Source organism: Diabrotica virgifera, chromosome 6, assembly GCF_917563875.1.
Source record: "Diabrotica virgifera virgifera chromosome 6, PGI_DIABVI_V3a".
Lineage (NCBI taxonomy): Eukaryota > Metazoa > Arthropoda > Insecta > Coleoptera > Chrysomelidae > Diabrotica > Diabrotica virgifera.
This window is the reverse complement of record NC_065448.1, coordinates 143,194,501-143,255,424: the sequence shown is the minus strand read 5'-3', so window position 1 is coordinate 143,255,424 and position 60,924 is coordinate 143,194,501. Positions and strand designations below refer to the sequence as shown.

The 60,924-nt window shown below is 32.4% G+C and overlaps 1 protein-coding gene across 1 annotated transcript; it reads right to left on the bottom strand.

Annotated features, from left to right (window-relative positions):
- Nucleotides 1–3,857: 3,857 nt before the first annotated feature.
- Nucleotides 3,858–53,578, bottom strand: LOC114334637 (mannose-binding protein C-like). The gene is made up of 4 exons (XM_050653244.1): nt 53,351–53,578; nt 27,453–27,553; nt 20,477–20,585; nt 3,858–4,300 (listed from the first exon to the last, which is right to left on the bottom strand). The coding sequence occupies exons 3-4, from the start codon at nt 20,541–20,543 to the stop codon at nt 4,023–4,025; spliced, it is 345 nt and encodes a 114-aa protein (XP_050509201.1). The 5' UTR covers nt 20,544–20,585; nt 27,453–27,553; nt 53,351–53,578; the 3' UTR covers nt 3,858–4,022.
- Between the last annotated feature and the right edge of the window lie 7,346 nt (nt 53,579–60,924).

Genomic DNA, 60,924 nt, shown 5'->3' with positions numbered 1-60,924 from the left:
TGAATATTGTTAATAACAATTTTATTTTTCATTAAAATATGTTTAAATATACCTAAACCTGGGGGTATTAGGGTGTTTAAATGGTTTACAAAAATTGGTCCAGATCTGTTAAATAGTTTTTGCGAAATTGAATTTGTTTTAAATTTTTTTGAGAAACGAGCTAATTTCTGAGACTTGTGGAGTTAATTTGGCTGAATGGATCTCAATAATCCGGGGCTTATTTCCATCGCTAGGATGTATACTAAAAGCCCATGAAAAAAAAGTAAAATAAATTACATTTATGTACAGAAAATTATTTGTTAATAAATAGCACTTTTTAAGATTGTAAGGTAAAATTTTGTACGAGGTCTGTAAAAAAATATGAATTTCGCTTAACAGTTAAGTACCTTTATATTTCAAAATATTTCAATTTGAAGGATGTAATTGAATATTGAAAAATACTTTTAATTCCAAACAACAACAATTTCTGATCGAAATTAATATTTTTTGACATACCTCGTATAATATTAATAAAATTGGATATCTGGTGGTTGCATCTATGAATTTGTACGATGCAAAGTATTTTATAAACCATAAATTTTTTTGTAAAACTGATAATAAAAAAGTTATCAATAGCTTCCAAGTTACGTAGACATACTGTGTAAGAGCTCAAAAAAATAGTTTTTTTTAACATTTATTATTTTTTAAGCTTGGTATTGCATTTTAGGTAAGTTGTATAGAAAAAAGTGTTGATGTCTTTGTACAAACATTTTTTCAACTGATATTTTTCGGTTTTTTATTACATTTTTTATCTTTCTCCATTTTTTCAAAAAGAAATTGTTTATTTTATGTCTAAAGTAAAATAGTGTATTGTATTTCCCAGATTACATATTGAGCTTTAAAGACACCTATAAAATTGTAATTTATCTGTATAAACTTGAGTAATACCCTCTTAAAGTTTTGGGTATCTAGTAATTCTGTTAAACTAGAAAGTTTTCAAAAATTACATTTTTGAGACGTCGGTCGTATCATTTTAATTAAATTTTAAGATTTTTTTTGAATGAAGCGTCATTTAAGTAAGATGTTTGAAAATAATATGTGCAAACTTAAGAGTTATACAGTATGTCCCTGTAAGTTGTATCCATATGGAAAACTTTTTTATTATTAATTTTACGAAAAAAAGTTATTCTTTATAAAAAGTTCTGCATGGTCCAAAACCTAAGATTTAACCATCCAATATCAAATTTTTTAAATATTATACGAGGTATGTCAAAAAGTTTGAATTTCACTCAAGAGTAAAGTAGCTTTATTTTTCACAATACTGAAAATTGCTATTATGAAAAGTTGTTGGGAATTAAAAACTATATTCTAATATGCAATTATATCCTTCTAATTGAAAAAGATTGTTTTTGATAAATTATGGATAACTAACATTATTTTCAGTTATTTCAATTTAGATAACTCTTTTATTATTAATTTTACGAAAAAAAGTGATTCTTAATAAAAAGTTTTGCATGGTTTAAAACCTAAAATACAACCATCTTATATCAAATTTTATCAATTTTATACGAGGTATGTCAAAAAATATGAATTTCGCTCAATAGTAACATACGTTATTTTTCACAATATCGAAAATTCCTATTATGAAAAGTTATTTGGAATTAAAAACTATGTTTCAGTATGTAATTACATCCTTGTAATTGAAATATTCTGAACTATAAAGGTACTTTACTTTTGATCTAAATTTATCTTTTTTGACAACCCTCGTATAAAATTGATAAAATTTGATATAAGATGGTTGTATTTTAGGTTTTAGACCATCCAGAACTTTTTAAGAATCACTTTTTTTTTGTAAAATTAATAATAAAAGAGTTATCAGAATTGAAATAACTGAAAATAATGTTAGTTGTCCATAATTTTTCAAAAAAAAACAACTCTCGACAATTCGAAACAACTTTTGATAATAGGAATTTTCAATATTGTGAAAAATAAAGCTACTTTACTCTTGAGTGAAATTCTTACTTTTTGATATACCTCGTATAATATTCAAAAATTTTTATATTTGATGGTTAAATCTTAGGTTTTGGACCATGCAGAGCTTTTTATGAATATTAAGGCTATGGGTACATAATTCGCAAATATTTTATGTGTATCCCTACTTTTTCTGCCTTTACACGGCAAATTACGTGTAGTAAAATTCACATTGGTATGGATATGTAAACATTACTAGAATGTCATTCACTTGAAAATGTCATCATTAATTTAAAGAGATGGGTTTTGAATGTTCTTGGATAACTGTTATTTTTATAATTGCAAATTACTAATTCAGTTAATAAATGTGATAATTTTTTCACTAACTATGTATTCAGTGATTGTAATAACTTATTTGTACAACAAAAACTAATACTCAATCGAGAAAAGAGGAAAAGTGTTAAAGTGATTTTTTAATAATATATTGTTATGGAACGCTTACAATTTTGAACATCTTTAACAACAAAATACTTGGATCACAGAATAATATTCTGATGTATTCTCTGCTTGGATCATCCACAAATAATACACAATAAATATATTTATATTAAGTTCACGTCTTAAATCAATTATTTATTCAAATACACTATATATCAATAATATTTAATCAATAACTCAAAAGATCCCCGATACAATGTCAAATATTTAAAATTGTCACTGATTGTCAGTGTCTGACTGACAATATATGCTGACAATATTATATTCGGTTGAGTGCGTTGTAAGACAAAGATAGATTTGGAAAATATTACCACGGCATTGTGTTCATTTTTTTCGAATCCTGAGAAAACCAATGAATATTTTTGAAAAATTTAAACGCAGAATGAAAGACTAAATTATTATCGAGGGCCGAAAGTCCCTTAGAATAAATAAGAAGTTTATTTTGAATGAGATATTTGAAATTAAAAATCACACTAAATTTTCTATTAGTTTTTCACCCCTGTAACTTATTAAAATAAACGTTATAGAAGTTCTCAGGGACTTTTGGCCCTCGCTAATAACATAATCTTTCATTCTGCGTTTAAATTTTTCAAAAATACTTATTAGTTTTTTCAGGATTCGAAAAAATTGAATCCCCATTTGAATAGCATTGCAGCCGAAAATACGTACCGATCCTCTTAATAATAAAAAAGTTTTCCATATGGATACAACTTACAGGGACATACTGTATATGTAAAATTGTATTATTTACACATTTTTAAATCATTTTTAAACAAAATTCATGTAAGTCTTAGTTTCCGTCCACACCGTGCATATGCCCACATATTTTATTTTTTTTATCATATAGAACTTACTTATAATATAAATATGAGAGCTTAATTCTTCTTATTTTATGTATAATTTGTAAAATTATATTTGATCCCTTAGTTAAAGAATTATATTAAAATAACTCAAGCGTGCGCTTGGCCGAACGCTAGTATACAGTGCGCCAATGTTTGTGAGAAGGGTGACTTTAGCTTTATTAATAAAAAATTATAGAAGCTATAGATTTTATTTTAGAAAAATAATTATGTAAGGTTTTTTGTGTAAAATTTTCTGAATTTTTTGATGGTTAAGCCAGTTTTTTTCTAGGATTTATATTTTCGTACTTATTCAAAAAAACAACTTATTTCGCAGTTCATTTGTTTAATTTAAAATGAAGCACCCACTTCTGTAGTATAACTTTTTCATGAAATTAAACATTTCTTAATCAAATTACAGAATGTTATATCTTGTTTGATTTTTTCCAAAGTCAGAATCTCTATTGACTCTCCTAAGACCCTAATATTGTGTTTTATATTATGTAGTCAAAGTTTGGACAAAAGGAAAAATTAAAGTTAAATTATATAAAAAGTTAGTGTAAACTCATGTTTGGTTATATAATGGAATCTTTTATTATGGATTTCTTACGAATATAAACGGAACACACAGTTAACTTCAAAAACTTTAATAATAAAGCGCAAAATAGATTTGACACAGTTTACAAAGCAGAATAGATCTCTTGCTAACATACATTTACATCAGCTCTGTCTCTGTCAACAAAAAATATTCACAACTTCAGCCTTGCAACCAGATCCTCCATTCTGAGAAGCAACGACTTTTTCACACACAGGATATAATTGTACGGAGCAAACTTCATCGTCCCATCCAGTACTGGTGCCACCATTAGAGATTGCGAGACAATCTTCATTTCCATTTGCATTGTTTGGTTCTCCAGCCTTCCAATTAGTAAACACCATTGCCTCTCCTTTCAACCAGTACCATTTATTGTCATCAAATTTGGAACCGGATATCCAGCATTCAGTAATTAGAGCTAGAACATAATAAAAAATCCATAATATGGACGAGAATACACAAAATTAAAATCTTCTAAACCTGTAATAGTCCAGGAACCAAAGCTTTTCACTTCGAAATTTTTACAGATTGGATGAATTTGCTTGATTATTTCATTCATAGGAGATTCTGACCAATATAAAGCTACATAAATCTAAATTAAATCGAAAATTTTTGATAATTGCCCGTCGTTAAGTATATTACGTTAGATGCCCTTCTTTGCTATGAAACAATACATTCAGTGACATTAATGACGATCAATGTTTTAAAAATTATAAAAGTGACTTTCAAGCGTCAAAAATATTTATAACAACTGTGTGTTTAATTGTACTAATTTGTACTTACATAAATAAATTACAATAAAATTTTGGTTTTGAACAGTTTTATTCATGAAATAATCGCAACAAATTGCACTCGAACTCTAAAATTAATATAGAATTTTTGTCCTCGTGACACTTTGACAGAAGCAAAGTGTCACGAGGACAAAAATTCAATAATTTTAGAGCTCTTGTGCAATTACTACTGATTATTTCATTCATAGGAGATTCTGACCAATAGAAAGCTACAGAAATCTAAATTAAACTGATAATTTTTTTGATAATTGCCCGTAGTCAAGCATATTACGTCAGATGCCCTTCGTTGCTACGAAAAAATACATTCAGTGACATTAATCGCAAATGTTTTAAAAATTATAAAAGTGATGACTTTTAACCGTCAAATACATATTTATAACAACTGTGTGTTTAATTGTACTAATTTGTACTTACGTAAATAAATTACAATAAAATTTTGGTTTTGAACAGTTTTATTCATGAAATAATCGCAACAAATTTCACTTGATCTCTAAAATTAATATAGAATTTTAGAGCTCTTGTGCAATTACTATTGAAAATTTGAGAATAAGTAGTGCATAGTCCATGGATCAAAATCTATATGATGTCGTCAGGCGCTTTTACTATGGGGGTGATTGCCACCCCATCTTGGGGGTGGAAATTTTTTATTATATTTTGGCCGCAAAAGTTAATAAAAATATTCATTATAAACAAAAAATGTTCTATATAGTTTTTTGGTCAAATTAATAGTTTTTGGTATATTCGCTATCGAAAGTGTTAGTTCTATATCTAAAACATCAATGTTTTTCGATGGTTTACTCATTTACGATTCACTCAATTTTTTCCGCAGAACAAATTTTATCAAACCAAGTTCTTGGGAATTAAATTACCTATAATTTCATATTTAAAATTTTTTTCGCATCTGTGATGTTAATCTTTCTATTCTGAAGAAAATAGCATTTTTTACCAGATTGCACACATTCGTTATTCGCTTTAAACTTCAGGTTTTTAAAAACCAATCATTCTAAGCCAGTCAAACTTCTAGAATCTATTAATAATATATAAATAAAGAAGAATAAATAAGGCAAATGATTAAAAACAGTGCTAACTTACATTATTATGCTTCAAATTGGATTTCTCCATTGTTTTTTTTTCCAAAAAATTTATTGATTTTTTAACCGTAACGTGTTTATTTTTTATCTTAGAAAGTTCTTTAAAAAATAATTTTGTAGGTTTTTACAAGACCTATAAGGCCATTAATATTAAGTCTTTCTAAAATTCTGTCACAAAAACAGGTGGCATTGAAAGGGTTGGTAAAGGTGGTTTTCAATGATATTAAAAGTTTTAGTTGTCAATAGCTCACTCAATTTTTGCCGTAAAACAAATTTTTGCAAACCATGTTCTTGGAAATTTTTTTTTATTTTTTTTATTGAATTAACGTGTCTCGATTACAATGATCATTGACACAGGTACAATTATACATTGGTGAACAATACATACATACAATTAATACATAGATTCGAGTGATTTACATTACATCAACATTTATATTGTATTGAAAATATTTATACTCCTTAGGTAGCTTATGGTGTGGAGAATATCAGTTGGCGAGTTTAGTGCTTCATTCAGGCTAGTCTTGAGTCCATGAAATCGTCGTTCATGTTGATATTTTGGACAATCGAATAGGATATGTTTCACTGACAGCTGACATTGAAAATATTGGCACATAGGAGGGTCTTCAGAAGCCATTAAATATCCGTGGGTTAGTCTGGTATGCCCAATTCTCAGTCTTCTAAGTACTACGGTTGATTTTCTGCAGATATTCGGCGGTATAAATGTACCAATATTCGGTTGAATTTCTTTCAGTTTTGAAGGCAGCCTATTCCAATGGGTTTGCCAGCAGTTGCCTGTTAAATGTTTAAAATGACATTTTAAATCTTTGTCTATTTAGATACATTCAGGATTACTGGTTGATGATAGTGCTGATGTGGCTGCGGCGTCTGCTCTTTCATTTCCCTGAATAGCTACATGGGAGGGTACCCAGATGATTGTCGGAATGACTCCTTGAGAGGTCAGTGAGTTAATTGAGTCATGGATGGCTGTAACAATTGGATGTCTTGTGAAAATATTTTTTATGGAATTGATAGATGCTAAAGAGTCGGTGCAAATTGCTGGAGATGCGTAATTATGTGATAAAGAGTTTATTGCGTGAAGTATTCCTACTAATTCAGCTGTATGAATGCTGCAAAATGATGGGAGGGTCGATGTTTTGATGATTTCTGTTGACGTTGTGACTGCACAACTAACTCTGTCATTATTCTTGGAGCCATCAGTGTAGATTATTAGGTCAGAGTGTAATTGGGTAACAATATTTAGGAACATGTGTTGGAGAGTTAACGGATGAGTTTCATGTTTGGGATATTGACTTAAGGTAGTATTTATTTTGGGGATAATTTTATTCCAAGGAGGAACGGAGGAGATCTTACTGGGGGAAGTAGCTGTCAAGTCTATATTTTGTAAAAGCGGTGAGAGTAGCTGTCGAATCGTGGGTAGTTTGCCCGAAGTACGACCAATATTTTCTTGGGGGTTAGCTATCAAAGAATATACTAAATTACTGGGAGTGGCTGATATCCTAGCAGCGTAGTTAAGTAGTAGCTGCTGGCGTCTTACCCAAAGTGGAGCTTCATTAGCTTCAACGTGTAAACTATCTGAGGGTCTAGATCTGAATGCTCCCAAGCATAGCCTCAGAGCACTGTTGTGTATCGGATTCAACTTCTTTAAATCAGATTTTGATGCAGTCATGTACAAAAAACACCATAATCTAACCTGGAACGAATCAGGGATCTGTATATTATCAGCATCATTTTCTCTTCTACTCCTGATTGATGATGTGCAAGTGTTTTCAAGATGTTTAGTTTACCAGCACAGTTGTCCTTTAGATTTTTTAAGTGTATTTTCCAATTTAACTTCTGATCGAATACTAGCCCCAAGATTTTATGATGATTTACTGTGGGTAAAGCAACATCGTTTAGATATATTTTCGGGTTATGAGCACTTGATTGCTTTCTGGTAAATCTTAGTATTTTTGAGATTTTGAGTTGGAAAGTTTGATGCCATGTTGTGTTGACCAGGAATATACGTTGTTTACTGCATTTTGAATAAGATTTGATGTACTGGATATGCTTGCTCCACTACAGTAAATAAGTAGATCATCAGCGTACAGTAGAGCTTTTACCGGTTGATTAACTTCTTCTGAAATATCATTAATTGTTGAGTTGAACAGAGTTGGACTTAAAACAGAGCCTTGAGGTATACCATTGAGTTGTTCGAGAACATGCGACTCACTTCCATTTATTCTAACTTTAAATTTGTGGTCATTTAAAAAGTTATCTATGAATGCGTAAATATTGCCTGTAATATTATTATCGATGAGTTTCTGTAATATTACATTCTTTGGAATATTGTCGAAGGCACTTTCAATGTCAAAAGCTGCCAAAACTGTATCATGTTTCTTATTGAAATTCTCGGTTATATGATTTTGTAGTAATACTAAATTTTCCATTGCGCTTCGTTGTGGTCTGGATCCCGATTGAACCGAGCTAATTTTGTTATGCTTTTCAGAAAACCAGATAAGTCTATTATTGATTAATTTTTCTATTAATTTGCACATGCAACAAGTTAATGAGATGGGTCTATAAGAGAATGGCTCTATTGAAGGTTTGTCGGGTTTTTTAATTGGAAGAATGATTGATTGTCTCCACAGGTTAGGAAACTTTCCGTTGATCCAAAGAGAATTATAAAATGAAAGTAATTTTGTAAGTCCATTGATAGCTAAATTTTTGAGGAATATGGATGGTATATTATCAGTTCCTGCCGCAGAATTTTTTAGCGTGGATATCGCAAAAGTAAGCTCTTGAAAGGTGAAAGGTGAATTTAAAGCGTGAAGGTCACCTGACAGATCTGTAGTAGAAGAAACAACTTTATGAGAAATTAGAGTATTTCTGTAGTGGTCATTTTTGCTTTTATTATGAAAATGAGTTGCCATGATGTTCGCAATTTGGTCATCTTCCGTTACTATTGAATTATGAAAACTAAGGGCTGAAATTGATAAGTGTGTTGTTTTCCCATGTATTTGTTTGATTTTCTTCCAAACTTGACCGGAAGGAGCGTCAACAGATATGGAGGATATATATTTCTTCCAGCAGTCTTTTTTACTTTGTTTTATGACTCGTCGCACTATAGCTTTTAGTTGTTTGAATTTGATCAGGTTTGCCTCGGTTCTGGTTCTACGATATTTATTTAATGCCGTTTTGCTTTCTCGGATAGCGTTCTTACATTCAGTATTCCACCACGGTACAGTTCTTCGAGAAGCCGATATTGTGCATGTTCCAATGTGTGTTTCAGCGGCTAGGGAGATTAAACTCACTAAGGAGTCTAGTGCTGTATCAGGATCTTCTGACAGCTGTAGCTGGTTGATCTTGTTTTCAATGAAGTCTGAAAAATTTTTCCAGTTAGCTTGAGATAATTTCCATCTTGAAATGTTTGCTTTGGGTTTGCTGATAGAATTAGAAATCAATATAGGAAAGTGGTTACTATCATATAGGCAATCCATTATGGTCCAAGTTAGAAGTGGTGTTAACCTTGGATCACATAAGCTGAGACCAATTGAGGAGAAAGTACCACTAGAAATGTTAAAGTGTGTTTTGGATCCAGTATTTAAGATGCAGATGTTCGAGGAGTTTAGAACATTTTCAACGACTTTTCCTGTACCAAATGTTTTTTCCGATCCCCAAAGTGAATTATGGGCATTAAAATCGCCTACTAAAATAAAAGGGTTGGAAGTTGATTAATTAAATTTATTAGTTCAGATTCAGTAAGATTGTGGGAAGGTGGTATGTAAATGCTACAGATAGTAATTATATTTGGGCACCAAAGAGTAACCGCAATGGCTTCTAGTGTGGTAGTTAAGTGTACTTCTTGACAATAGTAGTCTTTAGAAATATATTTCGAAGTGCCTCCCCTAGCTCTAATATAATTTGTTCTTAAAAAGTGATGTGCTTCAAAACCATTAAGATAACCCTTGTCCGTTTGCTTGAAGTTTGTTTCTTGTAGGCAGATAATGTCAGCATTAGTGTCCATAATTAATTGTTGAATACGTTCTAGACGGGGGTAAAACCCGTCGCAGTCCCATTGGATTAAATTGAAAATGATTACTTTATGTTTCTGATGTGGCTGGACCTTCAGAGAAATGGTCTTCTTCGAAATTGTCCTTTGAGGATACCGAGATTATGCCTTCTGCGTCAGAATTACTTGAGCCTAGTTCCATTTTAATTTTTTTAATAATTCTAGTGGGTCGATTTTTGAGACATCTATCTGTTAGTGATTTGTGGATCTTGGAAATATCAGAAAGGAGATCTTGTATATTTTTTGTAAACAGAAGTGCTTCACTCAGTGGGCTGGATTTACCGTAACAATTCTCTAAGAAAGCTATGACGTTATCAACCGGTAACGTAAAAGAATCTTTTTGGTAGTGGTCTCTGATTGCATTCTTGGATTCCAAAGATATTTTGCAGTCATCGTGAATTGAAGAGTCCCTTTGAGTTTATTTTTGGGTTGAGTTGCTTTTTTTGTGGCTTGCTCTGGTATGATAAACTCTGAATTAGTTGGTTGTTCTATTTCTGACGAGTCCGATGACTTTGGTCTTTTTGCACCTTTTGAATCTATATCAATTTTTTGCGTGTCATTGGGAGTTTCCGAATTATGGTCTTGTTGAGCTACCGGTGGTGTGTTTAGACTTGCAACTTGGGAAATATCAGAAGGAGGGGAAGGTGTTTTGTTCGAATTTTCTGATTGATTAGATTCAGGAGTGGGGCAATTTGATGCAGTGTGGCCAGGTTTTTTACATAAGAAGCAAATCATTTTATCTATGGATAAAAATATTCTATGATCAAGATTGTCAAATGGAATAATCAGGGATGTTTCAACTTCAGCATTATCATGGGGTGGCACAAAATATACTTGCCTACGGAAGGACAAAATATGGTTGTATTCATCCCCTGGAATACCGGCTCGTAGAAATGATATTGGAGAAACTAGCTGAAGTCCTATATTTTTCGGGGCGGTCTCTAATATTTCATGTGGTATTGAGGGACAAATAATAGATATGATCAGTCGTTTTGCTGGTGTGACTAATTTTCTTACTGACAGGATATGGCTTCCAATGTTAATAGTAGGGTTTGTGGAAATAAGCTGCTCAACTAGGTCGATTTTGGTTAGATAAATACATATTCTGCTGTTTGAGATCCTTGAGGCGAAGCATATATTTCTTGGTCCGATAATGTCTCCTAAGAATTTAACGTAGTCATATAACTTAAGGTCTTCTTCAGAGTGCATCACTACGGCTTGCTGTTTGCTGGGGAAGGATACTTTCGGTGGTATGTTGTTCTTTACTGCTGCTGTGTACGAAGTGGGAGGCTGTGAGATGTTTGTCATTGTGGTGGTATCTTCGGTTGGTGAAGTCATATTTTTTTTATTTAGGGTGCCCTCCTAGTCAAAAGCAACCCTGGAGATGATCTTTTATTTTTAGCTTCTATTTGTGTATATTATGTTCAGCAACCAGTAATTACTCATCGTAATTCTGGCTGCCTACCGACAGCTGATTAGTTGTTCCAATAATAGGTTTGTTGTGATTATTGATAAGAGAAGCAAAAAGTTGTTTAACAAATATGGTGTTGTGAATGTTTATGTTTAGTGCTAGTAAGTGCAGTAAAACTAAATTTCACTCACCGAAATATCACCAGCAGGGGCACAATACAATAAATTCACTTCACTGTGACTCCTATCAATTAACAACAACTTTTTCTCCACCAAAACTGCAAAATATTACAGAGGTCGTCCAATACGAAATAACTCGTTCTAGCTCGATTAGGCCAGTCCGTTCTTGGGAATTAAATAAGCTACAATTCTATAATTAAAAATTTATTCGTATCTCTGATGCTAATCTTTTTATTCTGAAGAAAAGGGCATTTTTTACCAAACTACAAAAACTCGTTATTCGCTTTTAACTCCATTTTTTTTTAACTAATCATCCTAAGCCGATCAAACTTCTAGAACCTATTAACAATACATCAGTCAAGAAAAACAGATCAGGTCAATGACAAATTTTAATTAGGGTGGTAATAATTAGGGGGTTGTTTACAATCACTTTTTTGCTGAAAGAAATTGGGCAATCTTTTCATTATAAATCACTTAATTTTTTAGCTAGAGATTTTTTTTATTTCTGGAGATACATATTTTTAAATACTTTAAATTAGTTTCAACAAGTTATCCTCGAAAAATGCATAGTTTTCCCGTCCTTTGACTTTGAAACTACAATATTTAGCATTTGACGAAGAAGAGCCAGCATATAATAAAGTATAGCTCGATTGCTATTGGTCTTAAAGAAAATAAACAAAAAACGATTTTGTTTATTGTTTCAAAGGTACATTTTTGTTAAATAAAGTTTTTCAACGTTTTTAATCAGTTTTCTGCTAATAACTCAAAAAGTTTTCGTTAACTATTAATTTTATCAAAAAAATGTATAGTACGTTTTTTGCTTATAATGAGTGTTTCTACCAACTCTTGCGAACAAAATATAATAAAAATTTGCACCCCCGAGATGGGGTAGCAACAACCCCCATGGTAAAGCGTAAAGGTACTTAGTCTCAAATTTTCAAGCAAATCGATCCATTCTGTAAAAATTGCGAGGTTTTGTCCTATTTTAAGCTTTATTACTTAGACTATAAGTTTTTTAAAGTAAGACGGCTCGTTGTGAAACCTTTTGCGTTCGATTCGGAAGAACTTCAGGACAATTGCTGACAACGTCATGAGGGATAAATTAAAATTGCATTGTTGTAGGCGGAAAATGCATTTTCCACAGTGCATCTCAAAGTTTTTAAAAAATATAAATACACAACTCGGAAAATCATCATGGAAATAAGTTCACATTTCATACTCGGGTTTTTGAGGTCGCTGTGCTCTGTATCTACGTCGTCTTCTGGAGTTTTATGGAAATTCGTTTGATGGAAAAAATAGTGTAAATTTATTAAATCGGGGTTTTTGAGGTCGATGAACATGAATATTGTAGCGAAGGTGCTGTACGAGGTACCTGGTGCCCACTATCTACGTTATCTCCTGGAGTTTTACGAAAATTCGTTATGAAGATAGTTGAATTTTATTATCCCGGAGTTTTATACGAATATCGGGCCAGCAGCAAAACTATAAGAGGTACCTCGTGCCCGGTATATACCTCGTCCCCTTAAGGTTTATGAACATTCGTTATGAAATCGTTGAAATTTATTATATCAGAGTTTTTGATGTAGCTGGACACGAATATTGCATCAAAGATGCTGTACGAGCATAGCTGGTGCTCAGTATCTACGTCATATCCTTGAGTTTTATGAAGGATCGACAAGATGAAGATAAAATCCAACAGCTGGTAATACTAACAATAAGTTACTTTTATTCTACAAATTAATTTTAAATTTATAATAATTATTTTTAGTTTATAGTATCTTTATTTACTTATTATGTTAGAAATATTATTTCTAACAATTATTACAGTTAATTGAATTTTAACAAAGCCATAAATTCAAAAAAAAAGAGAAGATGAAAAAAAATTAAAAAAATAAACCTACGCATTACTACACCCTTCCTCGAAGCACTTACGAGAGGAAAGTTATCTTGCAAAGTTTTTCATCGAGTTATCACGAAAAATGTTAGATTTTTTCTAACGGCGCGACTGCTCCCGGGTTAAACACATTGAGTGCCACCATGGTAACACAAAAATAGGGTTCCACAGGCCGAAGTTGTCAAAATGAAGAAAACAAATATAAAACATGGTCTTAGTATGCCAGTTTAAGAAAAACCTGTAAAACATGATTTGATTGTTATAATATAACGTTATTTTTAGTATGTATCCGCATTGGATATACGCGGCCACATGCATCCGGCCACACGTTTTTATGTATCTAGAAACAGTTTTATTTCGTTCATTTTATCGAAAAGTACTATATTTTAATTTGTTTTTTAACCCACAAATGTTTTATTATCTATATTTTTTCTGTATAAAATAAATAAATTATTTCATTTCCCTTTATTTTGTTTAAAAATATGTCTAGGCAAAAATCATCGCAGGACCTGCAGGCCAACCTGAGTTTTGGATTTCGTAGGCCACTACTTACAAACACCCATAAAGATATTTAGACGGTGTCTATCTGGTGCGGATGTTTTCGGCTCAAAATACAAGAAAATCCATGTGCATCCACATTGGATACACCCGTCACACTGATTTTGTGGAGTAAAGATACATTGGATACACACGGCCACTAAATCAGTGTGACGCGTGTATCCATGTGGCATGTATTCATTTGGATACATGAGGCACAGAACGTGTTAAATTAATAAAGACTCCAGAAGACAACGTATATTATGTTTACCAGGTACCTCGTACAATATAATAGATGAAATGTTCGTATCCAGCGACCTCAAAAACCCCGAGATAATAAATTTAAACTATTTTCTTAACCAATTTACATAAAACTCCAGTTGATGATGTATGTAGATACCGGGAACCAGGCACCTCTTACAACTTCGCTGGCCCGATATTCGTGTTCAGTGACCTCAAAAACAATGGATTAATAAATTTCAATTATAATTTCAAACTCCAGATGATCACGTAGATACCGGGCACCAGCTTCGCGGGGACACGATATTCCTGCGCAGTGACCTCAAAAATCTACGAGTGTGAAAATTGAACTCATTTCAATTTTTATGGGAAGAACAAATGGGAAGTAACTGACACCAAATAAAACAAAACAGAGAAGAATGGAGAACTCAGGAGGAGGCCTTGGTCCAGAAGTGGATGCAAACAGGCTAAAGAAAAAAAAAAGAATTTTTGTTTCTTGAGCACTTTGAGATGTACTTTGAAATAGTTATTTTCCTAACTAGTGCGTAAAGTGATACTTTCACGCGCGGGACTGCCGTTGACCCGAACGACGCGATAGCGGAGTTCGGGTAAGCAGTCAAGTGCGGGGAAGACACTTTCCGTATTAGTTAGCAACAATATTTTTCTATGGCCGTACGTTTGGAAAAAAGCCACAAAAATAGAGTTATTTAGAAGTTATTTAGAAGTGAAAATAATTAATTCTTTACGTCATTGGAGACTTCAACGGAAGAGTAGGAATCAAAGATGAGACAGTAACGGATGTAATTGGAAGGTATGGTGAAGAAGTGAGAAATGATAATGGAAAACGGTTAATAGAATTCGGCGTACTAAATAATTTAATAGTAACAAACACACACTACCAACACAAAGACATACATAAATTTACTAGGCAAGGACCAAGAGAATCAGAAAAATCAATAATTGATTACATACTAGTAGAACCCGACAATCGAAAGGTAATTCAGGAAGTTAGAGTCAGAAGAGGACCAGAAATAAGTAGTGAACATTATTTGTTGGAAGCTGGAATAAAGAATACAAAACAAAAAACCCCAGGAACATACAAAAGAAAACAAAAGAAAAATTGAATACGAATCAATCAGAACTTACAAGCTCAGAAACAAAGAGATTGCCCTAAGATACAAAAAATGGTTGATTTAGAAATAGCAGCTCTGGAAAATGCAAATGATAGTAACAGCCTAGAACAAAAATGGCAATCATTTAAAAATATATTACTGGAAGCGGCGAAAAAAGTATGTGGCATTTGTAAAAGGAATGACAAGGTGAAACAAACAAACTGGTGGAATGCCGAAATAAAACAACCAGTGAAAACTAAGAAAAAACTTTGGAATAATTATTTAGGAAACAAAACAGTAAACAATTACAACAAATACAAAGAGGCAAGAACTGCAGTAAGAGATATGATAAAAACAGAAAAGGGAAAGAGTTGGCATCAATTTGGATAACAGCTGGAACACAATAGCAAAGAAAATCAAAAACTTTTTTATAGAACATTAAAATCTCTAAGAACAGACAAACCTAGTAAGGATATGAGAATTAAAAACAAAGAAGGAAAAATAATCACAGAAGAAAAAGAAATTATTGAAAGATGGCGACAACACTTCCAAGAATTATTAACTACCACAAAAGAGGATAGGAATAAAGAAAACAGTAACGCGACAGGTAGTGAAGAACAGAGAACAAGCATCGAGATAACAATCGAAGATACAATAGAAGCAATAGGCAAACTTAAAAACGGAAAGGCACCTGGACACGACCATATACCACCGGAAATGCTGAAGTAGATGGGAATGAAAGGCGTAAAACAATTAGCTGAAATATTCAAAGAAGCAAGCAAACAAGACACAATACCGAAGTACTGGGAGATAGGAGTAATAGTGCCGATATATAAGAAAGGAGACCACAAAGATTGTAACAACTATCGAGGAATTACACTGTTATGTTCTTCTCTCAACGTCTATGAAACAGTACTAGAAAAAAAGCTGAGAAACTTTACAGAAACTACTTTAAATGAAGCACAGAGTGGCTTTAGAAAGGGACGTGGAGTACAAGACCATATTTTCACGGTAAAACAAATAATTGAAAAAACGTTACTGTCTAAAAAGAAAGCATATACTTCATAGACCTGGAAAAGGCATTTGACAGGGTGAAACGACAAACTGTGTGGGACAGCTTGATAAGAAGAGGGGTTGACGATAAATTAGTTGAAATCATCAAAAGTCTTTATAAGAGAAATAGGAACTACATAATACGTAAAAACATGAAATCAACAGAATTCGAAACAACTGAAGGACTAAGGCAAGGAGGTGTCATGAGTCCAACCCTCTTCAACATCTTTATGGACGAAATCATGATAGAGTGCACACCACAACTAAAGAAATTGCATGTAGGGTACAGGAATCTCCATAGCGTAACCATTTCGGAATGTGCATTCGCAGATGATGTAGTAGTTATCTCAGAAAAAGAAGAAGACCTGCAAAATAAGCTGCAAGCATGGAATCACGCATTATGTAAACAGGGTATGAAGTAAATACACATAAGACGAAGACCATCGTAATATCGCAAGAACCAGTCGTAATAAATATGCAAATTAATGAGGAGGCAATAGAAGAAGTAAACCATTTCCAATACTTGGGCGTTACAATCGAAAATAATGGAAGGCAGGACAAAGATGTTGAAGAGAGGATAAGTAAAACATCAAAACTATTTCATGCAATAAAAAATAGCTTCTTAAACAAAAAGGAAATCACAAGAAAAACCAAACTAACTGTATTCAACACCATATATAGACCAGTGCTAACATACGGCTGTGAATCATGGATACTAACTAGAAAACTAAAAAGCAAGATACAAGCCCTAGAAATGAAGTATTTACGAAGAGTTAGAGGAGTGACAATGAGAGACAGAATAAGAAACACAGATATACGCACAGATCTTAAGACGAAATCTGTAGTTGATTATATTGAAGAAAAACAACTAAGTTGGTGGGGACACATGAAAAGAATGAAAGACAACATACCGGTGAAGATAATATGGGAAGCCAGGATACAAAATAAAAGAAGTAGAGGAAGACCTAGAGAAGATTGGGATACAGTAGTCGCTAAAATCATCCAAAGGAAGGGGAAAACAATAGCAGAAGCAAGCCGATTAGCATACAATAAGAAACAATGGTCAACATTTGTACACACGTGAAAGGATGTCCAGTCCCGACACTGAATAGTAAAAGGGACTCAAAAGGCTATATACAGGGTGTCCCGAAAAGACTGGTCGTAAATTATACCACACATTCTAGGGTCAAAAATAGGTTGATTGAACCTCACTTACCTATATACAATAGTGCACACAAAATAAGTTACAACCCTTTGAAGTTACAAAATTAAAATTGATATTTTTCATATATCGAAAACTCTTAGAGATTTTTTATTGAAAATATACATGTGGCACTCTTATGGCAGCAGCATCTTAAAAAAAAAATAAAGTGAAATTTGAGCAACCCATAAAAATTTTATGGGGGTTTTGTTTCCTTAAACCCCCCCAAACTTTTGTGTACGTTCCAATTAAATTATTATTGTGGCAGCATTAGTTAAACACCATGTTTTTAAAACTTTTTTGCCTCTTAGTACTTTTTCGATAAGCCAGTGTTTATCGAGATATTTTGAATATTTGTCGAATCCACCACATATTTGTATATGGTTAAGTACGATTATTGAAACTTGATAATCTGAAAAATTTATAATTTGCATTTTTAGGTATATTTTGAAAAAGAAGCCACATCTCGATAAAGGCGACTTATCAAAAAAAGACTAAGAGGCAAAAAAGTTTTAAAAGGGCTGTGTTTAACCAATGGGACCACAATAATAGTTTAATTGGAACGTACACAAACATTTGGGGGGTTTAAAGGAACAAAACCCCCATACAATTTTTATGTAAATATATTAAAAAAGAAGCCGCATCTCGATAACAACTCGCTTATCGAAAAAGTACTAAGAGGCAAAAAAGTTTTAAAAATGTTATCTTTAACTAATGGTACCACAATAATGAATTAATTGGAACGTAGACAAAAGTTTGGGGGTATAAGGGAACAAAACCCCCATAAAATTCTTGTCATAAAAATGGTACATGCCCATTTTCAATAAAAAATCTCTAATAGTTTTCGATATATTGAAAAAAATCATTTTTCTTTTTGTAACTTCAAAGGGCTGTAACTTTTTTATGAGCACATTTGTACTAAGGTAAGTTAGGTTCAATCGAACTCTTTTTGACTCCAGAATGTGTGGTATAATTTATGACCAATATTTTCGGGACACCCTGTATATACAACGTTGTCAAAACCAAACTTTCAATATAATGGTTTACCACGACGACGATATTGGTTTCCATGAGGACGATTCAAAACCATTGTAATTGTCTACTGATCTGACTTTTAAATATGATGTCAAAATAATTTTATTTCCTCGAATTATCAGTAGTAATTGCACAAGAGCTCTAAAATTCTATATTAATTTTAGAGATCGAGTGCAATTTGTTGCGATTATTTCATGAATAAAACTGTTCAAAACCAAAATTTTATTGTAGTTTATTTATGTAAGTACAAATTAGTACAATTAAACACACAGTTGTTATAAATATTAATTTGACGGCTGAAAGTCATCACTTTTATAATTTTTAAAACATTAATAATTGTCATTAATGTCACTGAATGTATTTTTTCATAGCAACGAAGGGCATCTGACGTAATATAATTGACGACGGGAAATTATCAGTAGTAATTGCACAAGAGCTCTGAAATTATTGAATATTTCCCGAGTGACACTTTGACAGTTTTAATTTCACGAGCCGAAGGCGGGTCAAATTATGTCAAAATGTCACGAGAGCAAAAATTCTATATTAATTTCAGAGGTCGAGTGCAATTTGTTGCGATTACTTCATGAATAAAACTGTTCAAAACCAAAATTTTATTGTAATTTATTTATGTAAGTATCATTAAACACACAGTTTTTATAAATATTTGACGATTGAAAGACATCACTTTTATAATTTTTAAAACATTAATTGTCATTAATGTCACTGAATGTATTTTTTCGTGGCAACGAAGGGCATCTGACGTAATATACTTAACGACGGGAGATTATCAAAAATTATCGATTTAATTCAGATTTCTGTAGGTCAGAATCTCCTATGAATGAAATAATCAGTAGTAATTGCACAAGAGCTCTAAAATTCTATATTAATTTTAGAGATCGAGTGCAATTTGTTGTGATTATTTCATGAATAAAACTGTTCAAAACCAAAATTTTATTGTAATTTATTTATGTAAGTACAAATTAGTACAACTAAACAAACAGTTGTTATAAATATTAATTTGACGGTTGAAAGTCATCACTTTTATAATTTTTAAAACATTAATTGTCATTAATGTCACTGAATGTATTTTTTCGTAGCAACGAAGTGCATCTGACGTAATATACTTGACGACGGGAAATTATCAAATATTATCGATTTAATTTAGATTTCTCTAGCTTTCTATTGGTCAGACTCTCCTATTGATGAAATAATCAAAAATTATCAGTTTAATTCAGATTTCTGTAGCTTTCTGTTAGTCAGAATCTCCTATGAATGAAATAATCGCGCTAATTTCATTAAAACATGAACATAATAAGATAAATTTGAAATAAATTAGTAAATAATATCTAAACATTCGTTTATTGCATGTATTATAATATATTATAATGCCATATTACAAGGTATTTGACTTTCCCGCACGCCGTGCGGGAAGTGCAACTTTTGGAAACGAAATGCGTGCGTGAAAGGGGCAATTTTAGCACGGCCGTAGAAAAAAGTCATTTTGTGCTTACAACAATGCAATTTTCGTTTTTCTTTAATGCTATGTGGTCGACAGTTTTCCTGAAGCTGTCCCAAACATAGACCTATTAAGGATAGACAAGGCCTACTGAGCAAAAACTGTCTATCTCTTTTTACAAAGCGATCCCGCGCATGTAACAGACAAAGATGGCTAGACCACTCAAAGTGAATATTGTCCATTGCTATTGGCGTTATAGCTCGATGTTAACCTACCCTTTATTATGTCTATGCGTACGTTTCACTTTATGTTTTGATTTAACTTGTTTGAAAATAAATCATGACGTTTGGGAAAAGATAAAACGGAACAACAATAACTAGTGGCACTCTGTGCGGCCACTCAATAAAATACATGGACAGCAAGTAATAAGCAACTGACTGGGAACTAAAGTTTAAAACTGGTTTGTTATTACTAGCTGCATGTACGGATGGCCTAATACTTTATACAATTCAAATGACTTACGGGCGTTGCGAAGTATAGTATTGACAGCGTCGCTTTCTTCTTTTGTTTGTAAACTAGCTAATTCCATTCCAGCTGCAGCACATGCAGCAACAGCCCCCTTATAAGTAACCTATAACAAATTTCATGTATTGATTTATATTAGATTAATTAATATGTTAGACACCATTTTTTGATTAAACACCGATGCGGGGAATGGAGCAAAATTCAAAATTTTGATACATGTCAAAAGTTTTAATGTGTTTTAAATGTATTCATTTTTTTCGAATCCTGAGAAAACTAATAAGTATTTTTGAAAAATTTAAACGCACAATGAAAGACTACTTTATTGCCGAGGGCCGAAAGTCCCTTGGAATAAATGAAAAGTTTCTTTTGAATAAAATATTTGCAAAAAAAGATCACAATAATTTATCTCTTTTATTTTTACCCCTGTTACTTATTAAAATAAACATTATAGAAGTTTTCAGGGACTTTCTGCGCTCGGTAATAATATAATCTTTCATTCCGCGTTTAAATTTTTTAAAAATATTTATTATATTTTTCAGGATTCGAAAAAAATTAATACATTTAAAACACTGCAAATTTGGACATGCATCAAAATTTTGCATTTTGCTCCGTTACCCTTAAGAACACGACAATTTGATCAAATACTATGTAGTCCAGAGAAATAAGATTTTGCTCGTGACACATCCCCCTCCAGGCCAAAACCAAATTTTTTGAGTAGTATGGACATCTATGTTAATAACTTATATGTTTCCTGCAGCGGATTTTGATGATATACATAGTTATAAACAAATGAAAATCAAAAAATTCTAAACAAATTTGAGAATAAGAAACTCATAAATCATAAAAAAAACTTTAATATGGCGTTCGCTGAATATGTCTATCCTTATCTGTTGCATAAAAATTGCAAAATAATTCATAGATTTTGAGATTTTATAAATGTTCATAACTTTATAGTGCGGCAGATTCGTGCAAATATTATAAGACTTGTGCATTTAATGATAGAAGCATATAACTTGGACCACATAATATATAGTATTATACAGGTTCAAAATTAGATACGAGGCCATCTCAGATTTTACCTTTTACAAAAATGGCGGGCATTCAAAATGGCGACGATACATATGTGACTAATAGCACGATAACTTTTACACAAAAAGTCCGACTTAGGCAAAATTTGGTACATAGGTTGTAAATTTGCGAGTAAATTTGTTTAAAATGCTTAGCTTTTTGGTTATAGACGAAAGAAGCGAAAATTTACCGTTTTTGATCTTTATTTTTTTTTATAACTATCGGCTGTAGGAAACATATAGGTTATTATTATAGATGTCCATATTACTCAAAAAATTTGGTTTCGGCCTAGAGGGGGGTTGTGTCACCAACAGGATATTTTTTTTCATTATTTCTCTGAATTAATGCTCAATGAGCAACTTATTTCTAACCTAAATTACTACTAAAAACTTCATAATAAGGAAAAACTCACTAGTGTTCCTTTTATGTTATTTTAATTTAGTTCACAAATATTAACCTGTACCATTACTTAGCCGTGCTCTACTTTTCACTTAACTAACTCGAAGGGTTTTTTCCTTTTGAGACTTCTAGCCAGATTCGTGTTGTCAAGGAGGTGGATGGCCTCAACATTGACGTGTTGAAGAAGTCATTGTCCGTGATTCTTAACAAATTTTTCAATGTTGTTTTTAACAGTAGGTATCCATATCTAGGTCCCTATGGAGTCCCTATGGTCCCTATGGAGTCCCTATGGTCCCTATGGTCCCTATGGTCCCTATGGTTCCGTTCCTATAAATAGTAACAAGAAGCGTTTACAATGCTCCTTAACACTTTGTTGTGGAATCGCTGGATGATGTCAAAATTACTGTTACTAGCTCAGCCCCATAGCCGGATGCCAATGGATTTCTATCAAATTCTCTCTCCCCTGTGTAGGCGAGCGTCACACCCCTAATTTGAGGCTTAGAAATCGAAAAAGCGACCATGATAGGTGAATGGCAAATTTTGGTAATTCTTAATGTTTTGGAGGTCGTTAAATCTGAATATGAAGTTTATTTTTATCTAGAGTTGGTGAAACATGTTCAAAAATCAAATTTTAAGCAATAATACGAAAAATCAATTTTGATGATTTTTTTTATTCCATTTATTAAAATACATTATTAATATACAAAAAAAATACATTAAAAAATCAAGAGCCGCAGCTATGCTGGTTTTATGGTAACATAATTAACATAAATATAATAATAACAGATTACATAACAAAAAACTTTTTAGTCTATTTTAAACTGAATGTTAAGTTTTCGTATATAGATTCATTAAAAAATTGTATTAAATTAAATGATTAAATTATTATTTATTTTTAAAATATAGAATTATATTCAATTAAAGCTATCTGTTGTAGTAGTTAGTAAGAAGTAACTCTTTTAATTCAGTTTTAAATCTTTCTAGTTTTCAGTCTTTGATATTTGTGGGTAACTTATTATAAAAAATCAGACCACTTGACTATATACTTCTTTGTGCACCAGTAGGTCGCATTTTTCAATTTTAACTTGCTCTATCTTTGGTTGATGTAAATATTTCCTGAAAATTTTACTGTATCATTTTTGAAGTATTTAGATAACAATAAAAATTTTCCGAAAAATTTAAAAAATTTAATTTTTAAACATTTTATCGTCAGATTTCGTTAGTTTCATGTTTACTTAAAAAAGTTGAGTAACAAACATTTTAATATATGTATAATTTTTACCAACACAATAAGTTATAAAGAACCTTTCTGAAAAATTTCAATTCAAAATAATATCTAACAGGAAAAATGTTATGTGACTTTATAAACGAGTGGCACTCCACTAAAAAAGCTTACTTCTCGAGATACTGACCACGGTGTGGTGAATGGCTAATTTTGGTCATACTTTATGTTTTTGATGGTAATGAAAACCAAAATGAGGTTTATTTTAAATTTTATGTAGGGAAACATTGTCAAAATCGAAATTTTACCCTAAAAATTAACAAAAAAATGAAATCGCGTTTTTTGCGTTTAACTCGCTAGCACTCTGTTCCATTCTAATATTTGTTTCTAAAATGTTTATAGTATATATTTCTTTCCTTTTTAAAGACAATAGGTCCTGTTTCTATCTTTTAGTCTTATTATAATAAAAGTTATGAATTTTTAAAGTAAAAGGTGAAGATTCCTGAATTGCAAAGATTAATCGTAAAATTTGAGTGACAAAATTTGACATTTAGCTTTTCAAAAAGTTTATGTTAAAACATAGAGTACAAAGAACAAAATGTTTTATAAAGAAGAATCGTGACACTTAATTTTAAGAAAAACGTAATTTTATGGTTTTTTATTTTTAGAGTAAAATAGCAATTTTGACAATGTTCCCTCACTTAAAATTCAAAATAAACCTTATTTTCATTTACAGTACCTTCAAAAACATAAAGTATGACTAAAAATTAGCCATTCACCACGCCGTGGTCAGAATCTTGAGAAATAAGCGTTTTTTAGTGGAGTGCCACTCGATTATAAAGTAACATAACTTTTTTCCTGTTGGATATTTTGACTTGAAATTATCCATAAAACTTTCTCATGACTTATGTTTTAAACTGTGTTGGTTAAAACTATAAACTAAAATATTTGTCACTCAACTTTTTTAAGTAAACATGAAACTAACGAAATCTGACGATAAAATATTTAAAAATTAACAACTCCTCTTTTAATTTTTAAATTTTTCGGACAAATTGTACTGTTATCTAAATACTTCAAAAATTACACAGTAAAATTTTCAAAACGAAATATTTACAGCGACCAAAGATACAGCGAGTTAAAGTTGAAAATTGATTTTTCGCATTATTGCTTAAAATTTAATTTTTGAGCATGTTCCACAAACTCTAGATAAATCTAAACTTCATATTCAGATTCAACGATCTCGAAAACATAAAGAATGACAAAAATTTGCCATTCATTTATCATGGTCGCTTTTTCGATTTCTAAGCCTCTAAGTGGGTGTGCCCCTCAAAACAATTTATTTCAACAGATGGTTGAAATACGATGACAAAAAAAACAAATAAATACTTGAGTTCAACAAATGGTTGACTACACAAAAATAAAACATATCAATAACTTCAACAACGGATTGAATACATAAAAATTAAACAAATAAATAGATAAACAATCTTCTAATATAAAATTACATGCAAACTATGTGAACAGTAGACAGATAGTTGAAGTTATAATCAAAGAGCTAGAAGTGGATTTTGCTCGTGAAAAGTAATATGGACAAACTATAAGGGGATATCACTTTCCCACACGTCTCCGGACACCAAAGCGGGGGCCGAGGGTAGATATAAGGGGTCAAAGCCACGGTTTTTTTTATTTTTTTGTGACGCTCATGATCTAGATAGTGCACCAAAACTTGGGAAGAAGTAGATCATGGCATAGTTAAGTAAGATCTCAAGGGGCGGAACGCTGCATGGGGGACAAAGGGGTGGGGGCAGGGGTGAATATAAAAATTAAAATGGGTTTTTTGTGACGCTGGTGATTGAGATAGTGCACCAACATTTGAGAATAAGTAGATCATGGCATAACTAAGTAAAATCTCTAGAGGCGAAATGCTGCGTAGGAGAGAGACAAAGAGGTGGTGGGATGGGGTGAATATAAAAATTATAAGGGGTTTTTGTGACGTTCGTGATCGAGATAGTGCACCAAAATTTGGGAATAAGTAGATCATGACGAAACTAATTAAAATTTCCAGGGGCGGACAAGCATGAATACGCAAAATTTTTGGGTGATGCTCATCATGGAGAATATGCCCGCAACTTGCACCATTGATTCATTTAGATGTATAGAATCAAAATTCAAAAGAGACGACAGCTAGGTGGGATCACTTTTCGTAAACATGTGGTCACAATATGTTTATAAAAAATGTAGACAAAAAATGAAATGGTCTTATATATTTTACAAATATTTTTTTATTACCTTGATTTATGCAAATATATAGTTTCAGCAAATGATTACAATTGTTCTGAAAATTCTTATTATTAATTAATATAAACAGTGATAAAATTAGAAAAAAAATATAGTTTCTTCATTTGAATATAATTTTTTTAAATTTTATCTGTTCGCCCCTGGAGATTTCATGGCCTAAATACTTATTCCCAAATTTGGTGCACTCGAATCTCGATCATGAACGTCACAAAAACAAATTATAAAAACCGCGACTTTGACCCTTTATAACTACCCTAGTCCCCCGCTCAGGTGTCCGTCCGTGTGGGAAAATCACGGACACTAATTGAACATATCACCGTATAGTTTGTCCATATTACTTATCACGAGCAAAATCCACTTGTATCTCTCCGACTATTAATTAAAAATCGAATAAAATAAAAAATCCAATTTTTGGAAATCATAATTATACTAAGATTTTCTCACTTGGGAGAAAGGTTCAAACGTAGGTCTGATCTCTTAAGTGGCGTTTAGACGCCGCGATAAATGCAAGCAATTTTGACGTTAAATTGCTACGATTTATTGATTTTTTTAAAGTTGCTTAGACACTGCGATATATTGTTGCGATTGATTATAAAGAAACAACTCGATCATTACAATAAATTCATGCAATCGGATACCAACTCCAATCCAACTCCAATTCCGATAAATCGCTGCGATGTACTGTTTACACACAACGATAAATTGAAACAACTCGATCGATATCAATAAATTGCTGCGATTTATCGCTGTGTCTAAACGCTGCTTGAGGCGACCAAATCATAAATGTTTGTTTGATTAATTCCTTTGTTTAAGGTTCAATAGTATTACACTATATTGTAGTATTTTTTGTAATTATATTTATTTAATACTTAATTTTTTATTTTTTTGGCTTATAATATAAAAAATAACTTTGAATAACTTGTTTAAATTTTTAAGCTTAGTTCATTTTTTATTGTGGGTTTTTTGATTCCCCTATTCATTACAAAAAACTAAAATACTATGTATATAAACGTGCTTTGAAAGAATTAATAGTAAATATATTAAGTATGGAAAACGGTAAGGGTTTTATACCGATCGAAGACAATTGTCTGAGATCGGTTACCCTTAACGTTCGACATGCTTATAACGTTTTTTGCACAATTGATACCATTATAAATTATAAAATTAAACATTTTCGTCATATTGACTAGTTTCATTCATTTTATCAAGATAGATACTTTGGTTGTTAGGTAGTAACTAGGGTGCATAACAACAATGGAGACTTGAGTTTTTATTTAGCTGTCAATAATTTTAAGTACAATTTTGATTATTATAAATTAAAATATGATCGAAAGTGAATTTGAAGAAATTGAACGGGCTTGGGAAGAAGGGTGTTCCGCAATTATTCCCGAAAAATCCAAAATCCGTTATCAAAATACCTACCAAAGTTTTAAAAAATGGTGCGAAGGCAAGAATTTAAGAATCGAAGAAAAGACTCTATTGGCATATTCCGTTCAAAGATATATGCAGTTGAAAGCTCCTGGAAGCCTCTGGGCAGAATATTCAATGATTAAATCCACCGTTTTTCTTTATGATGGCATTGATATTTCCAAGTTTTCAACTTTGATCCAGTATTTGAAGACAAAAAATGTTGGATACTACTAATGTATGCGATTCTGCAGGAGTTTCTGTTAGAAGTGAAACCACAGCCGAAAGAAGTGGGATTTCATTAAATAATTTAACAAATTGTACCATACGCTTCAATATTAATAAATAATTGGTTAGTTTTCTTTATTCTTTCAAAAAATAAATTAAAATTAAGAGATTTTTTAACTCGACGGTAAGTGAATTATTTACCGTCGAGTTGGAGTACTTACCGTCGAGTTGGATTACTTACCGTCGAGTTGCTATTAAATGTCACCTACTGACGTAAAATCTGTCACGGTAAACAGTAAAAAATGATCAATCGTGCAAAAAATAATTAGATATATTTTTATTTATACTTACTAGAGTACTCAGTATTTTATAGGTTATGACTGGGGGAGATACTACATCCTTTTCTATTTTTTCCCTGCAACTTCCAGAATTTCCTTTCGTAGGGTAGTGTCCTAAAGGTTTAAAATGAAGAGTAAAAAATCATTGTCAACAACACAGGTTTAATAATAGGAATCAACATGAAAAAGGCCGTGAGCCTATTCTAGTATCTAGTGATACACCCGAATCCAGAATATACTGCCTAAAATTTGTATGTTTGTGAGTAATGCAATAAATTAAACTGCTCGTCAAAAGTTACAAAGTTAGGGATATAGAAAATTATGCTCATTTTCATAGTTGATTTTTTCGTGAACTGATTAACGGATTCCGCTAATTTTGTGTATTATTTTAGATTTTGCTCTAGTAATTATACAGTTGTGAAAAGGTTTACCCGAACTTCTTTTTTGTACTTATACTGGGTGGAAGAAGAGAAATGTATTCCTTGTATTAAGTTTGAGACACCCTGTAGAGAGGAAAAGGTAAAAATCGTATTGTAGTCGTATGTTTTGTGAACATTTTGTTCCTAATATGCCCCTAATATCTTTTAGTCCGTTCTTTAACGGTAAAATATTGCAAAATCTCTAAATTTTAAAGAACCGCTTGGATTGACATGAAATTTGGCATACACATAGCTAACAAGTCAAAGAAAAAAAGTGATATTGTGCCGATATGTGCTTTTGCCCTGGGGGTGGTTTTCACCCCCTCTTGGGGGTGAAAAAATATTCGTCCAAAGAAAGTCAGGAAATGGATAAACTGGCTAATTTTAAGTAACTTTTGTTCTATAGAGTTTTTTCACTAAGTCAATACTTTTCGAGTTATTTGGCAGTGAATATGTTCATTTTTTCAACAAAATAACCACGCTTTTAGACGTTTTTTCGCAAATAACTCAAAAAGTAAGTATTTTGTCGAAAAAACGTTCTTAGCAAAAATATAGCCTGTAAATTTTTTAAAAAAATGTGTATATATCACGTCTCTACACCTAGTAGAAGCAGAGTTATAGCTAATAAAAAATAGGTTCATATTCGTCAAATTCCAAATGGAATACTTTAAATGTGAAATAACCAAAAATGAAGCACATTTCGGGGAAAACTCATTACAACTTATTTATTTTTTTTTTTTATTAAACTTTGCAAATTTACAATCTGCTATTAAAAGCTATTAGTAAATGTGAGTATTGCAAATACATGAGAGAAGAAGTTATCCACTGATAACACTCCCAATACTAACACTAACAAGTTTGATCATTATAATTTGAAAGTAAAATTGAAATGAAAATTAAAATTAAAGAATAAAATCTGTTGGCCAATGTCTTTTCAATCTTCGTCTGACTTCTGGTTGGAGATGTAGTTGTCTTGCTTCCTCGTTGGGGTGGGCTGGCAGATGTTCTAAATAATTTCTTGTTAATCTGCTGATTTCGTCTTCAACGAACGGTATACCAGAGTCGTCATGCAGTGTTTTGTTACTAACGTACCACGGGGCGTTGAAAATCATTCTGAGTAATTTGGATTGGATTCTCTGAATGATTTTGGTATTAGAAGGCTTGGCACAGCCCCATAATTGCACTCCATATGTCCATATAGGTTTTATTATGCACTTATACAAGAGAAGTTTATTATCTGTAGATAACTGCGACTTTCGGCCTATTAGCCAATTCATTTGACGTATTTTCATGTTGATTTGGATTTTTTTTGCCAAGATGTGTGCTTTCCAAGTGAGCTTTTGGTCAAGTGTCATTCCCAGGTATTTGACTTCTGTTTTTACTGGTAGTAATATGTTGTTCAGTGTTATTCTTGGACATACGATGTTCCTGTTGGTGAATGTAATTTGATTAGACTTCGTATGGTTAACTTTGATTTTCCATCTATTCATCCAGTCTTGTAGTAGATTCAGGTGTATTTGAAGGTTTCCTGATGCTACTTGGGGGTCATCATCGATGGATATTATGGCGGTGTCATCTGCGAACATGGCTACTGTGGTCGTATTTGTTGTTGGAATATCAGCAGTGTATATGAGGTACAGGAGGGGACCCAGGACACTTCCTTGAGGAACACCGGATTTTATGGGATAGTAATGAGAGGTTTCTGTAAGGAATTTGACTTGAAAGTGGCGTTCTGTGAGGTATGATTTTAAGAGTAGATAGTGAGGAGTGGGAAAGGATGACTTAAGTTTATACAGGAGGCCGTCATGCCAAACACCGTCGAATGCTTGTTCTATATCCAGGAAGGCAGCAGTGCAAATTTTTTTTTCTTCGAGGCATACATTAATGTTTTTAACAATTCTATGACATTGTTGTAAAGTTGAATGGGCTTCGCGGAAACCAAACTGGTGTGTTGGGATCACTGAATCAATTTCGATGTCTTCTGAGATTCTTTGGAGCAAAAGTCTTTCTAAAATTTTTGACATTATTGGAAGTAAGCTGATTGGTCTATATGAGGTAGTAATATTTGGTGGTTTATTTGGTTTACTTATCATAATTATTTGTGCAAACTTCCAGTTAATCGGGTAGTAGGTTAATCTTATGATACTATTATATATCATTGTTAGTAGGACAATTGCTTTTCTGGGTAATTTTTTTAATATTAGCCCGGTGATCATGTCGAAGCCTGGTGCTTTGTAGTTATTGCATCTAGAAATTTGTTCTTTCACATTATTAGGAGTAAAGCATTTGATTGGTAGCATCATTGGACATGGAGTATCTAAGAAGTTTTTAACTTGTTCTTCGTTATTATTATTATTAACTTCAGGTGCACTAAAAACGTGTGAGAGATGTTCAGCAAAGATGGACGCCTTTTGTTGTTCAGTTTTTCCCCAGCTTCCATCGGCTTTCCTTAGAGGTGGTATGTGTTGTGTAGGCCTCTTGAATGATTTCGTTTGCTTTCCAGATACTGTGGTCTTCTTTTGATAGGCTCTTAATGAATAGTTCAAATGTATCATTCCTCGCGTCTTGGAGAGCAGTTTTAAGTTGTCGTGTTAATCTATTGTATTTATTTTTATCTATAGGATTGCGACTTCTTTGCCATATGCGCCTGGCTCTTCTTTTTTGTGCAACAAGACGTTTTATATAAACGGGTATGTTGGTGTCACTTGGTTCTTTGTCATTCTGACGGGGGGTAGCTATTTCAGCGGCTGCATGTATAGTTTGGGTTAGAAGAAGCACAGCATTATCGATATCATCTGGTTGCTTTAATCTTATATTTAAATTTATATTTTCATTTATGTAAGACTCGAATACATTCCAGTTGGTCTTTGATGTTGTCAACTTAGGGATATTCGGACGTTTTATAATTTGCGTAGATAGTGTGACAATTATGGGGGTATGGTCAGTGGACAGATCCCAGGATGCTTGTATGTCAAAATAATTTAAGGCCATGTTATGGAGGATAAAGAAGTCTAGTAAATCTGGGATTTTGTTTAGATCTGTTGGGCAGTAGGTGGGTTGCCCTGTAGATAAGTAAGAGCTGTTTGTGTTAGCTATGGCTTGTCTGAGATTTTTTCCCTTTGTTGTACATAGTCTCGAGCCCCAGTCTGTATGTTTGGCATTCCAGTCACCTCCAATTAAGAATTTTTTTGATAGTTGTTTAAAGAAGCCTTCATATTCTGCTGTGGTGATATTATGCCTTGGAGGGCTGTACATTGCCGCAATGTCAAAGGACCATGGTTGAGAACTGATACAGATTACTGCAGCTTGTATTTTTTCCGTCTGATACATTGTTTCCTCATAGTGTGGTATGGTGTTCCGTACAATAATAGCAGCGCCACCGTGTGCTGTGCCATCAGGATGGTTGGTGCTGTAAATAGAATAATGAGGGATCTTGAACATCGTTCTGTCAGTGAAGTGAGTTTCCGATACGAGTAGAACATCAATTTTGTTATGTTGAAGAAAGTTAATAACTTCTGTTTTGTGGTTGCCTAGGCCATTGGCATTCCATTGTGCAATTCGTAGTGACTTAATTTCCATTACTGAATTTATTTATTACTGTGGAAAGCATGTTTAAGATCACGCTATTTTGATTTATTAGTTGTGAAAACATAGTTTCGAATTCATTAAGGAAACTCTTCATCATCTCTCCAATGTCGTTGTTTGTATTGTTTACATGTGTTCCACTTGTTATTTGAGCGTAAGTTGCGTGATTTTGGTTGTATGAGGTCGTATTGTTATGTTCATTATTTACATTTGTTCCACCTGCTGTTTGTGTGTAAGTCGCGTGGTTTTGAATGCTATTATTCTGTACATTATATCTGTTACTCGTATATTGCAATTGATTGTTCGCTACAGTGTGCGATGATACTACTCTTGTCCTGTTTCTACTGCTAATTAACTCTTTATATACCGTGCATCCTTTGTAATTTGCGGTGTGTGCTCCATTGCAGAGAGCGCATATGGCAGGTGTGTCCCTAGGTTTTTTACAATCGGCTGACATATGGTTGCCTCCACATTTGACACAGTGATAAGGTCTATTGCAGTATGTCTTAGAGTGCCCATACAATTGGCATCTGGACAATATTATTCTTTTTATACGGTGGCTCGATAACTATTTTCGCGTTGTTTATAAATTCAATTTCATATATTTTTTTATTATTTTGATTAGGTTCTATATCGACGTAGAACATCATTAGAGGGTCCTTACTTACTCTGTGTTTTATATTTACAATATTGCGTACTAAATGTCCATGTTTTTGTATTTCACTTTTTATTATATTAATGGGAACTGTATGATGTAGATTACGAATTACAACTCTGTATGCTCTATCCTCTTTCATTTGGTATGTATGATGCACAAGTTTTTTGCTGTTTAAATGTCTTACCAGTTTTCGGTATGTTTCACTGTCCCGGGAATTTAATTTTATTGTGTGGTTCTGTAATGCTGTGCAATAGTATGTCTCTGCTGTTGTTACTTCTGATAGATTATTAACCATTTTATTGTAGTCAGTAACACCATATATAAAAATTGGTGGGGGTTTCGAGACTGCTGGAGTTTCGTTGGTATTTTCTGTACTGTTATTGTTGTCTTTTTCGTTATAATTTTGTAGAACCTGAAATTTATTGCTGATTACTACCGTGTCTTCGTTTTCTGTTGGTGTCGGGGAATTTATTTTACGTTTTTTGTTATTATGTTGTACAGTTTGCCATTCGTGGATGTCCGATGACTTTATGTCGCTGATTTCCCCTGAAGATTCTTCTCTTTGTAATGTTTGTGTCATCTCAATAGAATCGGAAGCTTCATTTTGAGGTGTAGCTAATGTAGTATTTATTTTAGGATTATATTGACAGTTTGAGGAAGATTGTGATACTACTTGGTTAGGAACATAATATATAGTTGTTGGTGTGTTGTTTAAAATTTGTGTTGAATTTGGTTGTGAATTTTGTGGAAAAAGGACATTTGGGCATTCTGGTTGAATTTGCTGTTGCTGATATTGAACATGTATAGGTTGACCATTTACAGTAGTAGTATAAAAAGGAACACTCACCGATAAATCTGGTGGAGCACTCATTTTAACTGTTAAGTCCGAATATTTTAATTTTTAAATAGTTTATAAATAGTATATCCACTTAATACACGACAATGACGATAAAAACGAGGCCGGAGCCCGTTTCTTATCACACTATAAACTTTCGCCTAATTCGTATCGATGTTTACAGGTCGAGAGTCAAATGAATACTTTACAACTTATTTAAAGTGTTTAAAAAAGCTTTATTTTGGCTTTATAAAAAAAATTTCTAGCATCAAAATTAAACAAGTTACGCTCAAAATAAATTTAGTCCCTTTTGGTTTTGGTAAAAAAATCGAGAAAATCACCCCCCAATTAGTATCTTAAATGAACTTAATCTTTACGACTTCACCAGTTTATTGACTCGTGTATATCTTGTTTATATGATCTGTAAGTTAAAATGGGTTGAACGAGTCACTGATCACGAATGTATACAAATTTAGAAACACCAAATCTTAATCAATTTTTGTCTAATAGAAAAACAAAATAATACATGATATTCAGAAAAGCAAATCTGACTTTTTTTGTTTTTCGAGATTTTTGGTATCTCTAACAATTTTTAAGTTATTTTGAAAAAAAGCATATTTTTCAAAATTTATATTTTTAAAAATTTTATTTTTGAAACCAAGATTTTTCAAAATAAGCACTTTGAATCAATGAAACATACAAATCATATAAACACAACATAAGTAAAATAATTTGTGGAGTGGTAACGATTAATTTCATTTAAGTTGCTAATTAGAGGGTGGTCTTCCCGATTTTTTTTTTTGAAAAAACAAAAGGGACCAACTTTATTTTGAGCGTAACTTGCCTAACTTTAATGTTAGAAACTTTTTGTAAAAACAAAAATAAAACTTTTTTAAACACTATGAAAAAGTTATAATGGGTTTTCCCCAAAAAGTGCTTAATTTTTTGGATATTGCACGTCGAAATGTTCTATTTGAAATTTGGTGAATATGAATCTATTTTTCATTAGCTATAACTCCGGTTCTACAAGATCCAGAGACCTAACGCGTACACCATTTTTTTTTTACTTTTTCATAAGCTATATTTTTGCTAAGAACGTTTTTTTCGACAAAATACTTACTTTTTGAGTTATTTGCGAAAAACCGTCTAAAAATGTGGTTATTTTGTTGAAAAATGAACATATTCACTCGCAAATAACTCGAAAAGTGATGACTTGGCGAAAAAGCTCTATGAAACAAAAGTTACTTAAAATTAGTCACTTTACCCATTTCCGGACTTATTTTGGACATATATTTTTTCACCCCCAATAGGGGGTGAAAGTCACCCCCAGGGCAAAAGCACACATCGGCACAATATCACTTTTTTTTTTGACATGTAAGCTATGCGTATGCCAAATTTCATGTCATTCCAAGCGGTTCTTTAAAATTTAGAGCAAAAACCGTGAAAGAATGAACTATTTAGAAACAAATAAAATTGACGGTTTTGTAATTTAACATGTGTTTCAACCGAAACAAAAGTTTGAGGCACCTTGTAGGGAGGGAAACGCACAAAGTTGGCCAAGGTGGGTATACAAAGATATTATGTTGTAGCGTTATATTTTGCGAACATATTGTTTTTAATTTCTTTATTATCTTTAATAATAAAAAACTAGGCGGTTTTACTCTTTATAATATGTGAGGAGGCAGTGTCTTATCATACCACTAAGATGAAATTATTTCCTAAATATAACTCGAAAAGACCAGTGTGTATAAAATAACTGTTTAACGTTCTTCTCGCTATTTAAAGAGCTTCCACGTAGACACCAAATTCATACTTATTCTCAAGGAAATTCCACTCCAAAACATCACAGAGCCTCCATTAAACAATCTCGTCTCTCTTATGTTGCGCTGTGCATACTACTTACCTGGTCGACAAATAACTCTTATAGATGTCAATAAGAACTGTTTACCTTATGTGACTTTCTGTTTTTTTAAGTTTTGTTAACTGTTAATTTAGTTTTGTTTTAGTTAATAAACATGTTAAAGAGTAAAACCACCTATATCCTTTGTTTCTAAAGATATCATGGAGATTTAAAAAACAAAATGTTCACAAAACATAAGATTACAACACTATTGAGATATATACTAACATTTGTACCTCGTTCTCTCTACAGGGTGTCACAAACTTAATATAAGAAAAACATTTTATTTCTTCCCCCCGGTAGGTATAAGTACAAAAAAAATCAATGGGAAAATCCCAATAGTAGGCTGTATACCATAGTTTAAAAACTCATACAGAAGTAAAAACTTCAAATTGTATTCTGGTATAAAATCTTTTATTAAAACTATCTAAAAAGTCATCCAAATGGATTGCAAAACGTTTTCGTTCTTATTCAGAACATCTTCAGTGCCTAGAATGAAGTATTTCCACGTTAGATTAAAGCAAAAAGTTAAAATTGTGACTGTTAGAAAGAAAAAACAGGTGGAAATACTTACATTCTGCAGAGTAGTTTGAAACTAGCACACTAAAGTGGTAACCCCATAATATGTGGTTTACATATTTTATATTAGTAGAATATGTTCGATTTAGTAGAAAATCACTTCGTCTGGTAGCCTATCAAGGTATATTTCCTCGAATTCCTTTAGTCCATCCAAAACAACATAAAGTAAATTCGATTTTGCTGTCACATAGTTCATTTCCCCCTTTTCCGTTATGAAATTTATTAAATACTTTTTTTAATTCCATTACATTTCATTAAAATCATACCTTTGACACCAACATTACTTTACTATCTGTATTCTTTAGTTACTTTAATTTTGTCTACAATTCCTCTCCCACTTTTAACAGACATAATTAATCAGTACAATAGTATGCTAATAAATTTAACACACTAAAATAGTGTCTTTCTGCATATACTGTTTATTTCACGATATTCGAATCCCCATCTTGTTAGGCAACCAACAGTACATCTCATAAAAAACTCTTAAAATGCGGAAATTTGGTTCATTTAGTTTCCTATTCTTTCACGTCAGTCCATTAACTGTTTAGTATGTAGTATATTTCATTTTATTTAAATAAATTTAACTTTCATCTTGTCATTTCACACTCGATGACGTCACGTTTTGAACCATGAAATAGACCTACATTAAATCTATAAAATCCATAAGTTTTTTCTGGAATAGAGAGTGGCTAATTGAGAGTTTACAATAGATTACAATATTTAAATAATATAAATTTACATTTTCAGATTTTTATTAACAACATTTACATTTTACTAAAAATCCAAAATCAAACCACACTTTTTAAGCTCTAACCAAAAACTGGCTTTATCTTGTCATGTCATGTCACTATTGTCATATTGAATGTCCATTTCCTATTTTCTCAGTTGGCCTGTGCCCATTGAACTGGCAAGTACCTAGCATTTTCGAGCAGGGAAGCATGCTGCCCTTTAGGCATGCATTTTATTATATTATCTAATAACATCGACTTGTAGTCAACATATTCCACTAATATAAAATATGTAAACCATATATTATGGGGTTACCACTTTAAATAGTGTGCTAGTTTCAAACTACTCTGCAGAATGTAAGTATTACCACATGTTTTTTCTTTCTAACAGTCAAAATTTTAACTTTTTTGCTTTAATCTAACGTGGAAATACTTCATTTTAGGCACTGAAGATGTTCTGAATTAGAACGAAAACGTTTTGCAATCCCTTTGGATGACTTTTTAGATAGTTTTAATAAACAATTTTATACCAGAATACAATTTGAAGTTTTTACTTCTGTATGAGTTTTTTTACAAAAAAAAGTTTGAGTAAACCTTTGCACAAATGTGTAAATACTAAAGAAAAATATAAAATAAGCGAAATCCGTCAATCTATTCACGAAAAAATCAACTAAGAAAATAAGCATAATTTTTTATATCCCCAAAAATTTTGACGAGCAGTTTATGTTTCATATTTATGTAATAAGTGAAGTCTCGTTGTTTGTTAGCCAGGGTTAGCTCGTGTTTGTTAGTGAATGGTTTGTTAGCCTTGGGCTAGATCAAAATTGCTTATTGGTGTATATTAATCAATTAGCGGAACACTAGCGAATAATCTCAGATATGCAGACGTTGTAATACTCGATGAGAAAAGCAGAAAACTGATTTTTCTGAAGCTCTGAAATTTTGATTGACCGCACTAAGAAGTACAACGAGAGGTTTAGAAGGGTTCTCACCAAAAAAAAATTAAAAATTATTATCGTAAATAAGAATAAAGTTGAAGAGGAAACAATCTAGGTTAAAGGAAAACCTGTAAGAAGAAATACCCAGATAATTACTTGGGATGCGAGCTGTGTGAACAATGAGACCGCAAACTTGAAATAAAACGACGCACTGAGATAGCCAGAAGCGCTTTCAATATGATGGAAGCTTTTTATGCGACGGAAAACTGGAAAAAGAAATTAAAACTAGAATATTGAGATGCTACCTATTATCTGCCCTTTTTATGTGGAGTTGAAGACTGAACAATTAAGCACTGAAAAAAGACTAACCAGCTTTGAGAGATGTGGTGCTATCTACAAATTTGGAAAATATGATGGACAAAACACGTTGCAAAGACTAAAAAATTAATATAAATGAAAAAGAAATAGTCAACACTACGAAAAAAAGAAAAATATGAAAAATACAAGAACACAACTCTTCACAAACACTGCGTGCAGAGTTAAATGGGCCGTGATGATCGCCGATGTCTCTAAAGGATGAGGCACACGAAGAAGAAGATTTTTGTAAAGGAAAATCATATTCTAATAATAGGCACCAAGATATTGTTCGCAAAATTATATTTTTTAATTATTATGATATACATTCAATAAAAAATAATAAAATGTATTAATCAAAAATACAATAAAATACCATTTCCGAGAACCAAGGGGAAAATAAAGAGCAGCGAACCAACACACCAAGAATACATTTTGATTTTGTTTAAGTTTTTTGAATCGTTGAAATTATATGTATAATTATATGTATACACATTTTATCTCATGTAATATACACGACCAATTACTACTGATAATGAACATATATTTACACCGTTTAAAATAAAACCGGAATATAAAAAACTAATTATGATCTTTCCAAGGGAAATATTAATTAAAGGGTGCCTACAGGTAAAAAAAACCTGTACTCACTTATGGTGAACATTAACACTAACAAAAAAGGTGGTGAACAAGATTCGCGTTACTCAGAGGGCTATGGAGCGCCAGATGTTGGGTGTCTCCCTGAGAGACCGAATCCGAAACGAAGAAATACGCCGTAGAACAAAGATAACAGACGCTGTCGAAAAAATCGCGTCACTTAAGTGGAATTGGGCAGGACACGTCGCCAGATTGCCAGACAACCGATGGACAAAACGTATTGTCGATTGGAGGCCGTGAGAAGAAGCACTACGGAGCAGAGGACGCCCACTAACCAGATGGGCCGATGATTTGAAGCATGTTAAGCAAAATAGAGATAAATGGAAAGAGCTGAGGGAGACCTATGTCCAGCAGTGGACGCGTACGGGTTGATGATGATGACAGGTAAAAAAGGCAAATAAGCCCAGAAACTATATTTTTCAAGAGAAAGAAAACGAAATTTGAAAGGAAAGAAATCCTACGATTTTGGAAATAATATTAATTATGATTGTTACACCAGTTAATGAGAGCAAGAACATGATGTTACCTTAAAATTCTATCCTATTACATGAATTTTAATGAAATTTTGGGAATAGCCTCTACTTATCTCCTTATTGAAGTTCCACCCTATATACTATGGCGCTTTTATTTCTAAGCAAAAAATGTTTTTTTAAAACTTAATACTTTTTGAGTTATTCATGGTTAAAAATTGGACATTTTCATTGAAACATAACACCGTTTTTTGGTGCATGCTCAAATCGGTGTATTCAACTTTAACTAACAGAGAAGCGGTCGATTTTAGGTGTATACTGCTACCGATACCTTTTGTAGTGCTTCAAAAAAGCTTTAAAATGAGCAATATTAAATCTCGATCACATTCAAACTAAGCGAGATATGCTGCAAAAAAATTTATGACTAATGCATTTTAAGAAGAAATGAGAAGTATATAGTTCACCCCTTATCCACCAGAATTTAAATGCATCATTTTTCTTCTACAATACCTTTTATTATAGTGTTATTTCTATGTTAAAAATGTTGAAAAGCGCATTTTTAAATTTTAGAGCGCATTTAGAGCAAATTATAGAGCGCATTTTTAAATTTTCTTAAAAATCTTCGTTTTTCTCCATGTAACTTGAAAATGATATGAGATACGGTAATGAAAAATAAAATAAAGTTTTTATCTAGAGGAACCCTACATTTTTGTAAGGTATCCTTTTTTTATATCTCTTATTATTTTTGAGTTACATGGAGAAAAAAATAGATTTTTAAGAAAATTTAAAAATTCGCTCTATAATTTAATTTTATTCTTTTTAAACCATTCATTTTAAACCCCTCCAACTTTTTAAACATAGAAATAACAGACGAAGTAGTTTAGTATTTTATAGAAATAACACTATAATAAAAGGTATTGCAGAAGGAAAACGATGCATTTAAATTCTGGTGGATGAGGGGTTAAAATTAAATATACTTCTCATTTTTTCTTAAAATACATTAGTCATCAAATTTTTGGCAGCATATCTGGCTTGGTTTAAATGTAATCGACATTTAATATTACTCATTTTAAAGATCTTTTCAAGCACTACAAAAGGTATTAATAGTACATCTATTGTCTAATATCTATCTAATAATACATATAAAATCGACCTTTTCTCTATTATTTCTAGTTGAATATTCCGATTTGAGCATGTACCAAGAAAACAAACTCTTTTCTTTTCACCTACCATATCTCTTTTTGTATTATAACCAGAAGATTTGTGAAGGAAAGAATAAATTTGTTTTTTTATAAGCTACCAAAATGTTTAATATAGTTTTTTAGTTAGATGAAGTTTTTTGAAGGTAATCGCAACAAACAGTCCGAAAAGGTGTCTATTTTCAATGAAAATGGCCAATTTTCATATAATAAATCAAAATAACTCACGAGTAACACAAAAAGCTTCTTTTATAAGGTATGTGCAGGTAATAACGCCAGCTTGGTAATATCGCCAACTCGTGATTTCTCAGAAAGTGCGTTTGCTAAATAATAAATGGCAACATGGATATGTTCCTCAGAATATTCTAAATCACGTTATCATGTTTGCGATGACCTTAGATTCGCCAGCGGTGTTTATGACAGTTGAGTATCAGTGTTCGGTGTAGAAGGAGTACCGGTTATAATTTTACATCTTTTGTGTTTATTAGATTGGAGCGGCGTTATTGATGAGTAATATTATTATTTGATTTCAGTGATTTGTACTTTGTTTCCTAAGGAATCAGATGATGCATTCAGATTTTTAAGATAGTTTTGCTTATCTTCGAAAACCAAATTACAAACAATTTATGTGCATGTCGGTAATATCTCCAAGTCCAATGGATGGTAAAAACGCCTTGACGTTACCATCCCTTCATGGAGTTTTGGTGGCCTTGGCAACCTTCTCCAGATACGTCGAAGGTTGGAAAATTTAAAAAGCGCTCTGTCGTAGAGTCATCGACAAGCAACAGTGATTCTGATGATATAGAGTGAGATGGAGATTAAGTGAGATGGAAACATCAGATGAAGAAAAACATGACACTTCATTTTCAGATATGCTAACCACTTCAGATTATGGTACAAAAACGTTATTGTTCTTAAATACTTACTTATTGTTATTTTTCAGCAAATATATCATTTTGAAGTATAATTTTCAATTGTTAGACCGTATTGCATTCGAAGTAATAGGTTGCCAATATTGCCAACAAGGGTTGGAAATATCGCCAAAGATGACTTTTTTTTAAATTGTCCAGTAAATGTGTAAAAATACCCAAATTATTTTTTTAGTGGATTCTACGTAATTTTAAGTAGTTCATTGAATAGCTCAAGTTGTGACATATTTTTTAACATGACCCACTATCCAACAAAAAAATTCTAAACCTTAGCTTGTCAGTGGCGGCTCGTGACCTCAGTATGCGGGTAGGTTACACATATACTTCGGGTAGGCGACAAAAAATATCCTACAATTTTTAATACATTTTGAGCGGTCTTGCAATACTAAATGTAATCTATGAGCGCAACAATGTGTAAAGTAAAAATTGCTTTTGGAGCATCTACTTTAATTTTTGATTGTAATTCGTTTAAAGAGCCAGCCATTACACTTGCACCATCGTAAAATTGAGCAATTAATTTATTTTTGTAATCATATGGCTCAAGCACGTTTGAAATTAAACTATATAGAGCGTCTGCAGATCTATTCTCGCTAAAATCAAAAAACCCTAAAAATCTTTCTGTTACCTGACCAACTTTGTTAACAAAACGGATTGTTAAAGTACACTGTGATTTTTCGGTTATATCAGTAGTATCGTCCGCTAGTATAGAAAAAAATTGACTTCCATGAATTTCTGTTGAAATTTCATTTTTTACGTAATCGGCAAGGCAATCTATTAAATCATTTTGTATTGTTTTTGACAAACCCGTGAACACCCCTTCTATTTTTTAACATGATCCTGGATTTCCTGATCCCGTTTAACTACTAAATTAAAAATTTCTTTAAAATTATCCATGTTTGAAGAATTATGGCTCTCATCACGACCGCGAAATGCAAGTTCTTGTTTTACTAACAGAATTGTAACATCAATTTCTTCAACTTCTTTAATCTTTTTCAACTTCTTCATTATATATCTTATTAGATAAAGAAATTTGTCCAGCTAAAGCACTGTCAATAGTGTGTTTATTTTTTTCTAACTGTTTTAAACCTAAGCAATTGTTTAAATGTTCTTTCGAAGGTTCATGTTTTTTACACTAGCTGATAAATTTTTCAAATCTGAATATCCCTGACTCACCCAAAACATTTTGCTTCAAATTTGAGGGCAACAGACAAGGCCAACAGAAAAGTGAATTTTTAAAATAACTTCCGCTTAGCCATTTATGATTTTCATACCATATTGTTTTAAACGATCTCGAAAATGGTCGATTGTCTTTTGTCTTATCTGTGGATAAAATTGTTAAATTTGGTAAAGGCCGGCCCATTGAAATAATTTCTGATCTTTCTTGATTTTGGCGCCTTGAAAAGGCGTCTCGATCAAACTGCATATTACATCGTTTAAAATATTCATATTCGATGACTAAAGTTTTTCCACCAATAAAACTAACACACCTACGTTTCAACAACGTCAAATATTACTTATTTTATTTATGTATCAAATAATAATTTACTCTTCGAATAAATTGATAAGTTAACAATTAACCTCGCTTTAAATTTTTAATTATCTATACAGGGTGTAACAAAAATACAGGTCATAAATTTAATGGCGCATTCTGGGGCCAAAAATAGTTCGATTGAACCTAACTTACTTTAGTACAAATGTGCACGAAAAAAAAGTTACAGCCCTTTGAAATTACAAAATGAAAATCGATTTTTTCCAATATATCGAAAACTATTAGAGATTTTTTATTGAAAATGGACATGTGGTATTCTTATGTCAGTAGTATTTTAAAAAAAAATTATAATAAAATTTGGACACCCCCACTTTTGTGTACGTTCCAATTTAATTATTATTGTAGTGCTATTAGTTAAACACAAGTCTTTAAAACCTTTTTTGTCTCTTAGTACTTTTTCAAAAAGTCAGTTTTTATCGAGATATTTGAATATTTGTCAAGTCCACCACATAATTGTATATGGTAAAGTACGATTATGGAGACTTGGTAATAATATGAAAATTTATTTAAGATTTACATTTTTAGGTATATTTTGAACCATATTAAAAAAGAAGCCACAACTCGATAAAAGATGCTTTATCAGAAAAATACAAAGAGGCAAAAAAGTTTTAAAAATACTGTGTTTGACTAATGGTACCGCAGTAATAGTTAAATTGGAACGTACACAAACATTTGGTGGGTTTAAAGGAACAAGACCCTCATAAAATGTTTATGAAAACATATTAAAAAAGAAGCCGCGACTCAATAAAAACTGCCTTATCGAAAAAATACTAAGAGGCAAAAAGTTTTAAAAATATTGAATGTAACTAATGGCACCACAAAAATAATTTATTTGGAACGCACACAAAAGTTTTGGGAGGGGGCCTTAAGGGAACAAAACCCCCATAAAATTTTTATGGGGAGCACAAATTTCACTATAATTTTTCTTTAAGATGTCCATTTTCAACAAAAAATCTCTAATAGTTCTCGATATTTTCGAAAAAATCAATTTTCATTTTGTAACTTCAAAGGGCTGTAACTTCTTTTGTGTGCATATTTGTACTAAGGTAAGTTAGGTTCATTCGAACTATTTTTGGTCGCAGAATCTGTGGTTTATTTTATGACCTGTATTTTTGTTACACCCTGTATAATCTAATAAGACAATTCGTCAATTTAACTTTAAATTATCCAAATTGTATTGAAACACAATAAAAATATAATGGACGACTGACAAATAACTATTCACGGATTTATTTGTCGTTATTACTACTAAAGTGAATTATTACTAAATTAATATAAAATTAAAATGCCCTTCAATAGACCGATCTCAAATTTACCTGTTTATTATTCAGTTTTCATAAACAAATTTAAATTGTCCTACCTAGTTTTATTCAATACTTAACCTACTAATAACAGCCAAAATCAAAAAACAATTATTTAAAACAGTTTCACAAGACACAAGAGAAGCAACTGATACAATTTTGTAGGTCCGGCTATAAGATTCTGTGCCTATCCGCCCCTTCAAAATCGTTGAATACGGTCGCTACCAGCAGACCTGCAGCAGGCCAGCTCGCGTAAACAGAGAGAGATCGCACGTCAATTCGGTGTTGGCGTCGTTCTATTTCAGGCTACGTTTTCAAGTGCCTGACCAAGGAAGAATATTATAGAATCTTATACAGTACTACTGATACTACAAGGAGCGTACAATAATTATAACTACGGAGAAAATTTTTTGGATATTTTTAAAAATAATTTGGATAATTTTTGCTATTTTATTTTAGGTATTGTGTCAAAATTTATAAATTACAATTTTGAAATAAGTAATTTATATTAATAATTTATATTATTGTACTACATTTGAAGAGGGTAGGCGGCGCCTACCTTGCCTACCCCGACGGGCCGCCCCTGTTAGCTTGGCGATATTACCTTCAGATACCTTAGCTACTTTTGTGGTTATTTTGACCAACAAATTTTCCACCCCTTAGTTTATAGGGTAGACTTTGTTTCTTGAGCTACTCCCTACTTACTGCGAAAATATAATCGATGTAGTATGAGTACGATGGAGTTCGAAGCCAAATACCCTCATTTTTACTTATTTTTTACGTAGTTATTTATTTTTTATTTAAACAAAATGTGGACTGAGTTGATTATTGCTCTGATAGGGGAGTAAATAGAGAGCTGTTTTTGAGGTTTTGTTCAAATTTTTTGCACAAATTTTTTTATGCGGTACACAAATTTCACTTTTATTTTTTTTAAGATTTTCATACCATAAGAATACCACATGCCCAGTTTCAATAAAAAATCTCTAATAGTTTTCAATATGAAAACATTTTCATTGGTTTCGTGGTTTTCACTTTGTAACGTTACAGTGCTGTCTCTTTTTTTGTGAACATTTTTGTACTAAGGTAAGTTAGGTTTAATCAAACTATTTTTGGTCCCAGAATATAGGATTTAATTTATGACCTGCATTTTTGTTCGTATTCTTCTTCATCATCTAGCCATTCACTTCCACATCTGAACATAAGCCTCTTCAAGTCCTCCTTCCATTGTTTTTTGTTGTACGGTACTTGTAGCCAATTTTTCCCGGCAGTCCGTTTCAGATTATCTGACCATCTCATAGGAGGTCTGCCTCTGGGTCTTTTGTGTTGGTATGGTCTCCAGGTTAGAATTGTTCTGTGCCATCTCTTTAGATCGCTCCTAGATCTTGCAACGCAAAATCTTGCGATGAATCATTAGGTCAATACGCACGAAAAATTTACCAATGCGGACGCGCCATTAGATCTACAACACAAACATGTGTACTATTTATAAAAGTTTTGTATCGGAATTGGTAATAACAATATGCAGAACCATTTTAGACAGTTATCGCAGTTTTTGGTAGTAAACACCATGTAAAAATACTTTTTGCTTTATCAATCCAATTAGCAAATATACAGTTTTGTGAAGCGATTTAGGATATTCATTAAATTTTACCTAAATATTATTAATGTAAATTAAAACATTAACACAAATTAAAACAAAAATGATAATTTTCCAAGTTATCATTTTTGTTTGTTTATTTACATTAATTTAGTCAATAAGTTATAATAGGCTATAATATAGTATAACACTACAGATAGTAGAGGATCCGATATAAGGTCAATTTGCACCGATCTGTTTAATGAATAAAAATTATTGGATATATAATTTTGCATATTAAAAATTACAAAAAAAAAGGGTTTCTCGATCTAATCTTGTTCTAACTATAATTAATTAATAATTAAAAATGACATTTTTTTTTATGAAATTTAAACAAGAATTTTCGACCGGGTCAGATATTATTTCAAATTTTTTGGATCATTCTAAACAAAAAAAGTCTTTCGTAATTTTTCTCTAAAGTTGATCGTTTTCGAGTTATAAAGTAAACGCAGGAAAACATGCTGCCAAATTAAAATGGAGCTTCGCAGGATACAATGCCGACTAAAGGATAAAATATTGAATCACGAAATACAACAACGGACACCATGGTTAGAAAGGAGAAGAAGAGGAATGCCACAAATAAGATGGGCTCACGACATTAAGAAGATTGGAGTACACAACTGGAAGCAAGTGGCCCAAAATAGAAAACACTGGATTGAATTATTAGAGGCCTATGTCCAAAGTTGGATTAATTAAGGCTGAATAATATCAACAAAGGTTGATGATAACGATGAGTTCCCATTGGTATCAGGTTTCGGCCACCTGAGCCAACACAAATCCAGTATTAACAATTAGCGAGAATCAAGATTTTCAGACTTTCTCACGTAGTCAGCATTCCGCCGATTGCATAAATCTATTTGCCGCCGTTTATATTAATTTATAATTAATTAGATGTGTTGCATGTAATGAAATGTAATTGACGCAAAAATCCGCAAATAAAGTCAGAGTTACACAACGTGCCATGGAACGTGCAATGCTGAACGTGAGCCTTCGAGACCACACAGCAAACCAACAAATCAGGCAAAGATCAGGAATTCAAGACGTCGCTACGACGCTTAAGTGAAACTGGACAAGGCGTTTAGCTAGAACACAAGATGGACGGTGAACACGACGAATCATGGAATGGAGGCTCAGAAACTAGAAAAATCCGAAGACGATCACCGACTAGATGGACCGATGACATAAAAAGAGGAGCGGGAAACTGGCTACAAGCGGCCCCGTGTAGAGAACACAGGCAAGAACTGAGGGAGGCCAATGTCCAGCGGTGGACCGATTGGCTGATTGGTGTAGCATGTAATTTTAATATTTTTATTTTTCAAAATAAATTTTTTAAAAAGTTAAAAAGTGTTACGTGATATAAAATTACCGAGAACGGTAGTTCTCGTCAGTGGCTCACAATACCCCTAAATGCGACACGATATACAGGGTGTCCCAAAAGTAGTGGAACGGTCGAATATTTCGCGAACTAAACATCGGATCGAAAAACTGAAAAATACGTATTCAATCATTTTCAAGAATCTATCCAATGACACCAAACACCAATCCCCACTACACCCCCTGGAGGTGGGGTGGGGGGTAACTTTAAAATCTCAAATGGAAACCCCTAGTTTTTCTTGCAGATTTGGATTCGTTACGTAAAAGTAAGCAACTTTTATTCAAGACATTTTTTCGAACTGTGGATAGATGGCGCTATAATTGAGAAAAACGATTTATCCTGATACCATGGGTAAATTATAGAAACGGTCTAATATCTCGAGAAATACACTTCCAAATGAGAAACCAAAAAAAAAGGTTTTTAATACTGGCCTAATCTAATCCGTCCTGGCCCCCTGAGAAGGGGGCCAGGACGGATTAAGAACCGGTGTAGTTTGTGACTTTTGACCACCCATAAGCCAGCTATAATAGTGCTAGGTAGATACAAAATAATATATTTTTTGGGCGTATATATCTTAGGTTCAAGGAGAGACAGGAAAACCGTAAATACAGCAAATTAATAGCGTTGAATTAAGCTTTCAAATGGTGTCTAAGCGGTCCAGATCATATCTACAATTACTCAAAATTTCAACCTACGAATTGCGCCAATAACTGAGCGTTTATAAAAGAACTCTAAAGGCGTCTAACGGTGTATACCTCATATCTGGGAAAATTCGATTGTTCACGTTATAGGCTTCATAAGTATGATCAAATCTATTTCTTATGAAAAAATGGTTTATCAAGCTCAATAATTCCTGTAATACCTTCAGTTATCATCCTTGACCTTAGATGCATCAGATATAACTTGTCAATACGTTTAAAACTCATGTCTAATGTTCAAAATCGGTTAAGCCATTCAGAAGTTATCGAGCTCCAAAAGTATAATCCATTTAACTATTATCGCTGAAATATTTTATGTAGTTGTATTGGTTACGACGCTAACTTTGATCGGGTAATCCGAGTTCATTTGCCGGTCATAATTATTAGGATGGCTGGAATATGAACTCGGATTGTCTTATTACAAGTCTGGTGTCGTAACTACTAGATCGTTTAGGAGAGAATGTGACAAAGGTGATAATTTATGACGCTTAATGTGTAATCGAGAAACATTATATTCAACTTCATACATTTAATTTATAAAAAACTTTGAAAAACTCCCGATACAAGAATAAAAAACCGCTAAACGCCCTAAATGCCGTAAAAATGAGTGGCGCATACAATATTCCAGCTACAAAAGAGCTGATATGAATATTATGTGGCGCGAAAATGTATTTTCATTTTGATGGAAAATAAAATTCTAGTGTTACTGTGAAAAATTTTTTCCATAATATTTGCTAAATTTGAAGTAAAACGCGCCACAAAAGAGCCTCAAAATGCACACTGTATCAAAGCTACTCTTTTGTGGCGCGTTTTATTTCAAAATTTAGCAAATATTATGAAAAAATCTTTCAAAACAAAACTAGAATGTTATTTTCCATCAAAATGAAAATACATTTTCGCGCAACGTAATATTCATATCAGCTCTTTTGTAGCTGGAATATTATATGCGCCACTCATTTTTACGGCGTTTAGCGGTTTTTATTCTTGTATAATACATATACGTTTCAAATTACCATTAAATTACTTAGTATATTGGAATCGCTCTGTTTTTATCCTATATTTATATCATCGCCGTTTTCGATCAATAAATAAATGTTTCAGTTGACCTCTTGGGAAATTTATCTTTCTAGTTGGCTTCGTAACACATTCCGCTTATTACACGATACAGCTTTTGAGATACACTTGTGGTTAGGCTTAATAAAAGTCTTTCCTGGGTTCGGATTTGGCTCTTGTTTGTAGGTCTGAAGATTAATTATAATAATTACATGTTTGCTGGGAACAGAAAGGCAGAAATTTTTAAATATTCAGTTTAAAAATAAATATTAAAATAAAAGAAAATAAAAAAGCGGCTAAAATCCTTTATAAAAGGTATATTTTTGTACATATAAACTGCTCGTCAAAAGTTAGGGATATAGAAAATTATGCTGTTTTCTTAGTTGATTTTTTCGTGAACAGACAGATTCTGCTATTTTTTTATTATTTTAAATTTTTCTTTTGTATTTACACAGTTGTGCAAAGGTTGACTCAAACTTATTTTTTGTACTTATACTGGGTAGAAGAAAAAAAAATGTTTTTCTTATAATTTTCCCTGATATCTTTGGAAACAAAAAAATAGACGGTTTTGTAATTTAACATGTGTTTTAACTGAAACAAAAGTTTGAGACACCTTGTAGGGAGGAAAAGTCACAAAGGTGAATATACTTCTACATTATGTTGTAGTCTCACATTTTCTGATTATTTTATTTTTTTACTTTCTCTGATATATTTAAAAATAAAAAACTGCACAATATTACTCTTAATATATTTTTCTAGGTTTAACATGAGTGACGCATTTCGTCAGTTAAAACACACATTAAAGAGTAATATCGTGAAGTTTTTTGTTATTAAAGATATCAGAGAAATTAAAAAAATAAAATATTCACAAAATATGAGACTACAAAATAACATTGAGGTATACTGTATACTCGATTTATTGTCTTTTCCTCCCTACAAGGTGTCTCAAACTTTTGTTTCGGTTAAAACGCAAGTTAAATTACAAAACCGTCATTTTTTTTGTTTCTAAAGATATCAGGGACATTCAAAAAACAAAATGTGCACAAAACATTAGACTACAATACGATTTCGATTCATACTAACATTTGTACCTCGTCCTCTCTACAGGGTGTCACAAACATAGCAGAAGAAAAACATTTCTTTTTTTTTACCTGGTATAAGTTGAAAAAAAAAGTTTGAGTAAACCTTTCTATACCTGTGTAAATACTAAAGAAAAATTTAATATAATAAAAAATAAATTAGCGAAATCCGTTAATCTATTCGCGAAAAAATCAACTATTAAAATTGAGCATATATTCCAAGTAATGAAACTTAAAATACGAGAAAACTTCGCAATTTTTACAGAATGGATCGATTTACTTAAAAATTTGAGCATAAGTAGTGGATAGTCCAAGGATTAAAATCTATATGATGCCGAAAGGCGCTTTTACCATGGGGGTGGTTGCCTCCCCATCGCGGGGGTGGAAATTTTTTATTATATTTTGACTACAAAAATTAGTAAAAACATTCATTCTAAGCAAAAAACGTTCAATAAACAAAAATTCAATGTTTTTAATCAGTTTTCTGCTAATAACTCAAAAAGTTTTGATTTTATCCAAACAACTTTGCTCAACAAAAATGTAGCTTTTGAAAAAGTAAACAAAACCGTTTTTTCTAATTTTCTTTAAGGCATACAGTAATCGAGCTATACTTAATTATATGTTCGTTCTTCTTCGTCAAATGTTAAATATTGTAGTTTCAAAGTCAAAAGACGGGGAAACTATACATTTTTAGAGGATAACTTGTTCAAAATAATTTAAACTATTTAAAAATATCCATCTCCAGAAATAAAAAGAGCCTATAGCTCAAAAATTAAGTGACTTATAATGAAGAGAATGTCAGTCCCTATTTTTTTCAGCAAAAAAGTGATCCGAAACAACCCCCTAATCACCACCCTAATTTAAATTAGTCATTGACCTTATTTGATCTTCTTTATTTATGTATTATTAATAGGGTGTAGAAGTTTTCCCGGCTTAGAATAATTAGTTTAAAAAAAATGGAGTTAAAAGCGACTAACGAATTTTTGTAGTTTAGTAAAAAATGCATTTTCTTTAGAATAAAAAGATTACCATCAGAGATACGAAAAAATGTTTAAGCAGGAAATTGTAGCTTATTTAATTTACAAGAAGATAGTTTGCAAAAATTTTTTCTGTGGAAAAAATTGAGTGAGCTATTGACAATTAAATCTTGTAATAACATGCAAAACCACCTTTACCAATTCTTTCAAAGTCATCTCGTTTTACGACTGAGGGTTTTAAAAGGATTTAATATAATTAATGTTATAGACCTTGTAAAAACCTACAAAATTATTTTGTACCAAACTTTCTAGGAAAAAAAAATATAAAAAGTTACAGTTAAAAAATCAATATATTTTAAAAAAAAAAAAAAAGGATTTTGAAATCCAATTGGAAGCATAATAATGTAAGTTAGCGGTGTTTTCAGTCATTAGCCTTATTTATTCTTCTTTATTTATGTATTATTAATAGATTCTAGAAGTTTTACTGGCTTAGAATGATTAGTTTTAAAAAAAAAAACTGGAGTTAAGAGCGAATAACGAATTTTTGTAGGTTGGTAAAAATGCCATTTTCTTCAGAATATAAAGATTAACATCAGAGATACGAAAAAATATTTAAATATGAAATTGTAGGTTATTAAATTCTAAAGAATATGGTTTAAAAAAAAATTCTACGGCAAAAATTGAGCGAATCGTAAATAAGTATAATACCGAAAAACATTAATTTTTTCGATATAAAACTAACACTTTCGATAGCGAATAAATCTAAGATTGTTAATTTTATCAAAAAATGTATATAACATTTTTTACTTAAAATTAACGTTTTTATCAACTTTTGTGGTCAAAATATAATTAAAATTTTCCACCCCCAAGATGGGGTGGCAACCACCCCCATAGTAAAAGCGCCTTCCAGCATCATATAGATTTTATCCTTGGATTATCCACGACTTATTCTCAAATTTTGAAGCAAATCGATCCATTCTGTAAAAATTGCGAGGTGAAAAGCTTCGCTTCCTGTACTAATAGTTTTCTATATCCCTAACTTCTGACGAGCAGTTTATAAAAAATATACCTTTTATAAAGGGCTTTAGTCGTTTTTTGTACAGCCAACTACAGGAAAACTTTTTCCTTGTGGATTTTTATATTTGACGGTATGGTCAACTTGGCTAATCAATACAAGCGTCTAGCCACCAAAATATGTAGTCTCAAGCTGGATAATATATGGTCCATCTCCCAGTGTATTAACAATGTTTTTTCTAAATTTTGTATTGTCAAAACTCCAAGAAAATAACAAATATTATACCTTTTATAAAACAATTTATTCAAATCCATAAGGAAAAAATTTCCTGTTTTATTCATTGAATATGAAAAAATATTTTATTCGTTTTTTGTAATAGGCCTACAGCCAACTACAGGAAAACTTTTTCCTCGTGGATTTTTAAAAGAAATTAACTTTAAATAATTAACACTAAGCATTTCACATATTTCATAACAATTGTTATTCCTCTTCTGTTTCTTCTAGGGTTTAGACATTTGTTGCTTGGTCCGTCTGGCATTATCATTTCATCTCAATGAAATTTCATTCATTCATGTGATTCATCTCGTTCATCTGATTTTATTTCAATATATTTTTGTTTGCTGATTTTCATTCATACCGTTTTCATGCTGTTTCCATTTTGTTTTGTATTCATTATATTCTCGTTGATTAAATATACAAGATGTAACAAAAAGGCAGGTCATAAATTAAATCACATATTCTGGGACCAAAAATAGTTCGATTGAACCTAACTTATCTTAGTACAAATGTGCACACAAAGGGTTACAGAGCTTTGAAGTTACAAAATGACAATCGACTTTTTGCAATATATCAAAAACTATTAGAGATTTTTGATTGAAGATGGACATGTTGCATTCTTATGTCAGGAGCATCTTTAAAAAAATAATGTATGTGTGTACTTTGTACGCACGTAAGAAGTTATAATTCTATTATATGATTTAAACGAAATTAATATACTTTTTATTTATATTTTATTTAAATATTAAACTAATTTATACTTACTACTTCTCAAACATTTTTATTAAAACAGTGCCAAAAATTAAAATAATAAAAGAATAAAACACACACAAACACATTAAAAATGCCACAAATGATTTCTGAACATTAATTGTCGGAAATTTTTTTAACTAAATGCGTATTTTCTGAAAATAAAATTATATAATAAATATACTTACAATCATAAAATGTATAAAAAAAATAAAAGTTTTTATTGGGATTCGAACCAGCTATCAGCGCGGTTGTTATATTGGGGTTCATTCGCCTTAAACGCTTCGCCACGGAGGCAATGTGTCATTATGTGCGAAGATCGACTAACTAAACGGATTAAGCTTTTGACATTTTTGAATTAAATTAAATTATTTTGATTTTGAATTGAAATGATTTTGAATTGAAAATATACAACAAAACATAGAGTAAGAAAACAATATATTAGGTGAAGATTGATAGAAATTTTGATGGTAATCAAATTATGTAAATAAAAGTATTACACACTATGTATTTTGGTAGGTTCAAATAGGTAGGCACCTATGATACATTTACAAATATTACGTACCTGTTGCTTTTATAAACTATTTAAATGGCACTACAATTATAAACTTTTTTGTTTCTGTCCTCACAACAATAAAACTAATATATTATACATTTGTTTACCTTCATATTGAACAATTATTTATTATTGACAGATCATTTCAACACCCAATCAGAGCCCGTATAACGACTAATACCATACTGTCGGTGTGCGCATGCGCACAGATCAATATAAATTCACCCTCAATCTCAATCGCGCCTAAAGAAGTATAACTTCAAAAAAAATAACAGTGAAATTTGTATTACTAATTAAAATTATCTAATAATGGATTTAACGGAAACTACTAATGGATTTAAATTTATAGACTTTAAAATCATATAACCTAACTTAAATATATTGATTTTGCTTACGGTTTTCAGCCTTTGAATCACTGCACTTTTCAGATTTAACTTGATATTATTAACTTGTGAAAAATTAAAACTCACTATTTCCGAGTTAATGGAGTAAAAATAGAGGAGCACCAATTTAACACCTGCATTTGCGTCAGTGGCGTCCGTTCACGTTCTCTTTTCAACTTCCAAAAAACCCTTCCACCATGACAACGCACCGACTCACACCGACGCACTTGTCTAATAAAGTTAAATCACTGTATCCTTTATTGTATTTCTATATTGTCTACTCAATTACATGGTGTCCTTGACTGACTGATCTTTTGGAATGTGGGAGTACTAATCGAAGAATCCTACGAAACAGCTGAGTAGGTAGAGTTCATAATAAAGTTGTTCTGCAACAGGTGGAAAAAGTTGCAGAAGTGTTTAAAGTTATGTTCGAAGATAAGTTATGTGTCACTCAGAGACGTAGTATGGCTTAGAAAATAGAAAAAGGATTCTGTTTTTGTTATTTAATATCCTGTGAATTGTTCTACATTTTTGGTGAAACCTGCCAATTTTGTGACCCATTTTTGTGGCCAATGTGGACCTTGCAAAGAATTTTCCACATACCATGGACAGATAGGGTGAGTAACGAGAAAGTCTTAAAAAGACCAAATACTGAGAGAGAATTTCTCAATTTTATCAAGGCATGAAAAGTTGGATACCTGGGCCATATCCTGAGAGGGGAAAAATACGCATCCCTCAACTAATCATGCAAGGAAAGACTAAGGGCAAGAGCCGAGCAAACATGAAGAACTGGGCAGGCATAACTAATACTGGCGAACTTTTGCATGCCGCAAAAGACAGATATCTGACCATCCCATGTATTTTGTCGGAAAGAACTTCCAATTGATTTTTTACCCTTTACTCAACACTTATTTTATCAAAACCCTTCATGCCCTTTATTTTATCAAAACCATTATTTTGACGACGTTTCGGCAAGATCTCACTTGCCATTGTCAAGTCAGGTAGTTCCATTCCTCGCGCTACTACTTGAAGTCTACTTCAAGCATGTTAGCATGTCCCTGATGATGTTAACGACTGTTAAGGGGATGGGTACGTATTTTCGGCTGTAATGCTATTCAAATGGGGATTCATTTTTTTTTCGAATCCTGAGAAAACTAATAAGTATTTTTGAAAAATTTAAACGCAGAATGAAAGATTACGTTATTAGTGAGGGCAGAAAGTCCATGAGAACTTCTATAATGTTTATTTTAATAAGTTACAGGGGTGAAAAACTAAGAGAAAATTTAGTGTGATTTTTAATTTCAAATATCACATTCAAACTTTTTATTTATTCTAAGTGACTTTCGGCCCTAGGTAATAATTTCGTCTTTCGTTCTGCGTTTAAATTTTTCAAAAATATTTATTTGCTTTTTCAAGATTCGAAAAAAATGAACGCAATGTCCGTGGTGATATTTTCCAAATCTACCTTTGTCTTATAACGCACTCAGTCGAAGAGAATATTGTCAGCATATTGTCAGTCAGACAGTGACAATCAGTGACAATTTTAAATATTTTACATTTCATCGGGAATATTTTGAGTTGTTGATTAAATAATATTGATATATAGGGTATTTGATAAAAAATTGATTTAAGGCGTGAACTTTATACAAAGTTATTTATTGTATATTATTTTTGGAAGATCCAAGCAGAGAATACATCAGGATAATAAGTGCGTTCGCGGATGCCTGTCGGCGACTAGTCGGCGACAAATTAGCAGCAAAACGCAAGCGCACTTAAAAATGATATAAATAATATGGTTAATAGATAAATATACAAGGTATATTTACCTAGTATAATTTAATAATTAGTTATTAATATTAATTAGTGTCAGGCCATGTTGTCACGGAATGTGTCGGCTCCAAAATTATATGGGAGTACATGAATTTCGTTACATCATGCTATGGTACGCTGGACAAGCCATACAGTCTGTAGTCAACACCCCGATGTATGAGCGGGAACAAAAGGTGAAAAATACTCATACTCTCATGAGTCGCATCTGGCGAGTCATGAGGGCCTTCACATTTTACTCTCTTTCAACTTGTCTTGAGTAAGATTTCTTTAATCTTTCCTATCGGCCTCACTTGGCCAATTCTTACTTTTTCCGACCCCGAATGGCTATTAGGTTTCCGAGGGCAGAAGGGTCACTATTTTCTACTTCTATCACTTCTTCTATCAATACTTTTCACCGAATGATTGCCGGTATAAACAATCCCCCACTTACTGACCAACGGCGTCGGGCGGATGAGTTGGTGAGTGGTAGGGCACTCTGTTGTCCTGAGACCGAGAAATCGGTCTCAAAGGCGGAGGAACCAGAAAATGGTCAACGGCATCAGGATGTAGAAGGCCAGGAGAAACCACTACATTAAAGATCCTTGTGGATATCTCTAGTACAGCTTCCCATGACAGATAAGGAAACTATAGATACATTTAATGATCATGGACTTCGGAATCCAAGATCCGGCAGGGGAGGAAGATCACAACCAGACCACGGGGCCTCTCAGGTCGTCAACACACGAAAACCCCGTGTCGTGGAAATCCACAAGATAGCTACGTGGAACGTAACAACTGTGTTTGAAGGTGCGAAATTACAAAATATTCAGCTAGAAATGGCCAGACTAGACATTCCTATCCTAGGTATATGCGAGACGAAATGGCTAGGGTCAAACATATTTGAGAGTAACGGATACATTGCATACCACTCGGGAAAGGCAGAAGGACCCAGACGTAACGGAGTCGCAATCATTTTCAAAGAAGAAATTCGTAACTGTATCGTCCCTTTCAATGATCGTATAATGATGATTTGATGATTCAGCTGCAAAATAAACTACTGAATATTAATATAATACAAGTCTATGCGCCAACAGCTGACAAACCAGATGAAGAAATTGAGCAATTCTACAGCCAAATTAAACAAATTCTCCGGAGCACAAAAAAACATGAAGCTACAATTATTATGGGAGACTTCAACTCAAAAGTTGGTGCTGAAATCACACAAGATTTAACCGGAAAGTATGGACTTGGAGAAAGGAACGAAAGAGGGCAAAGACTAATACAGTTCTGCCAAGAAGAGAAATGCATTATAGCAAATACTTTGTTTCAGCAACCTAAAAGGCGACTATATACCTGGAAATCTCCAGCTGATCAAGAGGGAAAGGCAGTCAGAAATCAAATTGACTACATTATCATTAATAGAAGGTTTAGAAACAGTATTACATCTACAAAAACATACCCAAGTGCAGACGCAGCAGCTAACCATAATCTGCTCTGTGCTGGATTCAAACTAAAACTAAAAAGAATAAAAGCCCCCACAACGCAGAAGAAACCTAATACTCGACTCCTAAGAAATGCCGTAATATCAGATGAGTTCGGAAATAAGATAAATCGTGAGATTAAAAAACAGTTAGAAAGATCTGAAAAAGAAAATATCGGTCACAATCTAGATATCATGAATTCCGCCATGGTCACCATAGCAAACGAAGTTTTGAAACCAGAAAAAGACCCAAGAAAGAAAAAGGATTGGATGACCGATAAAATACTAGACCTTATTCAACAAAGAAGAAATTGGAAAAACAAAGACGAGATTCGGTATAGAGAGATATATCGACAAATAAGATACGAGGTTAAGCGAGCAAAAGAGGACTGGATGGAACAAAGATGTCGTGAAATGGAAGAACTACAAAGAAAACATGACGAGTTTAATATACATAAAAAGCTTAAAGAAATTACCTACACTCAGAGAAAAAGAACTCCTCACTTTATGAGAAACTCCAAAGGTAAAATAATTCTCGACTTGGATGAAAAAACGGAAGAATGGATTAACTATATAAAAGAGCTCTTCCTGGATACGAGGCCACCACTTAACACCACAAAGTATACGAATACTGGTCCTAGTATTTTAAAAGCGGAAGTAGAGAAAGCCATCAAACAGAGCAAAAATGGGAAATCTCCAGGCCCTGACCAAATACCATCAGACTGGCTCAAACTTCTGGATGACGACAATGTCTCACAACTAACAAACATTTATAACCATATATACGAGACTGGCATGATGCCACAGATATGGTTAGAGTCTACATTTATTCCACTCCCAAAAAAGCCTAATACATCATCATGTAAAGACTTTAGACTAATTAGTCTCATGAGCCACTCTCTCAAGCTACTTCTTAAGATAATTCTTAATAGAATCAAGCAGAAATGTGAAGAGACAATGGGAAACAAACAATTCGGTTTCAACGATCATGGGAAGTACAGAAACCAATTTACGTCTGCTTTATAGATTTTGAGAAGGCGTTTGATAGAGTTCAACATGATAGGTTGTTTGAATATCTAGAAATGATTGGAATAGACGATAAAGATCTGAGACTTTTACAACATCTATATTGGAATCAAGAAGCTTCTATTCTGGTAGACGGCAAAGAAACAGACAAAATTTGCATTCAAAGAGGTGTCAGACAGGGTTGTGTGTTATCCCCAACTTTGTTTAACGTATACTCAGAAATAATTTTTAATGAAGCCTTGGAAGGACAATGTGGAGTTCGAATCGGGGGAGAAACTATTAACAACGTCAGATATGCAGACGACACCGCGATCATGGCTGAAAATATCAAAGATCTTCAATTCCTTATAGATCGAGTCACTAAAGAATGCTCCAATAACGGACATAACATAAATGCAACAAAGACAAAGTTACTTGTGGTTAGTAAACAAGACGTCGGCCCTATGCAACTAATTGTCAATTATGAATCAATAACAAAAGTTAACCATTTTAAATACCTAGGATGTTGGATAAACGAGACACTAAATCCGGATGAAGAAATTAAAACTCGTATAGAAATTGCAAGAGGAGCATTTATGAAACTTAGATCTATTCTGAGCCACTCTCAGCTGAACTTACAACTAAGAATCAAGTTCCTAAAATGTTATGTGTATCCTGTATTACTATATGGATGTGAAACCTGGATCATGAAGGTTAACATGATGAACAAATTAGAAGCCTTTGAGATGTGGTCGTATCGTAGAATGCTCAGAATATCTTGGGTTCAACGCATTTCAAACAGAGAAGTCTTAAACAGAGTAGGTCAAGGCGAAGGTGACTTAATGAAGATGATAAAAAAGAGAAAACTTGAATATCTGGGGCATATAATGAGAGGTAGCAGGTACAGGATGCTGCAGTTAATTCTCAATGGAAAGATCGACGGAAAAAGGGGAATTGGTCGAAAGAAATATTCATGGCTCCGAAACCTTCGTCAATGGACTGGCTTATCAGCAGATCAATTGTTACATGCCGCACAAGATCGAGAACGATATCGGCAAATTGTTATGGAAGCTACCCACGCCTAAAAATTTGGGCACGGTACTTAAAGAAGAAGAAGAATATTAATTAAAAGTAAATGTACCTTGTGTATTTATCTATTAACGATATTATTTATATTAAGTGAGGTTAGAAATTGTCGGCGACAATTTGTTCACTGTACCCGCGAACGCAAATATTATATGTATTTTGTGATTCAAGTATTTTGTTGTTAAAGATGTTCAAAATTGTAAGCGTTCCATAGTAACAATATATTATTAAAAAATCACTTTAACACTTTTCCTCTTTTCTCGATTGAGTATGAGTTTTTGTTGTACATATAAATTATTACAATCACTGAATATATAGTTAGTAAAAAAATTATCACATTTATTAACTGAATTAATAATTTGCAATTATACAACAGTTTCCAAGAACATTTAAAAGCCATCTCTTTAAGTTATTGATGACATTTTCAAGTAGAATTTGAAACATTTTGACATTTTCAAGTAGAATGACATTCTAGTAATGTTTACATATCCATACCAGTGTGAATTTTACTACACGTAATTTGCCATGTAAAGACAGAAAAAGTAGGGATAACCGTAAAATTTTTGCGAACTATGTACCGATGGCCTTAATGAACTATTGGAATCGTAGGAAAGAGTACACTGAGTCTTCACCTCATTCCAGGACTTTCCTTGACTTCTTATCTCGTCCATGATGGATCTTCACCAAGTTTGTGCTGGGTGACCTATTTTTCTTTTTCATTGAATATTCCACTCTAGGGCAGTCTTTGCAATATTGGAACTATCTTTTCGGAGTGTGTGACTTATTCAGCCCCACTTTCTGGACATTATTTCATTTTCTACCCTCTTTTGTTGGTTCAAGTGTAGCAGATCTTCGTTTCTGATCGTGTTTGGCCAGAAAATTCGGACAATTCTTGGTAGACGTTTGTTAGCAAAGACCTGTAATTTGTCTGTAAGGGATTTTGTCACTTTCCAGGTTTCACATCCATCGAGTAGAACAGACATAACATTTGACTAGAATATTCGGATCTTTGACCTTGTAGTATATTCTCCAGACCTCCAAACAGGGCTATGCTAAATGCTTGTTGAGCTTTTCGTATTCTCATAGGAATATCGTCTTCTGTACCTCCGCTTTCTGTTATGACACTTCCAAGATACGTAAAGTTTTCCACATTTTCAATCTGCATGTTTTCGATATTAAATAGCGTGTTGTTTCTTGCATTTGTTCTCATGGATTTGGTTTTACTAATCACTTAGGCGTGTGGTTAACGTCCAGTGTATCCCTTTTGTGTGGAAGTTTAGTTAAGAGAGAACATAGGCTAGAGCTATGTTAAACAGAAACGGAGAAAGCACGCATCCCAGTATGACTCCAGTTAGTACGTCAAATTCGTCACTGTTAATCCTATTGTGTGTCACGCTGCATGTCGCCTCAGTGAACAGTGACTTTATAATGGAAATTATTTTATGAGGAATGTTTATTAGCTCTAAAATTTTCCATATACCAGCATGAGATGGCTATCAAAGGCACGCTCGAAATCAACAAAAACCATGTATAGAGGTGTGTTCCATTCAACCGATTGTTCCATTATTACCCTCACTGTGGTCTATGCAGGAAGATTCTGGCAGGAAGTTTAATGAAAGGGTAACAAATCAATTGGACGTTCTGTCAAGCAAAACACATGGCACGTTTTCGTAGTCTGGCGTTCCAAATTTTTAACCTGTTTCACAATTAAAACTTCCAGTGTTCCCTTGCATCAAAGTTTGTCCGACTAGACACCGTTAAGCTATTAACATTTAGCGACACTGTCGAAGGCTTTTTAAAAATCTATAAAAGCAATATGTGTCTTTTTAAACTCACTTCGTCTTTTGATAATTTGTTTCATAATGAAAATATTGTCGTTAATAAACCTATCTTTACGAAAACCGTGTTGTTTTTCTTCTATAATGACTGCTGTATTATTTTTAATCTACAATTACACTACACATGACACTAATACTCATGTTTTTTTTTTTTTTTTTTTATTTGTGACTTTAGCACTTAGCTATTTAGCCAGATACAACTTGATAATAATTAATACTAATACAAAAAAACTATTAAACCTAATACAAATTATTAAAAAGAAAATCATATTATTCTAATTTACTTAATACTAAATAAAAAAGTGTCTATCTATACCTACTATTGCAAACAGATCAAAATAGTCAAAAGAAAAAAAAAAAAAAAAAAA

Coding starts and splice junctions, on each gene's coding strand:
- LOC114334637 (XM_050653244.1), bottom strand. CDS start 20,543: ATGGAATTAGCTAGTTTACAAACAAAAGAAGAAAGCGACGCTGTCAAT. Junction 4,301..20,476: donor TACTATACTTCGCAACGCCC/GTAAGTCATTTG, acceptor ATTATGTTCTAG/CTCTAATTACTGAATGCTGG.